Below are 72,089 nucleotides of genomic sequence, written 5' to 3'. Positions count from 1 at the left end.
GTGGCAGCTGGTGTAGAGGCTCTCATTACACACACACACACACACACACACACACACACACACACATACACACACGCGCAAGGACAAACACACAAACATGCACAAGGAAATAGCAGCTTACGCACATCCACATCCACTCCAACCTGGACTCCACCATGAATGCTAACACACACAGTTATTCACTCACAGGTTGCACAGCGACTGATACAGTAGGAAGTATGGAAGCTAACACACATTTATTCATGCACATGTACACTAAGTGAAAGCACATACAACCTGCACAGACACAGCCATGCATGCACACATTAATGCACATACTTGAAGCAACTTACTGTAACACCAACCACACAAACACCCATAGATATATGGTAGTTTACACGCATTCATGTCCACACATGAAATCTGTGAAAGACACGCACTTCACTTGCATGCATACACACATATTTATGTACACACAAGCATACGTAGCATGGTTACACACAAAGAAACACACATAGTAGAAAAACTGACACATACACAAACAAACATGCAGAGATGTATAGTAGCTTACCAGCCCCTTCTCATTCCCAGGTGGTAAAATACCAAGGTTTTGTCATGCCCCTCTACATCTCATACTGACGTTTGGGGTCTCCTTTTTGTCTGTATGAGGTGCGCCGCGCTTTCAACTAAAACCCAGATTCCAAAAAGTCGGGATGCTGTGTAAAACATAAATAAAACATTTACTGCTGGTGAAAACCCAGCATTTCCTGATTGTGCTGCTTCATAAGAAAAGATTTTACATAACTAAATAATGGAGAGTGTTATTGTGAAGAATCTATAGGAAATTAAACTTAATTAATGGAGCTTTGTCAGTGGCTTTTTTCAACAATACTGCGGGGAAGAGGAGTGTTTAGAGCCGCTCCTCTGACCACTACACAAGCCAAAGCACATGATCAGTTAAAGACTCTCCTTCATGCAGGTAGCACTGTTGTAATGGAAGTGCAAATCTCTGCCACGCTAGGCTGATGTGCCAAGTCAAACCGAGCAGCTGTAATGGAAACACGCCAAAAGTGTGCGTAGGGAGGAGGTCAGGGTGGATGGATGGGTCAAACACAGGACTTTCTGCCTGGAGACTACTGTTCATGTCCCATGTGCAACCAAAAGCAGAGCATGTCCTCATCAGACGAACAACCTTAAGTTGACAATGAAAGGAGCTTATTACGACTCATATTTATGTTTGTTGTTAGGAGGCGACTTCTAGTGGCTGTAGTAATTATCACAGCTGCAAAGGAGGAAGTGAGGAGAAGCAGTTTAAAGAGGGAAAATCTGTAAAGGCAGGAGGTCGGGAATGGACAGCACAGGAGCACAGGACCTTCATTCAGGAGACAGCTGTTCATGTCCACAGTGAGTTTTTTGAACTTATTAACATACTGAAAGTTATGTCACATACATAATGTAACAGTTACTCAGGTAACATACCGTAGGTACATTTGTAATGAAGTAACATAAATAATGTAGTGATTTTAACTAGTGGTGGGACTTAATCTAATTAATTAGAGGCTTTGTAATTAATTAATCTCAATTAATCACATTTCAATATTTGACACGAGAAGCAACATTTTTCAATTTAAATGGATTTTGGTATATGACTGAATCAATGAATAGACACATAAATGAGCTTACGCTTGCTTTTCAGTGTTATAAAGCTGATGAATTTTGTTTGAAATTGTCTTTCTGCATGGCAGTTCATAAGTTGGGTCAGACGACGCTATCTGTAGCACCGCTTCTAGCCCCTGATCTTCTACCACCGAGAGTGGCCGACAGTCCACTGCAATCCACTTCACCAGTGCGTTTGTTAATTTGTCAGTCGTGGACTTACTTATTTTGGCTCTGAACCCTGTCATCTTGTCGAGTGTGGATTGCCGACACTGCCTGCTCGAACTAGGAGCGTTGTCTGTGCTAGCTGCAACATATTTGGCATTGAGGTGGTAGCAGAGGCTGGAAGTGCTCCGGTGAAATTCTTTCTTGCACAATTTGCACACAACTGTGCTTTTATCCAGGTTTCCAATTTCCGCCCACCGAACCCAGCAACGACTTCTCATCGGTTTCCATTTCTCATGTTGTGTCCTGTGCATCAGTATTATGGGTTTGCCGAGAACTTGTGCAACGAGCAACGTTCCGCGCTGTTTGGAGTGCAAAAATAAATTGTGACTAAATGCGTTATTTTTTTTTGTTGCGTTATTTTTTCTGTAATTAATTAATCCTAATTAATGCAAAGTCCAGGTATTTTTTCTGTAATTAATTAATCGTATTTAACGCTATAAAGTCCCAGCCCTAATTTTAACTGAAACTACTACGTCTTCCTGAACTTAACGAAACAGTTTTCTTGCCTAAACCTAACCAAACTGCGAACATACGACAGAGGTCTGGTACATGTGTTGCTGTGGCACAGTGAGTCATGTTGTTTTGCACTGCATGAAAAGTGGGATTTTCGGCCCCGTAAACGCCCGGAAATCTCCCTTATTTCCGGCAGTTAACGACAATTTACAGGCTGTGAACGTGGCGTTCGTCTGTGCCGAAAATTGTCGGAAACGAACCATGACGTATGTGGAGCTCGCGGAGGTGCGAACGGCTCTAATTAGCATATGAATAGCAGCGAAACCACGCCTGGCCAGAGGATGTGTGGCCTGGCTTGAATTTCCTCACTCAGGATTGGATGAAACCACTACTTTTAAACACGAAAAATCAGTTGTGATTGGTTGGCAGATCTGTCACTATTGGTCACCCTGGGTCATTATGTAGCTTTATTAGCAGAAACACAAACACACAACTATGTACAATTCTGCCCACACAACAAACGGGAAGCTCAGGAGAAGGCCTATCCTACAGCACCGTGAAGTGTCTAGATAGGTACTTTACAAGTGTCCAGTAGCATACAAAATACAAGACATACATTACAAATTAACAGTAGCTACAGCAAACGGTAAACAGTGCAAATGGAGTGGAGTGGAAGTGAAACAGTGCAGTGCTGTCGCCTCGGAGCTGTAGGTAACTGGCAGCTTTCTGTCCGAATCTGGTCCATTTTGCAGACGTCTGTGGTGCGTTCACGTTGCCCTGTACTTGGGAATTGCCTCTAATCTCGGCTGCAGCGAGGCACAGAGCTCGGTCTTACTGTCTTACAGGCAGCTGGAAAACAATTAAAGGAGAGTGGTATTAACAAAAAAAAGTTAGTCACAGTAAAATTAAACAAGGAAGGAACAGGAACAAAACAGTAAAAGTTACTTACACACAGTGGCGTCACTATCAGCTTCATGTAAATCTGGACTTGCGGACATAGCTCCGAGCAAATAGGAGGTCATGGCCTTGTTATGAGACGAGGTTAGTCTGTGAAAACAAAATGAACGGTTAAGATCGGTATCTATTAACATATCTGTTTCCTTACACAGCAGAATGAAAGCATATTCTTCATATCTTACCCTTGCTCTGGTTCGTAGCGCTGTCCGGGCTGAAGAGAAACTCACGCAGCGCTATCCGGCCCCGTCAGGGTCTTTGTGTTTGCTGTCGGTCTCACAGCTCCACACAGGCTTTACACAGCAGGTTAGCTTGTCGCTAGCTTGTTAGCAAAGTCCATGCAAAAGCACTGCTAGCCGCTAGGTCCGAAGCTAACTTAAACTCCTCTCTGTCGTCTTGTGCCGAGTAGTCCACTCAAACGGACAGAACTCCATCACCAATAACGTTTTTATAAGAGTCCTGGTTGAACACTTTCACTCAAACTGGCGTAGATAGTAACTAAAAAGTTAATGTTTCCACTTTACAGTAGACAACCTGCATCTGTCGTCTTCCTCCGCTCATCTCTCTCACTCGTCTCCACCCACTTCCCCTTCACCTCAGTTCCTCCACCAACTGTCCTTTGACCTCAAAGGTGATCCAGGAATCAGAAAGGTCCCGAAAGTAACAAAGTCACAAAAGGTCCAAGGATAACAAAACCACAAAACATTTGTGCAACTCTCTTTCCTATTCTTACAGACATTTAACAAATATTATTACACAACCAATAATTAACATTTTAAATGCTGCATTCAGTAAACCTTTGTGGCAAAGCCTGATTAAAACTAATTGTTGAAACAAATTCTGTATCTTTTTTACATAACATTGGCCATTGCTAATGACATACACATTAATTAATCTACAATAATTTCATTAAAATAAATCAATTCAAGCTAAAATTTAAGAGTCTATAATTAGGCTATACTGAGCCTGATCTATTTACACCAGAGATTTTCTAATGAAGTTAATACCTTTTAAAAAAATGTCACCTGGAGTAAAACTCCCCCTGCTACCCTGATTTGCATGTGTATAGCTCACAGCATTTTCATTTACATGTTAAAGCCTCCCCTAGAATTCGGGGGAGGGGGGTCATGGACAACTGCCAAGCAAGGCCCGCGTCAATTTCTGACAATTCACGGCAGTTTTCAGTGTTGCCTGTAAATTGCCGTGTACAGCCGTAAACCTGAACTTCCACGTCAATTTACAGTGCTGCATACTGACGAAAATCCCACTTTTCATGCAGTGTTGGTAACCATGATATATGTTGTTTTGGGAGAAGCTGACAATCAACCAATCAGTCATTTGGGCATGATGGGCACTTCCCGACCACCAGCTTTACAAGACAAGCCAGCATTCACAGATGCAAGGCTCCACCTGATCATCAGGGGCGATAACCATCATACGCATTCATACACCAATGGAAAAGCCACCAGGTGTAATTTGGATTTGAGCATTTTGCTGAAGGACACTTTGACATGTAGACTGCAAGGGCCGGGAATCGAACCACCGAACTGTGATTGGTGGACAACAGCTCTATCTCTTGAGCCCAAGTCTATTTTCTGAAACCAAACCAAGTATGGTACCTAAAACACACTGTGACTGTTGCATAATGTTAACCACGTATTAGAATGATTGTCAATCGCATCACAAATTACACTAAACAAAACCTTGTGTGTCTGTCTGATATAGGGAGTGGCATGACAAAGACCTGGGTATGAGACTGTGTTAAGTTTACTCACATTCATGCACCAACATACACCACACAACAAAGCCTACATTAACAACACATAAACCAGCATAAACACATATTCATTAGCACACGTAGCATAGTTACACACGCACACACACACACACAGACACACACACCTCATTATCACACATAGATATGCACACACATTGTTCTTCTCCATTATTTTTCCTGCATAGAGGTGGCACATTATTGAGAGAGCTTCTCCAGACATGCACACACACACACACACACCGACACACGCACACTCACTCTGTACAGCGTCTGCTAATTATGAATAATAAAGCAGAGGTTTAAATAATTGCCATGGTGGTCCTTTGGTGCCTCTCCAGCAGCTAAGTGGGTCACACTTGATGGAGCGTTTCCTTCCGATCCGTCCAGTATTCAAACCCCCAATAATAGTGAGGAGGTCTGGGAATTCAGTGGCATGACATCCCACGGAATTTATCCAATAAAGGCAGGGAGTATTTTTGGCAGGAAGCAAAAGGTCCTCGAGCTTGGGAATTCTCCATGTGACATTTCCTATTGTGTGGGGGAGAGGAATCAGATTCCATTACATTTGAGGGCAGTCATCATCTTGGGAAAACGGTTGCACTGTCTCTCCAGTGTTATGTAGGGAATAATAGAAATGCAATGTTTTCTATCAATATATCCCCAACTGAAAACCAAATAATGGGACTGGGAATACTGGGAGTTCTTAGAAATCCTATGTTATATCCCCAGTATGCAACTGATTAGGCTCCAAATTATTCATTAACCTCGGATGCTAACATCACTGATTAGATCATGAGAATCTGGGAAGTCATCAGTGAGTTGTGTAGTCTTAAATGTATTTCCATGCCCTAATGGCTACATTGCATAATCGTATCTTTAAAATTCACAATAGATTTCCATAAAGTATATATTTGGAATCATCCATTACCCTTGTTTTTGAAGTCAGTAACACTGGCACAGGCTCAAGTCCCCATGGTGTATTTTAACTTCCAAGACATCCATATGTATGGAGTTAATTTGGAGTTAAACTCAGTAAATTTCCTTCATCATATTCCCTGTGCTGAAGGTGGGAAATATTTATAGATTTAAATGTAAGCCTTCAGTTCCTGGCAGTTGAATACCACATAATGAGTCAATTCACTGTAGTCACAGAGTATAATGTGCCACCATATTGCATGGGGATTAACGCATATTGAAGTTACCATTCCTTCCCAAGACAATATCAATTATTCCGTTAGTGGTAAAAAGACATACTGTACTATTCCATATATAGCCAGCTCTCTGAATGCTGCTCCTGTAATTCATGCATAATGTTCAGTGTATAATTATTTTGAAGTCCCCAATGTTCTCATTTCATGTTGGATTTTCTCCATGCTTAAACATGAAATTGTCATTTCATGTTCATAAAGGCACGAGCTTATATGTGATGACCAAAAGAAGAAAACGTAAGTGGACACTCAGTGGTTGTCATTGTTAAAGGGAGAATTTTGCACATGAATGAGTATGCTTCAGTTTCATTCTACCTATCACAAGGAGCATTACGTCTATGAAAGTAGTCATATAATGCTCCTACAGAGGGCTTTCTAAATGTAAGGACACATGCCTCTCGACTGAACTATTAATTGAGGCCTTGTTTCTCTGAGAGGTAAACATATTTTATAGCGTAATTGACCCTGTGACCCCATGTACCAGGAAACTCTCCCACCCTCCATCCAGTCTCCGATTTCCTATCTGGACAGAGGAACTTTATTTTTTTAAGAATAAAGACATCATTTTGGATTTAACCGTATGTCGTTGTCTGTGCAGGTTTGTTTTAATGTGGAGAACCAATGGAAACTGCTTCAGTTATGAGATTGAATAAATTGATCTGAAATTGATTAGAATTGATCCAAGTTAACCTTGTCCAGTCGAATTTGATTAATTCCCTCTGGATTAGTCAAAGAGATAAAATAACGGAGGTGGTGCCCTATTTACGAGTGCTTAATTAATCGCAAGTGATTAATAAATGACATTTATTAGTAGTGTTTCTCCTACATAAAGTTGGAAAAAATAATCCTAATGATGTCATCAGGTTATCTCTTTGTCTCCACACATGATTAATTTAACAGGAGGACTTTGCCACACTATGCAAAATCGACTTTTTACAGCTGTGTGCATTAACCAGGCAAAAACTGTCCAATCACAGATTGATTTCAAGTCGCATTACAGGAAGTGTAGGACCCAGTGTTTTGGAGCTGGACCCATACTCAGGACTGATAGTCAGGATATCTCAGCTTTTGAGGCATCAATTTTCAAGGTTTGATTAAAACACTCCTGTAGTCCTCCAACTGGAGGAACAATATTTAATTGAGTATCAGTATACTTACATTTGAATACCAAATAGACTTCTAGTCATAAGACCTACTAGTCAGTGTTGCTTCAAAGACATGATCCTTTAGAAAAAACCAGAGCAGTTAAACACAGGAATGAGAAAAGTATCACTACTAAAACACTCACTTAAGATTGATGAGAGAGTTCTGAAAAATTACCCAGAGTACCTAGAGCATGAAGCTTTTGACACTTGTTTTGTTTTTATGCTGTAAAACTTGACTCCATTACAATCCATTGCAGCCAGGATTATTTTTTTCAATGACCTACACGTCTTAAGTTTAATATTCAAAAATCAATTTGTCTCTAAATGTGCCTTTATTTTTCATTTTCATTTAAGTAGTCTCTTGAAAAAACATTTTTGACTTTGAGAGCTGTAGTTTGCCAAGAATAAAAAAAGTAACCCAGAGTCCACTTACAGCTTGTTAATGGATATTTCAACTGAATGTCACAGACCTTATCAACAAAATCAAGGTTGCATAGTTGTCATGGAATGAGTTGACACTTCAGTCATGTTATACTGTAACTATATTCTCTTGGTCGAGACAGTTCAATCTAATGTAATTGGTCACTATCAGATGACTCATTTGGCAACCATTCTGGCAATATTATGAGTGTGAACAATGAACAATAATAATAATAATAATAATAATAATAATAATAATAATTAACTTTATTTATATAGAAGCGTTCAAAACATTAGCCACAAATGCTTTATGCAACAAGGAATACAGTTGAAACAGTAAAAGAGAGCTACACAGTCCATTTATATGGAAAATAATGTCTAAGAGGCATGATAAAACATTCACTAAGTTGTCAGAATCATAAGGTACATAAAGCGGAGTATTGTCCATGAAAGTGAAAATTAATGTCACAGTTTCTGTTAAGATGACCCAAGGGAAGGACACGTTTCGCCAATTAATATAGAGAAACTTCAGTGAGGTAGGGGCGGGACCATTCTAATGCCGAGCCCTTAATGACATCACAATGTTCAAGACAGTAGATTTATTTTGAGTGGTCCACCATGTCCAAAACCAAAGCTAGGCTCAAGCAGGATTAAAACTGAGGAGTCTCTACAATTGCCAACTAGCAGAAATGATATTGAATATGGTGTAGTTTTAATTTGATAATAGGCCTTCTTATCTAGGAATATCATTTTTTAAATTGATTTTTTTGCATAGTTAGTGTATTCTATTATTATAGTTATAATAAACTCATGTCAAAGTGTTGTTGCTGCTGCAACAAATCAAATGTCAGTAAAAGGATCTTACCTCGTCTTATTGTTACTTTTTAAATTTCTTTTACCCGTACATGAAGATGGAACCGGAAAGGAATATTACTATCATTATATTTTGTATCTGATTAGTAGCAAGACTGAACAGCAGCTGCACTGATTCTGTCAGATGATAACTTTTCATGTATTATATCTCTCTAGTCTATGTTTCAGTTACAGGATGGACAGATAAATGAGGTATGCATGAGACATAATCAAAAGAGGACAAAGGAATGAAGATAAAAGGATGGAGAAGACATTGTGAAGCTGTGAATGGAGATGTTGAATCATGAAAGACCTAAAAGACAAGAAGGAAGTGTCCCAGTCTTGATTAGAGCTGTGGTCTCTGCCGCTGGCAGCCAATAAAGGTCAGGAAGCCACAGGGAGGCTTAGCCGCTAATGTCAGCCATTCACCTCAGAGATGAGTGTGTGTGTGTGCAGATTATATTTCACTACATGTATGTGCATGTGTGTGTGTGTACAATGGTATAAGTATGTGCCTATACGTGGGCGTGTGTTTCCACTATCTCCCATGTTCCTGAATAGGCAGAGCGGTGTGCAGGCAATAATAGGGATGAAGATAATAATAAGCTGACAGGGTTGGAAAAGGTTCATATTCATGTGTTCTGAGGGATGTCAAAGGCTGTCAAACGTGTGTGTGTGTGTGTGTGCACAGGCATGAGTGAGAGAGAGTGAATGAAGGAAGTTCCACTTCCTTGCACTCTGTAGATTGCAAGAATATGTCTACAGTCAGGTGCCATGTCTATGGTTATCAGTGGTGTGTAAATGTCCAAAGTGTGCATGTTCATGACTTTCCATATAAATGTCCATATTGTCTCTCTCCACAGGTTGTCACATGATTTTAATGGTGCCATTTGGAAAGTAAGAGCACCAGGTGAGATGTGCCTCAGACAAGTCCTTTTATTCACATTCTCTCCGACATTTAGAAAGGCCCACATACAGGTTATCGCATTTGGAAAAAATGATGAAGGGAAAGAAATGAAATAATTACAAGAGTGAAGTCTGAATATATAGCGGATGTATATAGCCAGCCCATTCTCGCTCCCAACGAAAATACAAATGTCAAATACAGCAGCCTGGTCAGTGGCTCTACACTTCTAAGTTTGACCTGTAGTAACCCTAACCCTCTAGTACAATAGTATAAAAGGTTGAATTGGTCTGGACCATCCAACCACCAGACTTTCCCTCTCGAGACCAGGGTTTGTGTCTCGTTAGTGACCAAAGACCCCAATTATCTAACCCTATAATCATAATTTTTCTGTTTATCAGAATCAGTGTGTTTTTTATTCAACTGTCGATAAAATATATTAATTTAAAAATGTGCTTCTTTGGCTCTGATGCAAAGTAACTTGTAACTCAAGTTTTCAAAAAATTGTAATGAGTAAAAAGTACAATGCTTGCCTCCAAACTGTAGTGGAGTAGAAGTATAAAGTAGAACAAAATGGAAATAAGTAAAGTAAAGTACAAGTACCTCACAATTGTACTTAAGTTCAGTACATGAGTAAATGTGCTTTGGTACATTCCATTACTGGTATTGGAAATAATTGTACTCCTGCCTTGTTCTCCTCAGCCTACACAGAAACATGCATTTAGAACTTCTCTCAGTAAAAACTGCTCAAGTTCACATACTAAACAAATAATTTAGTAATTGATTTTAAGTAGAGCTAAGCAGGACCTAATTGTAAAGCCTGTGAAAAACAGCAAGCCACCTCACAATACAATTCAGTCATCAATTTGTGCATCATGAATATATATTTAAAGATGATATTTAGTTACTCATATGTCATGCCAAATTAATCTTCTATCATTAACTCAACTTAAATGCATCTGATTAATTTCAATTTAATTCAACTTAGAATTTCTCATTTTAAGACATTTCACAGCTCATTAACATGAGTTTGTCTGACTGGAAGTCTTTTGAATTGACTTCTGATTGATTAGTCATGGCCTAAGGTAGAAGAAATGAGTTCTACAGATCTTGTTTCATGCATGTGTGGTTCAACTCTGAGTGATTATGCAGAAAGTTTGGATTTAATAACTTTTGTTGTATTTCTGTCTGTTCACCTGATACGACACCTTGAGACTGCTACCTTTTACCCAAGATGATGATGGCATTAATCGCCAGCTTCTACAAAGAAGGGATCCGTATGCTCCATGATCGCTGGACCAACAGGCTGGCCACATTGGCTGCTTGTGTGGTGTGTGGCGGCTATGTTGCTGAGCTGCTGCACTCACTTGCTTGTTTGTGTTCACACAGGCAGTGCTGCTGCTGCAGCGTGGCTCCTGTCTGCCCTATCCGTTTTTATGGAGTTTGCCTTTGATAATTATCAATGAATTACATGATTTTCCTTTACCCCTGTTGAAATAGCGAGAAAGCGGGAGGGGGGAAAGAAGGAAGGAGGGAGAGTGAAAAAGAGTGCTCAGGAAAAAAACTTCCCCTCAGCTGTTGTGTGTATTATTTTCATGCCTGTGACATATTCTAAATACAAACATTAAAACTGTAGTGAAATGCTGGTATGATGTCGATATGACTGCCTACACATTGTTTTCAGGTCTATTTTTGCAGATAACCGTGTTTACGTGTAAAAATAGGTGAGGCTCCGAAACTTGAGATGAAACGCAGTTGCAGCCTCGCTTGATACGCAAGTGAGCAGCGCTAGCGGCTCACGCATCCAGTGTGGCCAGCCTATGTTTAAGTGTAGGAGGGAAGTACATTGAAAAATAGGTTTTCTTTAACTGGCTTCTTCTATCTTTGGGCATGGACTTATTCATCACTCCTCATATGAATGATTGTGCTGCTGACAGTTCAATAAACTCATTAAATTGAAGTTTTAACAAAACATGGTTGGCATAGTCGCAGACTTCCCAGAATGCATTGTTTGGAGAGTTCAGGTCAAAAACATTGTGCTGCTCCCATAATTTGTTTTTGCTTGATCTATATAAATACAGATCGGACACAACGTGCTCGACTCACATATATAACTTAAACACAGGGTGCTGAATCCCTGTTGTAGTGAATGACAGCACTCACTCAAATTATGATTATGACTATTGAAGTGCTTAGCCACTGATGATTTAACATCGACGTTGAGAATAGAGCACATATTCTGGTTTTTAGCTCACGTTTGTTTTACCTACCAAGAATAATAGAATCAACAGTTTAATGGGAGTGTTGCCCTTTATTTTTCTTTTTGATCTATATAAATACAGAACATGCAATTGTGTAGTTCAGGGTTCGAGTTACGTGGGAGCCAATGGGAGCTGAGCACCCATAAGGTAGGTCTAATAATTCATAATTCAATGTAGAGTATTTTTAACATTAGTGGCATAAACAGGTTAAAAGAAATATGTTTTCCAGGGGAACTACACACCATATTCTCTCTGAATGACAGTGAGAATGACCATGTACTGTAAGTATCTCTCTCTTTGAGGTGTGTGCTGTCATACCTTTTCATATTTAAACTAAACAGCTTTTGTTGGATATACTTTACACCCGAAAAATCGTCACCTTAACTTGGTGGTGGGGTTTGTGTGTCCGTGAGATCCTGGCAGCTATGTTGTCAGAAGCAATAGCTCCTGGTAGGGTCTCCCAAGGCAAATTGGTCTCAGGGGAGGGACCAGACAAAGAGCGATTCAAAGACCTCATGAATCGGCAACATAATGGAAGGAGTACCTCGCCCGGTATGGGGGCACCAGGGCCCGCCGGCGAGCGCCTGGTGGCCAGGCCTTAGCCCATGGGGTCCGGTTGGGCTCAGCCCAAAGAAACAACATGGTGTTCATGAAGGCTATGGAGAAGGACTTTCGGCTAGCCTCAAGGAGGTTCTGGCAAACCAGGCTGTGCTCAGCAGGAGAGGAGAACTGGTGACCCGGACTTGGGACATTGTCGGGCGGTGGAAAGAGCACTTTGAATCAAAATAACACGTCCTCTGAAGTAGAGGCAGACTCTGAAGACTCAGGGGAATACTCGTCCATATCACTGGCAGAGGTTGCTGGGATAGTCAAGAAACTCCCCAGTGGCAAGTCACCAGGAGTGGATGAGATTCGCCCTGAGATGCTGAAGGCAAAACACTTGTTAGGGTTAGTTATATTGGAGACCCCCAAAAACCTCACATTATAACTTGAACCCTAGTGCAGCTGTAATCTCGTAACCTAGGACAGTCATTCAATTTTCCATCCTGTCTGCCTAAAAAAAATCCCCAAAAAACAAAACAGAAACTGCTGATTTAGTTTCAGTGGAAAGCTGATTGTCTACTAATATCTCTAAGTAGTTGGATCAAATAGCAAAACTAAAAAGATAACATTCTAACAGGATTTTTGTTAAAAGTGTTTATTCAAATTAATAAAAAACTAAAGAATAACATAATGTTTTCATGGTTATTATTGTGGAAGAAGTGTGCTTTAATGTGACAACTATCTCATTAACAACTAACTAGAAGTAGTGTTGTTACACCTAGTGTAAATATGTGTGTAACTACATCTTTAGGAGACAAGAGCATTGAGCATGAGTTGCCTTTACCTGAATGAATAAAATAGGGTGGATATTGTAATAATGTTGGCATGGTAATCATGAAGCTGGCCAACAGTAGGCTGCAAGGTTACATAGCAGAGCTTCCATGGTGAGTGCAGGCAGTATCAAGGACTTTAGTTATTAAGCAGCTGGTCTCTAGACATTGTTTTGCACACTTAGAAGCAATTAAAATGCACATCCATGCAATTAGAAAGCATTTAAAAGACCATGGCTATCTTGGGAGTGTTAAGAGTCAATGAAACAAAACAGGTTTTTCTTTTTTCCCCTTAGTTTTTCTGAGACTGGAGTGGGAACCATTGTTGCAGAACTGATGAGAGTCCTGGCAGTTGCATGCTCGTATAATCCAGCCAGCATGCTGGACTGTAAATGGTCAGTGAGGTGAAAATAAGACTGCATTACTTTGAAGACTGAAGGTCCCTGCATAACCTGAAACTAACTAACTAACTACCTAACTAACTGATTGTCTATCTGCCTTATCTTTATGTTTGCCTGCTGTATGTACATCTTCTAATGCAGCTGCTGTGCATGAATCTATGCAGGCAGCATACTCTTTTTCACTACTCCAAGTTCTGGCAGTGATCCAGGTAAGCAGTGGTGTGTGTGTGTGAGTGTGAGTGTGTGTGTTATACAAGATCCCTAGTTTATATTCCTAGCATGTACTGTAAGTGCTGCAATACTTACTGCAACACTCACTAAAAAAGCATAAAGAAAAACATACACTTTATTCCAAACTTTGTGACTGCCTGTGTTCCAATAAACCACTCTGTAAATTAAAACGAAGTAACAAGTAGACTACAGTCAGGTTTATGAGATAGAAATGCTCACTGAATCAAAAAAACACACAATTTATAGTAGCATCTTTTGCTTTATGGTGTGTTGATGTCACTGAAAGGAGAACGGCTGTATAGTCGGTTTCTCTACCTGAAGCTACAGTATGGCAGAAAACACTACCTCACTACCACCCTGAGTGCAGTCATTAATTTGTTCATTTGTATTTTTAAGACTTTTTGTAATATGTTTTCAATGTGCTTTTCAAAAACTAAGGGTGATGTTTAAAAAATGTTTATTTCATTTCATTTTAAGCTACAGAAGCCGTGAACAGTCATGGATCAAACCTAGTATATCCTCCATTTTCCCGCGATAACAAGTCACATTGTAGTGGTTTTCGGCGGATCAACAACTCAAAATGACTGCTCATGTTATGTTGCTCTGTGTCAGCTGGATATGCAAACAGGCAAGTGTTTGTTAATGTCTTCCAATTTGTGTCAACATTGTGTTTCCAACATGTTCTACTGACCCCAGGTGGCCTCAAATACACTGTTGCCCATAAAGTTGGAATAAAATATTTTTTTTACCTCTTCTCATGAAATGACAATGTGATTTATTCTTGATAGATAAAGTGTATATCTTCTCAAAACTTTTTTGATCAATCTCTTTCAAACATATCACAGTGAAAATTAAAACACAATTAACCTTTGCAAACCGTGTATTCAGGCTTAAACAAAATTGGGGGTATTGAACAATAGGATTAAGGGTTTGTTTCAATTTTTCTACCTTGGTCAATTTAACAGGAAACACATATTCAAGAGGATTTCATGCATAAGAATGTCCAATATTAGTCTTTCAAATGTCACTCAGTCACTAATATGGAGTATGGCCACCCCTGACACAGATCAATGCGTTAAGACGTCGTGGTATACTGTCCACAAGCTTGTTGATGTCATCAATGGGCAGGGATCCCATTCTCCAGTCAGATCCCGGGCTAATTCCTGTAGACTCTGAGGAATATTGTCCCTCTCATTAAGGGCTTGGCCTAAGGCATCCCAGGCATGCTCGATAGGGTTCATATCAGGGGAACAAGCAAGCCATGGCATCTGCTGCACCCCCTCTGCATCAAGAAAGTCTCTCACTGCAGCTGTCCTATGTGCTCTTGCGTTGTCGTCTTGCAGCCTAAAGTTGTTCCCATAGACCATAGGTCACTAACAGGCGCTCTGTAACAAGAGAAAAGTGGACAGCGAAAACAGAGCTTTCAACCCAGAATGGACAGACTCATTCATTCTCCACAATGAACATTTTTAAAACTAAATATCGTTCCAGGCTCATCAATGAGCACCTGCACATATGTATGAGAATGGCCCTGACACCATTCCAGCCCAGATTTAAAATCCTGGCAGGACAAACTAGAGCTCAATTCTCTCACTGAACAACAGAAAGTGGGGGAGTGGGATATAAAAGGGAAAGAGAAACTGTAAAACTGTTCAATTGTTAAGATGTGTTGAGATCTGTCTGTTGTAAAATTGGTTGAGACTGTTAAGATGCAGACGTTGATACAACAACTAGGCTACTTCAATATATATCACACTAAATCATAACGCAAGTTAGACATTATGATGTTCCGGACCTTGCTTTAGGAATTTTTCTCTAACTGGACCTATTTGAATTTTAGTTCAATACCCCTGCCATAGACCCTTCTTGCGTGTGGGAGGCAATGGTTCTCCAGGATGTCCCGGTACACAACGGCGTTGACGTTTCCATCCACCGGCCCATACCATCACTGAGTTCCTGGATGCAGTCATTGCAGAGGTTCTAACCACATAATCGCTGCACCCTTTGTCTTCCATCTATACGGTCAAGAATATAGCGGCTCTCATCCATAAAGACAACATGTCGCCAGTGCCCAAGCTGTAATCTTCTGTGCTCCCTAGCCCAGCGAAGTCAAGCAACTCTGTGTTGAACAGTTAGGTGTGGACACTTGGTCATTCATCTTGCTCGGTAACCATGCTGAAGCAATCTTTGATTAACAGTTTGGCGGTAAACATTGATTCCATGGTGTCCTCTCCACAAACGATGAAGGCGGCTCGCTGGCATTTTCCGATTTCTATGGCACAGATTAAGCATTTGCTGGTCATCTCGCCTGGTAGTTAGTCGTGGTCATCCTGGAGATTTTCGTGGCCTCCAATGACCCTCCGCTCGATGATGTTTGAGGATTTTACAGACCAAACTCTGCGATATTCCAAGGAAATCAGCAATGTTGGCTTGCTTGTGTCCGTCCTGTCGGAGTGCAAGCACTCTTTGGCGTATTGCCAGTTGCGTCGGATGAGGCATAGCCTAGGGAACTTCTGTGTCAAATTTGGTTGAAAATTATACAGCCAATTCTGAAAACGTGGACTTACTGCATACAGACTTTAAACAGGAAAAGGACAAGACACAGAATGTTTTGCCTTTTATAGCGCCAAACAATCGTTAAGCATGAATTTGTTTCACCTGGGTAACTGGGACTCAGTATGTAATCATTGCACCTGGTCAAGGTAAGGTAATTACTGATGTGTATAAATAGGAATAAAAAGAGGAATGTGTCTGAAAACAAAATTATTCCAACTTTATGGGCAACATGTTTATGGTTCATAAGGCCAAAATGCTGGCTTTGCATACAACAATTTCCACAAACAGAATGCTATTAAAGGGCCAATATGTAATCATTTTAGTTGAAAACATAAACATTTTGATATTGTGATGTATATGTATTGTGGAGATATCTACTGATATTAGCATGCAAACTAGCTAGCCCTGGCCTGTTCCAGTCCAAAGCTCCTGTTCTAGCAGTGTAAACCTTAACAATCCTCTAGACCCCGAGCTCGCAGTCCAAACTGTTTGCTGCATGGCTGACTGAGCTAACTGGCTAAGGCAGCAACTGTTAGCAGCAGTTAGCAGTTAATCTGGTGATATGCTGCACCCTATTTGTTTTTAGTATGAGTTTGACAAGGAGCCAATTCTTATTTATTATTATGTATATATATATTTTTATATATTTCCACACAATCCTGTTACTGTGCTGTTTTTTTGTTTGTTTTTTTGTTAATGTCAGCTATCAGGTGAATGCCTTGTAAATCTCAAATGTCAACTTTTCAGACACAAAGTAAAGAGCCACGGTTTTACCCTGACCTTTTAGAAATTGTCCAGCAGAGAGTTCCAGAGGTGTCAAACACTGTGTAATCCTTCAGCTGGAGTTAAACATTTCCAAAATTGCAAGATTTTCACAGACACCTGCCTGCATGTCCTTTAGGTGATCAAATTGTTCACAGTGGTATGAAAAGAGCTGATCCATGTCTGTCTACCCTAACTGACTGAGACACAGTACAGTTCTTATCTGTTGCTTGAGACAGCCGTGATCTGACCTTTCCATTATTATCTGACTGCCATTTGACATGCTGCATTCATATCAAATGGGAAAAAAGATTAATAATACCGGGACAGATGGTACATTCTCAGATGGTAAGGTGATGGTACTAGATTTCCACTAAGCCACAGGAGTGCAGCAATTCCCTTTCAGTTTTACTAGCAATGTTATGAATACTGTAAATTACCACCACAGTTTCAGTTTTAGTCATTCTTTCTGCAGCCTAAAAAAAGTCATCAACTCAACCATGTTTAATAACACTCCCCTTGACAGGTATCATCCATTTTTCATTTTGTTGATCAGAACCTGGAGGTAGGGAACCTGATCTGAAGGGGACCAGTGGAAAACTGAGCCCCGACTCAATGTGCCTTAATAGACGTTCTGAAAATAAAAAAGAAGTGCTCTGCTTTGAAAACAACAAATAGACCAGATCCTTAAATGTGGTTCAGGTTATTATACATATCCTTGTTCTGCAATTCAAGGTTGATAATCTCGGTCTCACCTCTAAAAACACATTTTTCTTCTGTGATGATGTTATGGGAAAATAAATATAAAGGATCTTAACCAATATGCCATGACAGCACATAGCTGTAAATGCTTTCTTTGTCCGGTTCATTGTATCATTTTTGTAAGCATTTGCTCAGAGTATCACTTGAGAGTAAGAGTCTCAAGCCTAGTTCAGACCAAAGATTCAGCTTGTCGCCAGAGGCTGGTTTTAAAACATAATGTACATAATGCAATCAGCAATGGTTAAGTGAGTAACAAACTGTCAGCTGGCTGAAATGGCAGTAAGGGGCCCAGTCCCAATATACCCCTTGCCCCTACCACTTAGCCCTACACTTCCATTTTGCACATTCACATCTTGAGGTAGGGCCCTCCAAACTGCGGTTTTTCAGAGGTACACTTCAGACTGAGGGTATTGAGGACTGTTGTTTCAATGTATTATGGTCCTTTCTTTATAACAAGCATGAAATAATGTCGACCAGTTTGCTGTCTCAGTAGCTAACTAGCTGGCTAGCTAATTTTACAATGTTATGGCAGATTTTGCATGACCGCCCCACTGTGTATTTTAATGTTGCATTCCCCCATTTGATGGCCCCCGAAATTTAACTTGAGTGTTGCAGTACAGTTGCTGCAGTTGGTGCTGCTCCTCTAATATAAGTGCTGACTGGCAGGTTAAGACCAGGATTGCCAACATTAGCCTTTGAAGCACCGCTAACGTAACAAAAAAAAAAAGAAAACTGTAACAAAGCAGTATTCTTTTTCATTTGCTGGCTTGGTTGCTCAAAAATCATTCGGAAGTTGGTTGATGTTGTGAATGAATTGCAATTGTCCATGCTTTTCTATCTCCATCAGATCAATGGCAAATGGTATTGTGAAAATCCCTGGATTGCCACTGTAACACAAGAGAAATCACCACAGCTGAAGACTCCATGTTGGAAATGCCCAGTTGTTGGAAATGTCCGGTAACGTAACTGATGATGTGTGAGGGTTGAATGGGTGTCACAGGGGTACAATTAGGAAATGGGATTGTGCCTTGGACTGAGGGAGGAGAGGATCACCCCTGACAGCCGTGAATGTATAAACCTAACACTACTCAATGGACAACTTCACTGCTTTTTCTATGCTCTGCCTGCGTTCACTGTCACTCTCTACTGCTCACTCTCTCTTGCTCAACAACACAATCTCAATACATACCTTTTGTTTTTCGCCATGTCAACAATACTAGAAATGCAAGTGTACTATCACTATGCTCTTTCAGAATTTAAGATGATAGAAATGATATCCAGCTATAAAAACGCCTAAAAAGCTGGCAGCTACAACAGATGTACATAGTGTCATTGCTATTGAGGTGATGCAGTCTAGTCTCAGTGGTGTGAACCAGCAGGTTTTCAGAATGTTGCTGACCAGCCTATTAAAAGTAGTTGCAGGTCACCAATCTTTGGTCAAACTTACTTGCCAGAGGTTTCAACAGTTATGTTCCATAATTAAGTGATGAAAGGTAAGCAGTTATGGCTGGTTTAAAATTTAGAGTGATACATGTCTGTCCAGTTTGATACTTGATTAGGCTTGATTGAATGAAGGGGGACTGTTGGGTTCTGGCGGAGATATACACTGTACTAAGCGCCATTTTAGTCCCAAAGAAAAATGTATGCAGCATTTTGACACACAACACCTCTACAAAGCTCAGCGGTAAATGCTGCCCCCACACCTCCCTGGATCTCTACCTCCCGACCACACACACACACACACACACACACTGAGAACACCTACACACAACGGCACTGCACCTGAGGGTATAAATGCACAAGCCGCTCAGCGAGCAATGGCTTTGGTGGAGTAAATAAAGTGTTTTTATTCCACACTGGATCAGCTCATTCAGCGGGCACCTTGTTAGTCATTAAAATATGATCATCAAAAAGCATTTTTTCCCTTTTGTATACTTCCGAAACAGAGCTGCGAGCAGCGAAGCACGGTGCCAGGAAACTGGGTCAGTGGCTTTTCACGTGTTATGAGTTCAACCGTCTCCTCATTAAGGAAAAAAAATAAATAAAAAGAAACAATAGCAAGCGACCCATTTCTGAAGGAGCTTCCGCAGTGATTGCAGGTATGTGACGATAGGGAGGGGGAGGCGGGGAGAGAGAGACAGAATAAGAGAGAGTGAGAGAGACGGTGTGCATTGGAGTGTGTGCGATGGAAAAGCAGAGACAGAAGCAAAGAAGTTTGTGTTCGGCTGTGCAGCCTGATATGCAGAGGGATGGAAAGAGGGTGAGAAAGAGTGTGTGCATGTTTGCCCTCCCTCCCTCCTGTGTCGTATGAGCCAAGCCAGTCAGGGTTATATCAGGTGTAATTCTGTCTGCATCATTCCTCCCTCAGGCCATCCCTTCATTTCCACTCAACCTGCTCGAATCAAAGACACACAGTTAATTTATCCTTTTTGAACAGCAAATCACACCTCCAACACACTGAAGCTGGAAGGCTAAAAGGCTTAGCGCATGATCCCAGGCTTACCCTCTTCCTTTCTTTCTTTTTATTCTTTTTTTCTGTTAGTAATGATAAACATTAACCATTGCATTCTGGAAAATATGGCTAGAGCTGGCTCTTGCTGTGTTCCTGTGACTTTAATATTAGCGTGTATCTGTAGCCCTATTCACACTGCCCTTTCAGTGTGGGAATCATGCACCGATTCTACACCTCGTGAAAGTTACAGATGCGGAGAGGAGGGACAGTTTCACTGTGGCTCTGATGCGTCTCCGGAGGTAGTATCAGAGCAGAGGCGAGCCGGCGTCTGTGTGAATGGATAAGCAGGAGGCGCGGAGCAGGGGTGTGTCGGTCTGATGGTGTTCACAGTCTGACAGCTAAACAGATCCTTCAATCATCAAATAAAAGAGAAATGTCCCACACTTCAACCCACAAAGCAACGTTACAGGACCAAACAACAGTAATGTGGTAACTGGTAGTGTCTTTAGCAAGGAATATGAAGAAAAAAATACAGCATCCATACATGGAAATGTCTCTGTCATCCTGTCTGTCCTACCAACTCCTAATCAATTCAATGTCCCTCTGACTTTTCATCAAAAATGTGTCCAATAGTTTGGTTTATGGATACGTTTAAAACAAGACATTCCCATCGGTGTCAGCTGTGCTAATTAGCAAATGTTAGCTCACTGATGCTAACATTACTTACCTACAAATCCTTTGCATGTGAATATTATTATGTTAACACGCTAGTATCCTGAAGAGAAGCGTTTACTACAACACACAGCTGTGCCAAGTACAATCTAACAGGGCTGTTAAACTCTAAGGGCTCCATTTCACGCCTGCCACAAAGCGCAGCAGAAATGTCATTGCTAGTTGTCATTTTCACGCCCCGTGCTCACATTGTGTAAGCAGCAAATGTGTGGTAAGGCACACTTATCATTTCTGCTGCTGAGAAATTGTAGCAGGTAATGTTATTATCTGCTGTTTAACTAGCAAAAGGGAGATGGACATGCCCGATGCACTTCTACTGAACACAGTAGACCGTGCTAAGATCGTGCTAGTCAAAATTTACATTTTGATTAATGAACAAGTCAAATATGGAATTATGTTGAATCTGACAAACACCTTTATTAAATAATACAAAATTGTATTATGTGTTTTAATTTATTAGATCAGATATGTATCAAATATGTACACACTAGTAATCTGGCATTGAGAAAATGGTTTTGTTTTCCTAGTATGAAAATAAATCGACCATTTCCACCGAATAAATGCAATTTCAACACCATAATCTTCATTATTCATGTCAGTAAATGTGATGAGACAATTGTAATCCCACTAAATGTCAGCAGTTATTCGCCCGGCCAACATAACAACATAATTGAGTCTACAAGCAGCTTGGACAGCGAGGGCTTTCAGAGTGTTTCAGGTATTCATACTCCGTCTCATTATTCCATCAAGTAAGTTTGTGATAGCCTGACCTTTTCAGTGCATTAAAAAATGGGATAAAGCCCTCGGCTAGACTTAAGAGATGTAGCGTGTGTGTGTGTGTGTGTGTGTGTGTGTGTGTGTGTGTGTGTGTGTGTGTGTGTGTGTTTGGTGCTTGTCTATGTGTGTATTAGGTGGCAGGGTTTGGTCAGGACTTGTTTTTGTTCATTCATGTCCCTTGGTCACTACTTTGGCTGAGTCATTGTCAGCCCAGGTTATTCTTATTTTGTTTAAACTTGTGTTGAGCTTTTGTCCTTGTGCATCATAGGAGTTATTCATTATGTGGAAGGGCGAAGGCTTGAAAACAGTTTGTTCCAAAAACGGAGCCTCCATGTCTTATTGCTACTGGGCCATCCTTGTGTAAAGGTGCATTCTGTTCACTCGTCATCACCTTTCTTTTCCTCCCATCTGTGTCACCACTTCACACTGTTTAATTAGTAGAATATCAAGGACAGATTAATAAATAAATAATTCAGTTCTCTTGTCATAGGCATTAGCCTCACAGCAAAGTCAGTTTATAATTGTGAGGGGACCTCAGGTCATGAGTGGACTGACATTTATAAGAAATGAAAGGTTACACCTGATTGTTCATTCACTCTGTGTCTTTCTAAGTAGGACACAAGCTGTTCAATGTTTGGTAGAATGCAAGTGCGCAAACAGTTTGGATCAATATTTCTTCTCTTGTAATGGGACAGTTGGCAGTTGAGTCAAGCAGGGGAATTGTTTAGCAGGGGAATGTTGTCGGATTGTTCTTGCTCTTTTTCCAGCAACACACTGCAAACAATTTCAGGCCGAGTTAGTAGCTTTGTAATGTACCCAGATTTCAGAACCTTTATAAAGGATTGTCTCATAATTTTGATGTATTTACAGATCATTTGGGATGGGGAGGATTTGTTTCTGAGCAGAGTACAGGCTAGAAAATTAGTTTTGGAAGCAATTGGCACAGTAATTCTTGAGTTATTAGTGTTGTGTTCACTCTTTTGCTACGGGGCAATAAAATCATACTGTATGAACAAAATGTCATTATGCCAGTTTAAAACTATAACAAGAAACTTCTATTTCTTCTGCTTATAAGCTCTTTTTTTGTTTGACAGCCTCCAGTATGCACCACTCTGCAACCCATTCATGACCAGGAGCTCTCATGCTGTTGGTCCCTGAGCACCAGGACAGCTGGGGTTAAATGCTTTGCTTGAAGGCCACGTTGACAACAATTACAGGCAGTCATTTAACTGGATTACCAGCCATGGACATAGTATAGTTTTGGTCTTACATGCCCAGATTTTGAGAAGCATATGTGGGATTTCTAAATGTCATTGATTGAGTGATATAGGAGAACCTGTTCACCAGTTGTCTTATACCAGCTCGTTCTCACTCCCAAAGCATCAAATACTGCAGCCTGGTCAGTGGACCTACACTTACATGTTTGACACTGAGTGATACCCCTCTGCTGTCACTTCTTGAAGAGCCCTGCCAGTGCAGTTGTATAAAAGCAAGAAAATCTGATTCAGGAAGAGGTTGGGGTTGTTGGATGTGTCCTACACCGAAGAACAGGGTTTGTGACCAAACGTCAAGACTGATTACTTTTTAATTTATGTTAAATATTATGTTGGTAAGATAGTTTTTGGGTCTCACTCCCAACTCGTCAAAGCCTTAGTATGTGATGAGCTAGAATGAGACTAAAAAAATCAGCTACATTTCCTACAGGATCTTTAATTAAGTTAATGTACAGAAATGATGTCACCAATGTCATTTATGTAAGGTGAGTGAAATTAAAGTGTCATGTGTGTGTTTGCTTGTGTTAGTTATTTTACCCAAAGTATAATCTTTTCCTGAACCTAACCAAGTAGTTGTTTGCCCATGCCTAATCAAACCACAACTCTTTGACAAAGTTCATGAAAGTCATATTATGTCATATGTGAATTGTTTGTGAGCAAACTTTATTTTGATAATGTAACTGGATGATGAACATTACATAATATAACCATCTGCAAAACTGACAATAGAGGGGGTCGGTAGAGTCATAGTTTGAAGCTTAAGACCACTGACCAAGCTGCTGTATTTGATGAGTTGGGAGTGAGAACGTATAGCTTGATACTTAAAACTTGCCAAGATCCAGACCTGCGGTATGAATCAAGTCTTTCTTCACAAAACTCACATGACTGTCAGCCACAGTTATACTTTCTAAGATGATAAACATGGTAAACATTATAGACATCAGTATGTGTCAGTGTGAGCAGCATGCTTATGTTAACATTAGCTCAAAGCATCACTGTAATTAAATGCAGCCTTGCAGAGCAGCTACCCTGGCTTTGGACTGTGAGCCTTGCTATGTGATGGGGTTTCAAAATATTCCTGATTAAATCTGTTCAGATGCCATGGTTATATTTTGAGCAGCTTTGCAAATGCAGTTGAATCGGATCATCAGTAACAGATCAGATCTACATCTACATCTACATCTAACACCAGCAGCAGACACAGTTACAAAAGTTCAGAGTTTTGTAGACAGCTGACGTTTTGGTGAAATTAGGTTTTCATCCCACTGCAGAGTCCTAACTGATGGATGAGGGAGGGCAAGATAAGTGTAAACTCTGCAACAAAGGAGTTTTGTTGGGCCCGTAGATGTCTCCCTGTTTGACACTTGAGCTTATAATCACTCTCAGGAGAATTTGGTTCTGGCTGTGTGTGTCTGGCAGACAAAATAGAAGCCTTTTTGATTTACACTTGGACCACCTTTGTTCCAAAAGGCCTTGATGAACACTTTGATTTGTTCTCTAACACGATATATTTGTCCGTTGCTTATATGAACTGGTTATCAGATTATCAGGTTCTACAATTTTATTACAAACTTTTCAGATCAGATAGAGGCACCTGTGTTCGCTACAGGAGACACTCTGTGTGCACCTATTGGGGAATTACTGTGCAGAAGTTCATTTTAACCTGGTTGTTTGTTTCATACTTTCTGTATAGTGGGTGTTCTTTATTTTTTCTCTATTACATTTGTGTTTTTTTTATGCGGATCTGAATATTAGGCTGGTGATAAATAGATTCAAAGGCCTTTCCCTCTCTCTCACTCCATTGAGAAAGTTTTCCTGCGCACACACTTTAATACCTTCACTTTTCTCTGGTGCTTGCCTTGTTGTCTCAGTGAAGTCTGTCACACACTTTACTGATAAAACAATTTTGCCACAGCAATATATCTCTTCACAGCATATTCAAGCATGTAATGAGATGAATTAGCCATGTGTCTGGTCTGTGTGTGTGTGGCAGTTCGTTTTCCCTCAGGCTGTGCTGTTTCTTTGTCAGTATGATATGGTGCATCCTCCACCTGTCTTAATGAGTCAGCCTCCCTTCCTCCTTCTCCTTCGTCTTCGCTCCCTACTCTGCAGCCAGCTGCAGTGTTCGGCAACCTCTTTTAGATTCAGTGCAAGGATTCTCTTTGGTTACCATGGCCACCAGTAGAATCCAGGAGGAAGGTCCTTGCTGGTGTGTTCTGCTCACCTTTAAGAGTTTAGCCTCTCACCTCCACTCCTAACTGCCAGGTCTACGAGTGGACACAGGACTCTGCAGGAGTAAAAGTAACACAATATATTTTATATTTTCTACTGTAACAAAGTCATGTTTTTGAAGTATTTAAAAAAAAAAATCTTAAGTTCTCAGTCAAATATCTAAAAGTGTGACTTCTTGATTAAATTGATCTCTGTTCTCTACACAGAACCACGACTGGGTCTAAATGAAAATGTTAATTAACTCAGTAAATATTAACACAAATGACTTAAATGAAATGATGATCAGACATCAATATTTACCAAATCCAAGCAGTCAAAATGATGAAAGATGAATTGAATGAGGAAATGGGGAATGGTGGAGGAAATAATCTGTTCACTACAGATTCTAGTAACTGATACTGAAGGAAAATGTCTAATTTTGAGGTTGAATTACTGACATTAAGACTATTATTATTATTATTTTATTAATTTTGACATTAACCCAGTGAGTAGTTGAGAGGGTGGTTTAGCCTACATTAGACGTGAAGGCTGTTCTGGGGTTGAGAACTCGGTCAGAACCAAAGCACTGGATGTGATGGACGGAACCCCCTATTGGCGAACTCTGGACGTTGTGGTCCCAGAGACAAAGTGTGGTTCAGTCGAAGGGCTCTGCCAAGTCTCTTCTTGACAGTAGTTCAGCGTTGGAAGTCTGATGGCAGACTTTTCACTGGAAGCAGCTCAGTGATCATAGGCGTAGTGCAGACGGGCTGTCTGTTTGGGTCTCAGCTGGTTGATGGCAAAATATTACTTCGGTTCTGTTGGCTTTATTCGGGAAAAACATCAAGGTTGTATAAAACTGGTAGCAAAGTTATAACTCAGTTGGCGTTGAAACTTGGTTATCAAATTAAGGAAAAATAGAAACTAGTGTGCAAAACAAAAAGGAGTAGCAAGAGGATAAAGAGGACAAGAACGTTAACATCATGCAATAACTGCATAAACCAAGAGTAAATAGTTACCTAACTATATGACTAAACAATATCAGGATTCTATGACATTTCCTTCACTTATTGTAGTAAGATGTATGCTGAGTACACAGGATACATCTTATTACAATAATATATACAATATTGAATGTTATATACAGTATGTATAACTGCAGAAACAGTTACCCATACATGGTCAGTAGATGGCAGTATTGTCACATGTTAGAAATGAAATGAAAATGTAGGCTTGGAAAGTGTTAGAACTAATGGGGTTTTCTTTTGTAGGGTTCTCTAAAAATGTGTAAAAACATTCATTTTTATTTTACTGTGTTTCTGTAATCTTAGTGATGGCAAAAACATAGTTTCTCCCTTTTATACTGCTTCTAGAACACAGAGTAGAGTAGGACTCCATTTCCCAGAATCCTCTGTTGCTTTCCTGTTTGTGTGATAGTATTGTTTAAATTAATACTGTCATATATTAACTTTGTAATTCATGTGTTATATTGTTTAAAACATATTCTATGGTCTTTAAAATTGATAAAGGTTAAGTTTTTTCCTGTTTAATGAAAACTATTCTTTTCGCGGGAGGAAGTATCCCAGAATTCCCCGGGACAGAGGAGAGCTGCCTGTGTTTTCCTCGGCAGAGAGAGAAAAGTCAATTTTTGGAGACTCGAGCTTAATGTTGGCCCAGATATTGAACTGCCCAGAGAGACTTAATCGTTCAGAGTATTCTTTTCACGTATCTCAGTCGACTGTGAAAGTGTGGACGACGGTGAAGTTATTTTTTTTCTCGAGCTGCAACAGCGCGGTCTCCGCCATTAGCTCACACATTAGCTCGGTTAGCGAGTTAGCTCGGTCGCCGAGGACCAGCCTGCTTCACAACACGGACACAAGGAAGTTTCCACTCAACATCCGTGTGGGTCGAGAGGACGGAGCGGACCGTGGACGAGGTGACGGCAGATAACCAGGACGTGTCGGACGGTAGCCTGGGCTACGGGAGTCGTCACATGGCTTGTCTGGACATCGCTCTACTGCCTGGCGGGCTAACGCCATATTGCATCTACATCAGGAGGTTGCGTGAGTACTTGACATTGGAGCGGGACTGTGTTAAAGCAGACTGTGTGAACGTCCCGGGTTTCAAGGTTTAACTTCCTATGACTGGATAAACTTTCATCTGCACCAACGCTACGAATGGGCCCCAATGGTTAGGGAAATTATCCAAGCGCTTGGGTTAGGTTTTTCATGGTATCATTATCATCTATCTTTATTTCTATGTGAACTGTGAAAATACATTAGTACAGGTCTGGGTACTATTACTGTGTTTGAGTACACAAAAGCACTCTGGTTTGATATTTCTATTTCATGTTATTGATGTCATATGTTGAACATTCAAGAGGTGTGAATAGAGTTCAAATATTAGGAAGACATCTAATTATTTAATAAGTGAATGGTTTATTAAATGAGAACCACAGTTTGATTTAGTTTACAGATAAGCTAAAAATCTCATTAAAAAGGTTGAGTTTGAGCTCAAATTAAAACATATAATTTCATTGATGTGAAGGAACAGTAAGGGTTAAAAGTGTACTCTATTGAGTGGAAATGATATCTTTTGATGTAAAATTACGCAATTCATTATTGGTTTGTTGAAGAAAACTTAAACTGTTCTTTTGATCTAAAAGGGTAAGAGGAAGAGCATTTTGATGCTTCAGGTAATAACTGTCTTGATTCAAAGCATACAAGTGTTTTGTTTGTTGTTTTCTATTTACTTATCCATCTCTGAAACATTTCTCTTTTAAAGGTATTCTAAAAATCTAAAAGGTTTAAAACAAAATAAATGTTTGTGGTCTACCTTTACATATTGTTGTTTAACATTCTTTTAGAGTAAACTGTGTCTATTTGAGTTCTGAGGACTTACATAATTTTGCTAGAACATAGCATAGTAAGTTTTCAGTGGAGGCACCGCGCTAGTTATATGCTATTTCCCTTTTTCTCACTCAAGTGATAAAGTCCCATGCTCAATTTGGTAGAGAAGAAACACAGCGAATTCACCATCTTTAGCTGAGAACCTAGGACCTGTTTTATTCTTATTGGGTGTGACCTCAGTGTAGATTGTAAACACTAAGGAAAAAGGGGTTACACTTTACTTTGAACAATAATTTTGACTGAATATGATGAGCATAATGACGATTGAATAAAACAGTGCATAGTGATTTTAAAGAATACTACAAAGGTAAAAGCTTTAAATGTCCAGTCCAGTTTGGAATGCAGGCAGATTTACGGCCCCAGCTGTTATCGGTCAGACTTCACAGTAAAGACTCTCCCATAGCAGTGTTGGGGCTGTTGCAGGCAGATATTCGTTACGTTTAATGTCACTTCTAAGTGCTGTATCATAGGCAACTGGACTTGTTTCAGTTTCTTGAAGATGCTTCTCATCCAAGAGGCTTCTTCAGTTCTAACTAACTGGAGAGGAGTTTGCAGGCTATTAAACTCTGTGTGGGAGTGTCCTTACAGAGTCGTTAAGGACACGTGTGAGCTCTGAGTTTCAGAGTCATTAGGGCCACTTGTGGGTCGTTGACCCAACCGGCCTCCATGTGGGTTGCTAAGGCTAGGTGAGCCCAGGTGTGAATGGTTTTTAAGCTGTCTGGGGAGGGCACTCAGTACTGCATTGTAGGTGGGTGATAAGTAAGGTCGTAGGTCACCTCCTCTGTTGAAAGACGGTCGTTCAAGTTTGACATAGATGGATTCTTTTTCTCCTCTTTCAAACCATCTGTCTTCTCTGGCCAAGATGTTTACATTGTTGTCCTCAAAGGAATAATTTTCCCCTTCAGATGTAAGTGGACAGCAGAGTCTTGACCTGAGGAGTTGGCCCTCCTGTGTTGTGCCATTCGCTTGTGGAGAACTTTTTTTGTCTCCTCAATGTACAAATCTGTCATTTTGATGACACTGTTTACAACCATTAACCAAACAGTCAATACCAATTCAAAGATGAGGTTGGATTTTTTTCGACCATAGGGCAGACCTAATCCCAGTCCTGTGGGTGTCAATTGTACTTTTGGCCCTGGTGTCCAACCAGGCCCCTATTCTAAATCAGTTTGAAGTATTAAAATCTGTTCCTCCTTAGAAGTGAGAAAACTCTTCTGGATTGCATCATTCTGATAGGTTTGTAGTGGCAAAGTGTGGGAAGAACCAGTTTGTTTGAATTTACCTAAGATGACCTGGCTGTGGAATGCAATCCTGCTGAGCTGTGTCCGCTACAATTGTGTATACATCTCTGTGTTGTCTGCTTTGGAGATCTTTTATTCTGCTGTTGATTCCGTCAGTAGTGTCAAGCTATCTCATTTATGCGGCTTAATAATCTGCGTTGCACCCTCCATGATGTCCATAAGAGTTTTTGTCCTCTTTTCTGTTGAAGTTGAGTCAGACTACGTAATGGAAGGTAATGGTAACTAACTATAAAGAAAGGAACTTCTGTCTGTCTGTCTGGAGTGCATGTTTAAGTTTTAAAAAAGTAGTGTTTCCATCTCTGCTGGGTTTTTTTTTTAAAATGGATGGATTGAAAAAGTTCTCTAAGGGTGAATTTCTATCTAGCTTGTTTATATATAAGTAATAACATTCAAGGATATTTCTTTCATGGAAAATAATAGGATTGGAGTCATATTTGTCCACTCATCTCAACAAGAATGTCGATATTTGATGTTTTGAGTGCAAAGTCCTGCATTACATTAAACATCAAGTTTTTTTTATTATCATTTGTTATGTCCAAAGCCAATGTTTTTGAAAAACCTCACTTTGAATATTATCAGAATAAAAGTACGTCAAGGTGTTAAGGATACAGAAACATTTGTCTGATGGCAAAGAAACTATTGTGTTTCTTTTGTGTGCTGCCTTGAGGTGCATTTCCTTTCCCAATCATTTACAAATGATTGTCTACATCATGTTTGCTAGCGAGCAGTCCTCTTCTCTTCTACATTGTCAATGTACCAATTAAAGCCCCTTTAAGAAAGGGTTATGGTTTGGCAACTGAAACACTTGGCCAAGATAAGTAAAAGATTGTGGTTTTAACCTTCATAGCAGGTCTTAAAAACCCCAAACATTTCTAACCAATCTGAAATTGTACATTCATCTGTCTGTTTCTAAACGCACATTTTCACTTTTTAAACACAAGAGATTGAAAAAAAGGTTTTAATACTTAGCTGAGGTGGAAATGTTGGTGTATCAATAACAGCAAAATGTACTGTACATGAAGCATGTGAGCTTCTGCTCCACTGGAGAGATGTCACATTCCACCAAGTGAAAAAACAGATCTCTGTGGAGCAATGAGGACAGTGTAACTTGTCTCACAATAATGTATGAAACCAACATAAAAGCCACCTATTCAATTCCATCATGCTTTCTATACTGTTTTCATCATAGATGTATTAAGGAGATAGGTTTTTATTCATTTTAGGAATGGCACTTTTTGATTTTGTGTCTACACAAAATCAAAAAGTGCCATCTTGTTGCATCCTCGTCCTCCGCAACAGTTAAATGACTCCTGACTGAAAAATTAGCGCCACAGTTTGTTTATTGTTTATGCAGATTTTCTGGAAATTCATTGACATTTGTTTTAAACGTGGATGGAAACTAGTCTTAGGCCAGAGATATACTTGCTTTTTGAACACACGTTCATGTAGACATACTTATATACTACGCATGTTACTGGAGGATACCTCTAGATTGCACACATTAGTTTATTGTCCCATTGTTGTCCCTGCTGCTGCTGATGTGCTTACTGACCCAAGCCCCCAGGAGGAGCGCCAGGCTTTGAAGCCAGTTTTCGTAGTGGCCAAACCGTGTAATTATATCGTCACAGGATGCACTGCTTACTACATAAGCTAACATTATGAAAGAAGCGTCTGTAAAAAGGTGGATACATTTATTTGGGTGTCACAACCCAAGCAGAATTATTCATTTCACTGCCAGAATTTGAGCCATTCAGCTGAATAAAGTTTGGAATGTCTGGAAGAGCTGCACAATTCAATTATTTATTTTTATTATTTATTATCCCCATTCAAGTTAGACAGGCGCTAAAACGGAAGCTAGCCAGCTCGATTGGCGGAAGTTTCTCGTGTGCACACTCTATGGGCCGCACAACATGGAAGATCCAGGTAATTTCATAGCCGGGAAGTCAAGCTTTTTTGGCTTCAAAATGCCATGAGCAGTTTTCATAGGAATTAACGGGGCTCTGCCTCCAAGACTGTATCCAGATGTAATATAAAGTCCTTGTACTGACCCCTAACCCTGTCACATCTGCAAACTGGCCCGACACTTTCCCTACTGTTAATATGCATATGGCATCTTTCATTCATTTCTGAATGTGGAATGCACAGCCGACACAGGACACATGAGACAGTCATCATGCGTACGCAAATGTGTTGTTAAAAGAAGGAATATCTCTGGACATCACCCGCTCAATACAAACATGCTATGACTCAATTTCTGGTCATGAATTTTGCAGCAGCAGAGTAATACATCACATCTGTCTTTTGTCATGGTGCATATGAGAAAGAAAAATAAGAGGAGTAACTGTTTCATTACACTGTTGGCTTTTGAAATCCTTGTACGAACCAAAAATGCATCAACTTTCTACATTTTAATGGTGTCCACTACAGCACCATAGTGTTACTTTTTGCCTTGCTATATACAGAGCACACTGCTTCAGCGACACTGGATGTTGGCTTTGGAAGTTAATCGTGAGGTGCTGTATCATCCAATATGGATGTTTCTCAAGGAAACTGGTCTGTTATGTCTCAAATTAGGTCTTTAAAGCTGAATTTCTCACTTTTTTTCTTTTCACCCTCTAAAAAAAGTCTTTAAGCAAGTGAAACCGTTCTGGAAACAAGAGGTATTATCTCACTCTATTGGTAGTAGATTCTATTCTACCAGGTGCCTTAAACTTAAATTGGCTTTACTCAATTTGCACAACTGAAACCCTGTGGAGAAACCTTATTTCTGCAGCCTGTGCCTACTATCTCATTCTTTTCAACAGTCAACAGCCAGAGCTGCAGACTACAGGTGAGGATTGGAACGAAGATTGATGATTGAATTGAGAGTATGGCTTCGTGACTCAGCTCTCTCCCTACTATCACGGCCCAGTGCAGAACTGCTTTTCCGCTGTTTGGGCTCACTTCTTCCAAATAGCTGGTCAGTCCCCATCTTTATCCTCATTGTAAAGCAATTTACCATGGGCAAACACATGTGGACAACACAGAGAGTAACAGTATACTGATGCATTGGGAAACAGTGCAAGACAAAAGGTATAAACACTGTTGTGTCACTGTATTGCACAGTATACAAAGACTTAACAGGTACAAAAATATCAGTGTCATACAGTTTTCTAATAGTTAACTCTCCTTTAGATTTTTTTGAAGTCACAAATATTGTCACATGTAACATGCAATACTACATGCTACTCACAGGGACTGATCATCCCCAACTTCCTCCCATCGTTGACTCTCTGGCTCTTTCTAGTGGTACACGTACTTGTACTTTACACTTTTTTTCTTGGGCTAGGCAAACCATTAGATTCACACACTGCCCCCTAGTGGAACAGTTTGTTTATTACGTGCTTTGCCATGAGACTGGGCTGCTGTGAGGCTGTACTAAGGCACAGCTGTGCTTTCACATAAATGCAAACATCAGCATGCTAACATGCTAATGTTAATGTAAGCAGTTTACTTAGTGTCTTAGCATGTGTTTGGTTATTAGCATTAAACACAAACTACTGCTGAGATCAGTGGGACTATAGAGGCAAAGTCCCGCCCCTTTGAGCATGCCGCATGGGACCCTATTTCAGAAAAAACTATTTGTACAGGAGTTAACAAGAGACAAAAAATTTTTGGATCGTGTTTGAACTTTTCCATGAATTAGGAATTATTGCTCTTTGCCAATATTAGTGATAATTAGGCAAGTCACAGTTTGTTGTAAAGATAGTGAAATACTGTTTAGTTTTGTGTGAAACTGATCAGTGAACGTTGGACAAAATGTCACTCTGTAGTTCTGTAGACTGTTGGTTGTATATTCTTTCTGATGACATACTTTCACAGTCTTTTATTTCATTAGATTCATGACAGACTGTGACTTTCTCATGTTTGAAAAATATATTTTAAATTGACAAAGGTGTATTTCATGGCATGATTCAAGCAGGATCAAAAAGCTAACTGTACTGTATTACTTATTAATTAACTGCACATTAGTTACATAACACTTGACCCCAGGCACCCCATCCACTCATTCTTCACACTGCTCCCATCTGGTCGCAGATACAGATCCCTGGCCTGGAAACAAGCATTTTTCGGCAGGAGCTTTGTCCCCTCTGCCATAGCACCTTATTAACAGAACACCCGTGTAGCTGTTGTGTGTATGTGCTATGTGGGTTTTTGTGGGATATGTGTGTAGATGTGTCCTATATGGATGACTTTCATGTATATATGCCATAGATGTTTAGTGTAGGTTCACCAGAAGGGGTGTGACTTTGCCTCTCTCTGTCATTAGTTTTGTAGGTATTTGCTCATAAAATATTGAACAAACTACATATTGCATCTGAACGCGCAGCTATGTTAACAGCCAGGGGATCACTGAGGTTATAGCAATTCATCCTGGGTAGAGCATGCATGTTGTACCAACTATCATGGCAATCAATTTTCAAGATAATTCAAACAAATACTAAAAATGTCAACCATGGCACCAGGACTACAGTCAGTGGATTACCATGAATGTTTATAACAACCCACTCAATATTTAGCTCCGCCTAGGAGGTTATGTTTTCACCCGTGTCCGTTTGTTGGTTGGTTTGTCAGCAGGTTGACAGTAGCTACTGAACAGATTTCCTCCAAACTTGGATGTAGATGAGAAACTTTTGTCGCGGAACCAGATAAAGAGATGGGTCCTGGAAGTTTCCCCCACTTTCTTTAAAGGTCCTTTTTGCAAGAAAAGTTGATTTTTGAGTCTCATTCCCAAATACTGACACTTTCGGATGGTAGGTCGGAGGATCAACATCCCAAAGCGTCATCATCCAGTTTGAAATGAGACTTAAAAATCATCTTTTCTTACAAATAGGACCTTTAACATTCCCAGATTGAGTGTTTTTAAATTTTTATTAATTTTAAAGGGAATAATGCATCGATCTTGATAAAAATTATCAAATGTATTTAGGGGACTGGTATCTATGAGTGAGTACAATTTGATTCAGATCAAAATCAAAATCTGGATCAAGCAGATTTAAATGTTTTATTTGATGTTGGATTAGACTTGATTGAATTAAAGGGGACTGTTGGACTTTGGCTGAGGTATGTTCTCTACTTATACATGCAATTCTATTTGTTAATTTATTTCAGTCTGGACCATAGTGGTGGACTGACCATCTAACCAACCAATAAACTTGGCCATGCCTAAAGCCCCACAGTGTAGCTAAAAAGAAATACTGTTTCAGGCTGCAATGTGTGTTGCTTCCCTCCCCCTCAATGGGTATCTGACCTGTGGACAGTGAAAGTAATGGACTAAAAGCAACACATAGACTGAAGCAGAATTGTATTGTTTTTATACAAGCAAAAGCTCCTGCCATCAAATGAATTTGAAAAATGTCATAACCCCGTAATCTTTCAACACACAGAGCGTTTAACTTGCTGCTGGTTTTGATGTAGTCTGTGAAGACAGATTATGTGATTTAGAAGAATGGCTTGACACGTCCCGAAGTTACAGGGTGCAACTCTACACATAAACAAAATCTTGAGTATGAGACCAGCCTGCTTAGGCAGCAAATTTGTGCCTATCAGAGCTGTCAGCTTGTATTATCTCAGCACTTTTTGATGTCAAACCATTCATTATTTGTTGCTCGAGGGTCACTGCATTCTGATGACAAGGTCAATATCCTGAACCTGAGGAGGGTATTCAGAGGGGAGCTGGTATACGTCTCAGCAAGTGTGACTATGTGTGGGGGTGGGGGTGGGGGGTCGATGGTTTTGCTATTTCTAGCCTTTCAGTTCTTTCTAAGACATAAGGGCAGGTATTAGATCACACGGATAGAAAGTCAGATATCCTGTACATGTAGGACAGAAAGGGACAGAGACAATATTTGAGTGTAAAAGCTGTATTAACCAGGATTTATATAGAGTTTTTTATGAAGAGCTTAAGAACTTACACGTATATAAAAGTGTCAAAGACCTATCATGATGTTACTAGATTTGTGAATCATACTTTTATACTGACTTGTAAAAAAAGGTGTTGAGATTTCTGCAGGGAACTTTAACTGATAATTACTTGTCACTAAATCTTCCCGATATGCTCCAGAAGAGCAGCTTTAGTGGTTCTTGTCATAGATTCTGTCTGTAACTCTGCTGGAGGGATGAGCAGTATTCTTCCAAGTTCTTGAGGATGGTGATGTTGGAGATAGTTGTCTACCACGTCACTCCAAAAACTCCCACAGGTGTTAAATTTGGGTAGAGATCCGTTGAGTAATTATTGTGGTTTTCTGAAATCCATACACCCACTTAACCTAAATGGAATTGGCTCAGGATACAAAAAAGCAAAAATGGTACTGGCATTTTGACTATCCCTAACCCTAACCCTGAGCTTGGAGCTCCCTTGTGGCTTGGCCTTTGCTCCAAATGAGTTGATAATGTTAACGACAGGTATCATGACATGACATGACAAATCCCATAACATTCATGAACATTACCGGTTTATAAATTATACAATTGTAGTTCATAAATTGACATCCCTTCATAGCCAGCGTTCCTCATTTGTTACAGGCACCAGGTTTTCAACATGAATCTTTTTTTCCAGGGTAGTCCATCACAGCAATGTAAATATCATCACCTCTAGTTGCAGTTTTAAGTGGAAGGAAAATCTCCTTTTGTGGAAAAGTCATCAAATCAGCCCATTCGCCAGGATACACTGTTACATTCAAATTTGTACATGTTATAGGCTGTACTATATTGACATTTCCACAAAACGTGTCGTATCACGTTTACTTTGCATGTTTATCACCTGAGTTAAATGTCGGGATGGGGAAAGGATGGTGGTGGAGATTCAGGTGACAACAGTGCCAAGCCAGTGACTGTAGTTCAAGACTTCATGCATTTCAGCATTTGCAAGTGTGAAACTGCTCTAGATATTTGACAAGGTACCACAGTGCTCCAACCTTTTTTCAATATGACACCCTGGGTATTTTTAAGAGTACCTTTGGACAATTTCCAGTCTAGTTTGTGGCTACAAAAAAGGGATATATTTGACCCGAAGTCGGGCGATCTGCAGCTGTGTTTGTTGATACAAACCGGTTGCTTTAACGAGACTCTGGAACATCTTTGAAATGGCAACCAAAACCGGTATTTTAAGCCAAAACATGATGAAAAGTGTTTTTTTTCCCCTAAACCTAACAAGAGTATAAACATAGCATTGTGACAAGAGAAACATTTTTGAATTAGACCTTTTTTAACTCTGCGGTTTCACAGACACATATTGTGCCAAAATTTATTCTGGAGACTGGGTTGTATCAAACACCATCCATACAAAGAAAACCAGCTGGCCCATATTGCTGGAGTGAAGTGACTCATCACACCAGATCGAAAACCATTTTCACCGTGCAAAGTACTGTTCTAGCTGCTCCACTGCATCCGCATACAGCACATACACTGCTATTGCATTAACTGGGTGTTAATACTGTGGCAAGCACAGGCATGATTTGTCTTCGCATTTCAGCCAGTCAGTGCCTCTTGTACAATTCACCATCTGTGAAGCGCTTTTTGTGCTTTGTTAGGATGAGCTCCAATATAATTAGGCCTATGTTGCTGTCTAGGCCTTATTTGTTGGTTTGGTAAACAGAGGCTGTTGTCTTTTAAGCACTAGTTTAAATCTTTTACTGTATTTGTTCATAGACTGCTACCAGACTGAAAGCCCCAGGAAAATTGCTGTGGACTCTGGTGAATGCGCTCGCACAGACAGACTTGTCATTTACACTAACAAAAAAAAAACAAAAAAAAACCTCTGTTTCCATTTCTCAGGAAAATAGTGCATTTTTTGCCTTTATTTACCTAGCATTTCTACGGCGATTATCAAATTTTGGAACAAAGGCACATGCAGATGCAGCCGTGGTCGCTCCTTCAAATGTCACTGACTGCACCGGGGAAGAGAAGAAGAGAGTCAGGATAAGACTGTTGATAATCCATCTTAGATTTTTGGCTGCTTCTGGTTGATGTCTGGTTGCAGGAAAATGAAATGGATGAAATGAGACTCCAAGCCAAGCAACGGGTAATCAGAGACTGTTATTTCCACATCCTTAAAGAGACCTGTCTCCACAACAACATCCTGGATCCAGCCATTTCACTTGAAGGGCTGATTATGTATGCAACCCTGTGTTGTATAAAGTAAATAACCTTGAACCTTGCTTGCTAGTAGGGGTGTAACAATACACAAAAATCACGGTTCGATACGTACCTCGGTTTTGAGGTCACGGTTCGGTTCATTTTCGGTACAGTACGGGAACAAAATGCAAAACATAAATTTGCTTGTTGTTTATTCGGAACTTTTGTAAACCAACAATTTATTGTAACATTATACAAAATATAAAAATAAAATAAAAAAAATAGAATACTGTTGTAAAGTGCTGCCTGGTAATAAGTTAAATAAATTATTGTCACTGTCTCTTTAAGTCCCTCTGCCAGGTTTGCACTGATGTGTTCATACGGGCTGAGTTGCTAGGGAGAGGTTGCTTGATTGCCAAAGTCAGCTGCGTTTGCACTAAGGTCATTTTTTTTCTTGTAGCAGTGATATTCACACTTGGGTGGTGCCGTTTCAAGTGCCGCGGCACAACGCAGAAATTCGGCCGAATTTAGCACAGAGCAGACAGGAAGAGCAGACACGAAACAACAACAATACATCCAGTTGATTTTCAAAATAAAACACTCCGTGTTGATACAAGCACAAAAACCTCAAAAAAGACAAATACGCGCTCTTCTTCTAATCCTTCAGTCGGAAACACTTCGTGTTATGTTTATAACACGTATAACTGCAGTCGTGTGTGATTATGTAATTATCACGGGAATTGTTTCGGTTTCGTTTCTCCAGCTGTTCGGCCGAACTGCGCCGTGCCGGACTCGTCTTTCTCCGTTGCAATATGTAACCAGGAAGCCGAAGTGTTCCCAAGCAGGAGACTTAAGTGACAAGGGAGGGCCTTCACGCTCTGGTTTCGCGCTAGCGTTAGCCATGATGTAAACGGGCTGCATGTGTAGCTGCAGGCAGAAAATAAACACACGCAACTTCTGCTGTGGAAACTCACTCGTGCACAGCCCTGTACCGAACCGAACGTCCTGTACCGAAACAATTCAATACGAATACATGTATTGTTACACCCCTACTTGCTAGCCCGCTAAAGTTACAGTGTCACTGATGTAACCAAACTTGACAGCAGCGTAGCTTCTTCAATTGATAGCTGATTGGGAAGGGGGCAGGATGTCTGTGAGTCATTTAGAAATGAGTAGTGAGTGACATGTTGGGGACCCTGGTGTCATACAGTCATGTACATGCAGATACATACGATACATACCCAAGTCTTTTTTCTCCTGTGTTATGAACGTGACTACAGTAATTGTGTGTTGGGCTCTGAGCCATGCCAATACAACGCTGATACTGCCCTGAACACATGTGGTGTAGACACAGCCAGTGCCTTGAAGTTGTTGATTCTCTGCTAACATGCGGCTTCCGCTGTGTGGGCTGTATAGTACGGTGGCCCTGAGAGCTCACAGCACTGCAACTTAAGAAAACACATGCAAAAAGACAAAACACAAGCAAATTAAGAAAACATCTTCATCAATTTGACAACACATGCGCAGCATTTAGAAAATGCGCTGCAAAGATCACAACACAACACATTAGAAGAAAACATCTTCATCATTTTTGACAACACATGCGCAGCATTTAGAAAACTCACTGCAAAGACCACAACACATTACAAAAACGCGCTGCAAATAGACCACAACACAACAGAAGTGTTTCCAGAGGACACTTAAAAGTGATGCACATGTCTGGACACAGGTCCATGTATCATCTGATCATTCAATTATTCCATTTAATCTGGCAAACGAAAAACGAAAAAAACGAGTCGATATTTCGTTTCGTGTGACAAAGTTAAATTTTTCGTTCTTACTGTATACATACACACACATACATATATATACATATACATACACATACACATACATACACATATATATATATACATATAACATTGATAAGAATAAACACTCATCTTACAACTTAATGGCAGCCCCCACCCCTGGCACCCCTCATGCTTCATACATATTCAAAGCATACATAAATACAATAACATGCAATGTAACTATCCTTCCAACCATACCTCACACCCCTCTATGGTGTCACACCCCTCATGTAGTTCACAAAGACTTCCCATATCTGACTCATTTTACTTGGAACATTATTAACCCGAGCAATCATCTTTTCAAAGGCAGCAGTCTCTGTCATGAGTTTTAACCACTCCACAAGCTCTGGTTTATGTGGGCTCTTCCACTTGCGTAGTATGAGCCGAGCCGCAACAATAAGACCAGTTACTGTCACCTGGACCTCTGCTTTGGTAAGGCCTGGTGGCATTAGAGCCCTATCCATTAACAGGCACAATTGTGGGGATTCTGGTAAAGGTCGTTTAAGCCATCCTTCAAGGTTTTTCAGCACCACCTTCCAGAAAGGCAGTAACAATAAACAATTTCAGTGGTGTAAAATAATATCTATGTACGATCTTATAGTGGATGAACTTACTCCTTGCATCCCTTGTAGCCCAACCTACATTTGAGATCACATCCCTCCATACATCTTCACCAATCTCACCACCGAGATCCTTTTGCCATATTAATCTCAAGCTTTCACACATTTTTGTTTGAATATTTGACATTTTTCTATAAAACACCGAGGCTGAGTGCAGAGTATGACGACAATTGAGAAATTCTTGAACCTTGTTTTCTCCCTCCTCTGCCCATTCTAATCCAAAAGTAGAACTCACACTACTCCTCAACTGTAAATACTTCCAGAAATCCCCTTTGTATGTGTTTTCTTAAGTTGCAGTGCTGTGAGCTCTCAGGGCCACCGTAGTGTAGACATTGTGTACAAGCATTAGTCATTAGATCAATTGTTAATATAAAATATAGACAAGTGCATCTTTGAGAATACCATCATGCCATCACTTCAGGAATCTACTGCTGTCTCTACGGTCTATGTTGAACTCTGGATATGGCCACTTATGTCTGTCAGATTACTGTGGTGGTCATCACAATGCAGAAACTATTATTTTGTCTCTTTTCACACATTGGGTATTAGGGGAGAAACTGAACAGATCTAATTTGTTTTACAGTGATGTAACCATTTGATAGAGACTTTAACACTTCAGTTTCAGCCATAAACAGATGGATGGGCACACAGTAAGAGTGTATTATGTTTTAAATATTCACTTTAATCAACGGAGGACAAGTTGAGATGAGTAAGGAAGTGCCACATCAGCAGTTCCTTGAGTTTTTACTCAGAAACATTAACAGTGGGTCACTGCTTACTGATGAAAAGCCAAACTGTGGAAAGTATTTAGGAGACAGTGTGTGTAAAGAGAGAAGATATGTGTATGTGTGCACAGTACATAGCATATATGCATTCATTCATCAATCAGAGTGTAGAGCGGAAGGGTTGGTTTAATTGGACTGAGCCAAGTTTTGCATTTGTTTGTATACTGGACACTATAACTGATTCAATATTCAGCATTGTGTTAACATATTTAAAGGAAAATGACAGTATTTCACAACTTTGTATATATCGTGTATAATAATATTCGATAAACACCATTTTATTGAAGGTTATAAAACAGTACAAAAGAAAAGATATGTTGGTTTTGTAATTGTATATGAAGTGTCAAGGAGTTCCAGGGCATTTGAGCCCATACTTGCTCATGCATGTGACTGTGAGTGTGTTCACTCTTCCATTGTGTGTGCATGTGTGTGTGTGTGTGTGTGTGTGTGTGTGTGTGTGTGTGTGTGCGCGCCACAGGGTTCTGGTTCTGCAGCGTCATCACTGCAGCCCTCCCTGCACAGCAGAGCTCGTTTATAAAAGACGCAACCAGCCCAGATTCACTGCCCCTGTGTGTGTGTGTTTGTGTGGAGAGAATGTGCGTGTGGAAGTGAGTGTGTGTGTTTGTCCATGCATGGACTTGTGTGTCCAACCAGCCCTGATTTACGGCAGATCTCCTCATTCATCATGAGAGATAGATAGAGAGAGAGAGAGAGAGAGGGTGGGGGGTAGGAGAGCCCTGGTCTGAACTGGCAGAACATGCTTCAGTGCTACTAATTTGGTCATCTTCATTGTCTAATGGAAAGCTGAAATGTTTCCTCTGGGCTTGTTGTGTGACAGTGGAGGCTGAGAGGACATCTTAAAAACAACCAGAAGATACAAATACGTCCAATTGACATGGTCGCAAGGCAGAAAGGAGCCCTCTGCTTTTAGACATACCCATTTCACTTTTTCTCTAGGTCAAGTATGACAGTCCTATATTCTCAATGGGTCGGTTCTTATCAGCAGCATACCTGAGCAGATAATACTATAACAGACATGATAAGAGAGGAGACAAACAGCTGAGATTCACAACAGTTTCAGCTGATTTGGTGTTGCTGCAGATGGATTTTTTTTTGCTCTGTGCTCAAATAGCAGTTGAGCAAGCTTGGTACTCCGATGAACCAGGGTCAACTTTCCCATTTCCTGTTAATATTTTATGTACTATGTGCTAGGTTCAAGAAAAACAAGTTAAGAAGATGGTAAAAAAGATGTTTTCCTGGGGGACCTGTACGTGTACCTTGATTCCGTCCCCAAAACTGAAGACAAATTTTGTCCAATGTAAAGATTTGATTAGTCTGTGTGGTAGACCTCACCATCAGCTGAATATCAGCACCATTACCAAAAACACCAACGTTATTTCAAAGGTTACACATACCACAATCTTCACAGACACATCTCACTGTATATGTCACATCTTAGGTTAGCTAATGTTAGCCAAACACTACCTAACTAGCTGACGTCAAACAACTAATGTTACATTAAGAGGAGTTAGCTTAATGTCAGATCACCAATGTCAGCTAGGTTTGCTTCCTTCTTATTTCTGTTGTAACGTTAAAAAGAATTGGAAAAGGACAGATAGTTTGGTTGCTGATGTATTTTTAAGATTATCGTTAGCCAGAAATGATCAAGGCTTCTCTAGTTTTCGTTGAGACCGGAGTGACTGTGTTCATAAAACTTAACGTCATGAATATATCACTCCATTGCATACTGTAGTCCTTGCTGTCAACTTTTTGACGTCATATTGCCAGACTTCAAGAAAGATCAGATAAACACTGCATCACTTGGCTACACGGGACCAGCATCGCCATGTTTGCCAAGCTTGTCTGACCTAGCAACAGTAACATAGGTGGTTAGGGCTTTGGATCAGTCAGTAGGCATGGAAAGGGAGGATATCACTGACTATCACATCCTAGGGAACGATTTGGCAGCTGGGAAGGTCCTGCTTAATCCTGAAGTGACAGCTGTGCCCCAGTCTGAGTGTCCGAATGAGTTAATGGAAAAGTTTCCAGGGCGGTTTTCTGTCTGCACTATTACCCGCGCTATGGCAGAGAAGCAACATCAATCGCTGTCTGGGTCTGGTGATGAGGAAGTGGAGTTGGGTGATAGTTTTATGGCTGACGGCAATTCATCTGTTTGGCCTGCCTTTTCCTCCCCAGGCCTGGTTTCTCCTTCGCCTCCGTCTCCCCCTTCTCCAGTGGAGGAGTCAGAAAGTAAATTTTGCATGTCACGTGAACAGCTTATTGTTGAGCAGCAGGGTGATCCCAGGCTGGTTTCTCTTTTTGGGGCTGTGGGTTCTGGTGACGATGGTGGGGCTGGGCCTCCTAGTTACTTTTTGAAGGAGGGCGTGCTGATGCATAGGTGGGCGCCACTGGGTAATGATCCACAAGATGACTGGGGGGTTGTGAAGCAAGTTGTAGTTCCACAGCGGTTCCGTCAGGAGGTTTTGAAGCTGGCCCATGATAATCTTCTGGCTGGCCACCTTGGAGTCAATAAAACAAGCTGATGTGCGTCACCACTGACCTGTCATGTGTGTCAGCTGTCCGGTAAGCCCAATCAGACGATTCCCCAGTTTCCGCTTTACCTGATTGTAGGAGAACCCTTTGAATGTGTCATTGTGGACTGTGTAGGCCTCTCCCCCGCACAAAGGCTGGTAACCAGTTTCTCCCAACCATCATGTGCTCCACCACTCATTTCCCCAAGGCCATTCCCCTGCGTAAGATCACTGCTCTTGCAGTCATTAAAGTGCTGACTAAGTTCTTATCTTTGCTTGGGTTGCCTCGGGTGGTACAGACAGACCAGGGGTCAAACTTTATGCCCAAGGTTTTTGCACAGGTCCCGAAGCAGCTTGACATTTCCCATTGTTACTCCAGTGCGTACCATCCAGAAAGCCAGGGTGCACTTCAGCATTTTCATCAGACTTTGAAGTGTATGCTCCGCACTTACTGCCTTGGGTATGGTAAGGACTGGGACGAAGGGGTCCATCTGTTTTTTTCTGTGCGCGAGGTGGTACAGGAATCCCTGGGTTTTAGCCCTGCAGAGCTTGTGTTTGCCCATACGGTGCACGGTCCGCTCAAACTGCTTCATGAAAAGTGGATTGGTTATTCAGAGCTGCAGAATCTGCTCGACTATGTGATTTTTGTTCAAAACTTCACCGTGCCTGTGAGCTGGCTAAAGAGAGCATGGCTGTTGCGCAAGGCAAAATGAAACGCTGGTTTGACAAAGATGCGCAGAGCCGTAGTTTCAGCCCAGGTGATAAAGTGTTGGTGTTGTTGCCCATCCTTGGCTCATCGTTGCAGGCACGTTACAGTGGGCCGTATGTTGTCCGGGAGAAGGTCAATGAATGTGGCTATGTGGTCGCGACCCCGGCCTGTTAGAGCGCCAGAGCTTTGTTGTTTTAATTTGGGTTTGAGTTCCTAGTCGTCCTGTTTTCGTACTATGTTTTCCCTCCATAGGTTAGTTGTTTTTGGTTAGGCAGCTTTAGTCGGGAGGAGCCCCTGGATACGACGGTCATGGCTGGCTGGTCTGGGGTCTCTTCCCTCCTTTTGTTCAGTTTGGCCAGGAACTCCTGCCCTTTTCTTTTGTTTGGTTATTTTCTTCTCAGGACTTGTTGTTTTCAGCTACGGCCATTTGCTTTGAATTGAATAAATACACACATTCTAATTGACTGTGCTGAGTCGGCGTCCTTCCTATATGTTATTGGCCTCCTTGTGTTTGAGTCTTTGTTTTGTTTACTTCAGGGCTGTAACAATCACACTAATGCACATGATTACCAAGAAAGGTGGCGTTAATCAAACATTAGACATTAAACTTGCATTTGTCAACATGCTCTGGTTGCACATGAAGAACAAGTATAACCTGTTTGAAAAAAGCGTTTTAAAACTTATTTTGAGGCAAAGTCACCAAACTCTTTTCAGCAGTTTTTATCCGATCTGACTGGCGTTTCTGTACATGCAGTTTTTATGCCCCGGTGACCATTGAAAGTGAAGTTATGGCTCTCTCCCCATTCATTTGGAAAGAGGTCTGGTCTTGTTTACCTGGGGGAAGACTTGCCCAAAAGGAGTTTAACTATAACAGCACAGGATAACTGAAATGTTAGACAGAAATTTCCATAAGACTCATCTATAAACTGAGTCACAGTGAGAAGCTGCAGCATCAGTTATGAGGCTCACAGAGACTTATGGATTTATATTCATAATATCAACAAAACCTGCAGGAAGCACCTCAGCTCCCTGCAGCTTAGTGTGTACACTTTTACACATATACACAAACATTCACACACACCCTTTTCTTCACATTCACACACACCCTTTTCTTTCTTCCCTTCCGTTACACACATGGGTACAAACACATTCAAACAGCCCCCTCGGGACAGCCGGATATGTGTGTGTATGTGTGTGTGCGAGAGACGGAGGGGATGTATTGCAGTTCGCTGCATTATTGATTGGCCAGTTCCCCAGGGCATGTGATACGGACTGGCCATGTTGATTTTCCACTTCTCGCACACACACAGATATACACTTTCGCCTCACTGGAGTCACGCACGGCGGAGTTCAAGTTCACAGGAAGTTTTTGTGTGTGTATGTGTGGTAGTTGAAAGGCAGCGATATAGAGAGAAAAAGCAAACATTTTTAAATTCTGGTAAGCATGTACACACACGCACACACACAGATAACTGAAGCAATTAGTTTTACTCCGACCTAATCAATGTGTCGTTAAAGTGTTGGTACTGTTTTCTGCCTTCACTGGCACACATTTAGAAGCATAAAGGCTTGCACACACACACACACACACACACACACACACACACACACACACACACACACACACACAGTACTTTGGAGTCATTAGAATCCATCACTAGCAGACTGCAGTCCTATGGGTCCATATGGTCTCTAGGGTTGTCTAACATCTGTATAGAGTCACCGTGCCTGCTCCATTCACCTTCAGGTCACTGAAGTCATCTGCAGACATATAAAGTTATCGAATTGCTGACAGAGTCATGCTGAGTTCATCCAGGTCCCTTCTATAATTCATTTGGCTCACATCGAGTGCTTCACAGGGACATCAAACTCATTTTCATGTTGAAATCGTACGAGGTTAAGTGGAGCTATATTGGGTTATATTGATTTCACTGGAGTCATTTCAGGAAGATCGTATAACTTGATATGACATCAGGATATCAATGGAGCTAAGAGGATGCTCTCAGAGAGATACATTATGGTCAATTCACGTGGATTTAGCAGTTCATTTATCTGTGCAAAGGTCAGATCAACAGCCATCATACCTGAAAGTGGACAAAGCACTGAACTATAAGCCAGTATGCAATGTTAGGGCTCGCACCTATTGGACAATATGATTCAAAGACTTTAAAGTTATAGCCCTTAAGTTTTTAGTCCTAGGTGATTTGACGACACCTATGGTAACTGGTATGGCACGTACATATTTAATACATCTACCATAGCTCAGTTTGTAATGACACATGTATTGAGCCCTGGGGACATTAACATGTCTTTATCAGGTGCTTTATCCAAAATGTGATAGAAAAGCAACGCATCTGTTTGTTTACAGTGCAGCTAAACAAACTGAAAGTGACGCAAATGTTTGCCTTGCGTTACTTGCTTGTTACACACAGCCAATTATCTTCCTAAACATTAGCCGTAAGCTAGTGAGCAATGACAAGCACTGAGGTTGTGTGTCTGTATTTGTGTTCAGTTCAGCCTCTGACTGCACTCGGCACTCACCAAAGACTCCAGTTCTTTATGTTTTTTGTCCCACCATCCTCTTTTCTTTCCCCCATCTCTGTGTGTTCTTGAAATAAAGTAGATTTCACCTCCAGTCAGCAGTATACAAGGAGAAAGAGAGACTAATTACATGTTGGGTTATCTTTGTAGTACCGACTTTACAGTAAATTTGCATGTAATCATGCCGCATGAAGAAGTTGCTTCATGTTTGGTGTAAACACACTATAACAGGATTGGTTGCATCCCCTTGCCTTAATTAAAATGCCAAAAAATGTTGTTGTAAATAAGTATTTAGATCCTTTATTTGCATAAAAGTACAAAAAAAATATACAAAAAATGCTTTATGACGAGTAAAAGTCCTCAATTCACTTCATTTAATAAAATAAAATAAAAAGGATAAATCTCTTTGAAAGTTTAAGTTCTTGTTTTGTCCCTTTGACTTGTATCTGAAACTTATCAACTGTTAAAGTGACTACGAGGAAGTGTTCATGAAACAGTCTTGTGATTCTTCTGATGATTATAAATGACCTGTAACAGCAAATGAGACCATCAGCGAAAAGAGTGCTATTTTTATATAGTTATTATTAATGCCTGTGCTTTGGTCCGATCACATATGTCACATACAAAATCACAGATAAATACATTACCTCATGGCAATCGCTTCCAAAACCATTGCACACATTGCCGGCTTGCGCTAGCAAAGATCTTTACAACAGCAGGCGCTGGTGTCATACTGCTTTTATCAAAAGGGGCCGCTAGAATCAACAAAAACTGAAACTCCCTCACATTCTTTTTAATGCTGAAATATTAATGTGTAAGTAGTGTAGTTATTGTTGTAGCTGGTTGAAGTGCAACTAGTTTTTAATTACTTCATACTCTTTTACAAGTTTAGTCCAGTGTTTTTTTATTAAGAGGAGGCGAGATGATAAATGGAAGAGGAAATATGCAAAAGAAGAGTTCAGATACTAAAAAGAACTTTTTAAATTTGGCTTTGCTTTGTGAAATATTGGATCATTTGATTTCTTTGGGAAATCACTAAATGGTGGCTCTGCTCATCTCAACTGGGCCCTAAATAGACACTGCCTTTTAAAATGAGGACACAAGCCAAAAAGGGGACACCTGTGGTTTCTGGTGGTAACAGCAATTGCAGTTTAAATCTACATTAACACTCCTTCAGCAGCTACTTTTTCAGAAATACAAGAAGAGCAACTGGTGTATGTGTTTACAGTGGCAGACAAACAAACTCATGCTGTTTTAATGAAGCCAGTCAGAAATAATTGGGCAATAGAGGTCTGATTTCATGCTGAACACAGCACAGGTAGTTTTCCACACAACAGCAGGACACAGTAACAGGAGCCGACTACATTGCTGAGAAGTTGGAGGTGTCATTGTCAATCTCTTATTTATAACTGGTGTAGTAAAACTACTGTTATTCAAATACATGAAAATCTTAAGGCTAGATTTGGACAATGTTATCTAGTAACAACTAAACTGATCAGGAGACAAGATATGTCACACTGATTTAGTTCAGACAATGCCTGATCAATATCATTGTACGTCTGCTTTGTTTTTGAATTTTCTTCTCTATTATTTCTGTTGTATTGGATTGTATTACATTGTTCAGGTGCTTCTATTTTTGTCCAACTCATACATAGGCAATGTGTTGTTGTCTCTGTCTTTATTTGATGATAGTGCTGAGGTTCTGAAAAATAAGTGCTGTAATTAACTTTTCCAACCTCCCACAGCGCTACATCACACAAAACACTGAACACACACACAGGTGAAGTTCATCAGAGAGATATTTGCAAATAATATTTTCCCTCTAGGCTGTATCTGCACAACAAAAGCCACTCGGTTCCACCATTTACCAACCATGACTGAAAAAAAAAGTGACTCATCACTTTACCGACCTCACTTTTTAATGCCTATGCAGGGAACTATCATGCAATTGTTGGAGGAAAACAATGAACTTTTGAGTTCAGCGATCATCCATGTTTGACTAAACATCCACCAGTTGTCAACCTAGATTTTTTTTTTTTTGCAAATGTTTCAAAAGTGAAAAGACACAAACCTGACACGATTTGGTAAGACATTTTTTAACTGCAGTCTCAACTTTCCAATAAAAAACAATCCTTCTGTGTGTTTAAAGCAGTCTGTGTAGAGGCAGAAGTTAAATTGAAGAGACATTGTTTTATACAGCTCCATTAATTACTACACATTAATGTCTCAAGTGATGCAAACTGCAGAAGGGTTGTGCTGAGTTCAGATGCACACTGAAAGAAATGATGTTTCCAAAAAACAACATTGTCTTAGATCAACTAAAAGAGCAGCTATTAAATTAGTGGAAATGATTCTATTAGACATTTGTACATCCAGGCTATTTCTGCTTTAGTAGCCAGTAGTGATTAAATGAATCCTTGCAGGAATTAAAAAAAGAAAATGCGCATTTTTATATGGTATTATGCACTCAAGGCTGCTGACAACTTTTCCATTTGTCTCTGTACAAGGTGCTGAGATGACATTGTCAGTGGCTTTCATGTCAGTACCCGATCCTTGCCAGCTGCCTGAATGGTAATGCACTTGTGCAATTCTCAACAAGGATCCTTAGCTATCATCAGCTTCAGAAAAAAAACAAAAACATCTAATTACCTCCTCAAAGGCGGTTATGTTTGAACCTGTGTCCGTTTGTTGTTTAGTTGGTTTGTCAGCAGGATTAACAAAAACTACTGAACCGTTTCCACGAAATTTGGATGGAGGACGGGTCTCGGCCAAGAACAGAGCCCATTAACTTTTGATGAGGATCCAAATAATTTTTTCACTTTCATTAACATTATGAGATAGGGTGTTTTTCTGCATTTCCGTTAATTTCTCAGGGAAAAATGCATGGATCTTGATTAAAAAAAAGTTAAGTGTTTCGGCGCCTGGTATCTATGAGTGAGTAGAAAAGGGGACTATCGGGCCTTGGCAGAAGTATGCACTCTGAATGTGACACATTAGAAAAAAAACAACAACAAAAGGCAAACGTATCCACTGGCAATACGAAAGGAATCAATCACCTATTTTTAGTGGGTTTACAAGTGTTTCAAAAACCGACATATACACGTACACAGAGTGTAAAAATGGTAAAACAATCAACTCAGCAATGTACGTTAAAGCAGGGTTTATTACTGTGACACCACTGTAGGAAATAACAGAGCCAAGACATATCTTCCAATTATCAACCTAGCTAGCTAGCACAGAACACAATACCACACCAGCTAGCTTTTGTGATAAACTGCTATTAGCTGGCTCTCATCACCAAGCTAACTTTGTGTGGAACATTGACTGCATGTACAGATGGACAATATGGCAACTTCCCAAAAGTGAAGCCAACATATCTGATTTCAGTAAAAACCCCATTAAAGAGTCTTTATAACCTCTTTAAGCCTGATCATCACTTCCCTTAGTGCAGTAGCTATGCTTGAGCTCCACTTCCGCTGAGAGGTGGGGAAAGGTAAAGTGGATGTGACAGATCATGAATCAGGAAGTCAAACTGTGCCTTCCCATCTGGAACTACAAATCCTTCATTAAGCATTTAATACACACTCATTAAGAAATGCAGAGGCACACTTGCGCACACACAATCACATGCACGCACAGGAAAACTGGGTTTACACGGTGTACAAGAACATGAGAGGGCAGAAGCTCACACACACACACACACACACACACACACACACACACAGAGTCATTAATGTCAAATTATAATCAGCACATTATGCTGTAACGGAACAAAATGGAGAACAGTTCCTTCTTTCCACCTACTAAATGATAAATGACAGTGTAATGTCAACACTGTAGAAAGCTAAATGATGAAAAAAGGCAGGTGAGGTAAAGTATACTGTAAAGTATGTGTAGACTGTAAAAACAGAACATGCATCAGTGCATTTACCTTACTGGTGTTTGTCAGTTGTCAACAATTTCTAGAAAAACAGAACAGAATTCATAGCTTAAAGCGGAAAAGACAGCTTTTCAAATTCCCCTTCCTACTGTCTCCCTGTGGTACTACTGTTGACACTGCGGTTGCATATATTGTTAGCAACATGGCTAATACTAATGGCCTGGGATACTGTCCAAAGCAAAAAATAACCGTGAGAATCTTAATTTGACCCTGATCTCAGGGCTATGGAAAGGCAAGAGTAAAACACCTGGTTGTATTAATAAGTAGGCAGGTTTTGTTACTTACCGGTCTAGTCAAATGAATGCAGGTTTTGAACTGAGGTAACACATATTAGTAAGGGAACAGACTTCGACACAACACCCGCACTCTCCATCAAGTGAATGCCTGTCCGTTTACTCTGGTGTTACCTTGGTTTCTATCACTTTCTCTCTACACCTTCCTTGCCTCCTCCATGAGCAGGGTTCTTTTATTCTGCAGCGTAGACTTTCCATAGTTATTCCAGTTGTTTGAGGGTTACGTGGAGATAGCGACCAGGGAAAACAATGTATTTTCCTGTTTTGGTTGTGCAATGGCAAACACACTTCCTTTGTGGCATAATTCTTCTTTAATTTTTGTGGGAAAAGTCGAGCTTGGAGGCAGACTAGATAGCATAGTGAAAGAGACGTTTGTAGGGAGCTCATCCATATGTAGATGGTGTCATTTACCTACAGCCATTACACTGCAATCAATAATTACATCAGAATGGTAAGTTCAAGCAAAAAAGTTTTCTATTACCAGTATACTGTATTTGTGATATCTTACAAGGTAATTTTACAAGATGGTTTTAGCACAAAGTAACAGTTTGAAAAATAGCTAGTTGCATCTGCATTGAAGTCCCCCTCCAGTACATTTTGTCATTTGTGTAATATTTCATGCTTTTCTTAGTCATTTCCTGACAATGTTGAAATGCCACACCGCCAAATATTTTTTTGAAAAAAATAGTTATTTTTGTGCTCAAGTTGTCTGACTATAGTAGAAGCTGCTTGTCATACATCATCCTCCAAGCTTGCATGAGATCACTACTGCGAATTTAGCAAGATGTAAACTATCCGTCCATCAAGAAACTGCAGGGAGTTGAGGCAGAGTAGCTGGAGGATATCAGAGACCACTCTCTGAACGAGTCTGACGCTGAGCAACATCTCTCACTCGTTCATTGGCTCAGTGGGTGTGCACTATAGCTTGCTAAGTGCTTTGCATGTCAAAATCCACATTTACACTCCCAGCTTGAACAGGGGATCGAACCACCCCACTCTACCTCCTGAGCTTCAGCCAACAAAGTCCGATTAAACAAGGGACACCACTTATTTTTTGCTTAGCGACCAAGCTTGCTGGCCTACTAACTGCCAGGGTTTTTTAAAACAGCATTCAGCAAGTCAGTGAGCTCAGCAGGGTTTTGTGGCTGGCTAGTTCTACGGCACAAAATGTGCTTTATAAATCTCACTTCTTAAATGTACAGAGATCACAGGAAAAGGTCAGAGACTGGAGAAAAATAGTGCAAACTTTGCAGGGAAAGGACATGCATGTCAGGTGGATATATACTAACGGGGGGAATATGATCAGTAGGTGGGGTTGGAGCAGGTTTTATTAATAGCTGAAAGTCAGCCTCTCCCATCCCCTTTAAAAGCAGCAGACGTTTTCCTAATGAGCAGGGAGGAGAGTCCAGGCCATCTTCTCCTGACACAAGACTGGTCTTGTCCGGAAGGCACAGAGCTGCAAGGTGCAAATATACAGAATTTCAAATTTACATAACTCTGAATATGAATATATGCAACCTGTCCAAGGTTTCCTCAATTGCACTGCATGCAGGGGTAAGAGTACTTCCTCATTCCAAATACAAATGAGCACAAATATAAATAAATTAAAACACAATATGAATAGCAGCCTCTATGTTGATGGAAAAGAGTCACTAAGGTGGTGCTTGCCAAGCCGATGTGTAAAAAGTCATACCTGTGATTTAGCTAGACCGTTATCGCTCCCAAAGCAACAAATACAGCAGCCTGGTCAGAAGCCCTGTGCTTCTTCTTTGATGCTGTAGTAACCTCTCTAGCGTGACTTCTTGAAGCGCCACATTAATGCAGTAGTATAAAGAGTCAGGACACTGGACTTTCCCTGGAGTAGGGTTTGCTTCCCGTTTCTGACCGAGAGTCAGAGTGATTTGTTTTTAAGTTATGTTTCGTTAGTAGGTGAACATAAGTAAATGACATAACTTATGTTACAGATGTTTGGCCAAAGTTCCTCAATGCTAGAAATTCCAAAGCTACTGTAAATACTCTTTAAAAGTATAAGCTGTAAGAATTCAGAATTAACAATTAAAAAACGACAGTTTAGTACCTTTTTCTGAGACTGATTTGTTGAATTGGCTTTCTTTTCCCTTTTTCAAGGGTGGTGCCCCGAGGTGATCTTATATAAATTGGATCTTATAATATGTCATAATTAATGATTATCCCTGAGCCAGCCCTTCCCAGTATCCTGATCAAAATTATATTTCACCCTCACCACTCAGATACTGATATTTTTTTAAATTCTTTTACAGATAAGAAAGTAAGACCTGACTCCATAGAGCATTATGGAGCTGGCCACCTTGTTCAGAAAATATGATGGAGGTGCATGGAATAATCAAAGTCATGGTCGTCATGTAATGCCGTAGCCATACGCTGCCTGAAACGCCTGGTTTGGAGTCGAGCCTTTACTTCCGTAACTTATGTGCGTCACTATATAACAGGCCATATATAAGGTTACATGCTGCTATTCCGACATGCCGCTATTTAGACAGTGACCTCTAATTGTCGGAACAGCGACATTAAAGTTATTTTTCAAGCGTCCCACTATTTCGACATTGTTTTTTGTAATTGTCAGAGACATGTCGGAATAGCGGCATGTCTGAATAGAGGCATGTCGGAATAGCGGGATGTCGGAATAGCGGGCGAACCCCCTTATATAAATATATTTTTGTATATATTTATTATAATATATATACACTCCAGACATACAGCTGCTACTGTGATGTAGATAAATTGCAATGTTAAAATGTTATATTTGAAAGAAAATATGGTTACAATATAAAAACTTACCACTCTAAAACATCATGCTCCAGTCTTGGTTACGAAAGCTGGTTCGGTATCAAAATCGGGCTCGGACATGTATGGCTGTACTGCAGCCATTGTTACCAGCTTTTTTTAAAATCCCACTACCTTACTCAGACTACATCCTGCCTGTTAAGTAATGGCATGTGCAACTCTCACCAACGATTGAACAGAGGCAAGATGTCTCACTTCGTAGCTAAAATGGAGCATTCAAGACACAGTGTGAAAAGGGATGCTGCAGCAATGCACCATATGAGAAAAATAATGTGTATGTAAAGTATGTAAACCTATTCTGCTAGGACCCCCAAATAAAATATTTAACCTGAAAATGAGCCTCTTTAATTGACGCTTCAACTAAACGCAGCACTTCTTCTTAAATTGACACTTAAAGTGGCAACAGACAGCTGTTCCCCGTTAGGGTTAGTAAGTGTTTGGAAATGGTATTATTGATGGCGCTGCTGTTGCAAAGACAACTGGAATCGTTTAGTTTTCCTTAGAGTTGCAAATAAAAATGAGGACAAAATACTAGTTTATTCAATCATTTACTCTATAACGAATTGGGCTCAGCAGTTAGCCTTCCTTTTGTCAGGTGGCCGCGTTCCAAGTGGCAGACAAAATTGTTAAGTGATAGTGAAGTTTGTAGGGAACCAACGTAAACACTGATGGTTTCATTAAACTATATCCATTACATTGTGCATCAACATGTACTTCAGAATGTTACACTGAAGCAGAAAGCTTTAAGTGTAAGAACTAAGCTTCACTTAGTTCTTACACTTAAATTGACACTTGAAATTCACTCAGCACTTACACTTAAATTGACACTTCAGCTTTAATTAGGTCTTACACTTAAAAGGTGCTTCAAATTATCCCCGTGCTGAATCTTAAATGTATTCCCTCCACTTCAGTGTCTCTCCAGAAGTTGTCAGTTTTATAAATGACTCCACAGGTTAGATTACAGATTAGATTAACATGATGTTACAGATCCTCCGGCCCAATTACATCAGTATTTCGAAGGCGCTGCTAAAGGCAAAAACTGTCTGGGATTGAGTTGCCTGTCTGAGGAACTTGGAGAAAATATGATGATATTGATCAAAAGTCTGTCTTACTTTCCCGTACATCTTTTTACGAGTTAGTATTTTTTTATTAGAATGTCAACAGTAAATCCAAAGTATTATGCCACTTGATTACTGTCACGTATCTGTAAACATCCAGGTTTGTTTACAGCCTCTGTCTGTAAACAGTTAATAGATGATTAAACAATCATTGTTCTATCTTCCCTGTTTCTGTTGGATACTATGCGTAATCCATCAATCAATATTTCTTGCTATTTATCTCTGCAATCTTTCTAATTTTCTGTAATGATTGCAGCTCTACTGTCACTCCAGACCTCTCTCTAGTGTTGTCAAACTACTACTTCAAGGGACAACAAAGCGAGTCAGGTCTGATACCGGCTTTAAGAACACATCTTATCAAGGATGCCTTGTGATTGTGGATCCTTTTCTGTGAATTCACTCTCAGGGCAGAAAGATTAATGTATTTAAACATGCTATATTTGGAACATTTAAGTTGTTATTATTTATCTGTAGATCTGGTCAAGAGCAAATGGATTTCTAAATGAAACCCTCTGCTCTGCCCCTTGCTCTGTTAACTGTCACTTAGGCGCTAAGGGGAAGTGGAGGAGAATTGTTCACTTTGTTTCACATGCAGTAAGGAGGCCAGAGCGCGGCTCAGCTGCAGGGGAAGAAAAGTCGTCTTTCAACCCAGTATTTCTATTCAATATTAGTGTTATGTCATAAGATGTAGGATTCGCTGCTGTACTTTGAAAGATTGAGCAAGCCTTCAGAAACCCTGCCAGGGTGTTGATTCCAATTGATCCAGCACAGCACTGAGACCAATTTGCTCTGTTGAAGTGTCTTGTGTCTGTCTGCATGTCAAATGTGGACTGCAGACAGAGTGAGGGAAAAACTCAAAACATGCTCTTCCTTCAGACAAGGTGTGAGAACAGAGTGAAGGGAAGTAGATCTGATCCCTTGTAAACGCCGGTTTTATCCCTGATCTTGTTCTTTTCAATCTCTTACTTAACTTGGAAAAAAAAAAATCCTATAAAGGAGAGCTGGATGTATTAATCCCCCACCCCTTCCTTCTTATTGCATAACAGCAATATTACTGCAGAAAAGTAGGATGTGATGTAGCAAAGAGACAAGGGGCTCTGCCTGATGCTCGGCACAAAGCGGCGTACAGCGCAGTGTCTTTGCTGGTTTCAGACTGACACAGTTGTCATTTTCACGCCCAGCGCCCATGTTGTGCAAATAACAAATGTGCTTGCGCCCACCTGTGTGTTGGTCTTGAAATGAGGTGTGGTCAGGCACACTGAGGGTGGATTGCTATCTTGAGGCAGCAGAAAGGGACAACAACATAGACCAACAAACAGCTGGTCTAAAGTCAAAAGTGCAGTCTGTTTCCTGATATTTTAAGGATGCATTACATGCGCCTACACAGGCGGGTTCACACCATTCATACACTCTGATTTTATGCTTTAAGAGGCTGCTCTCAGTTATTCTAAACATTTCCTTGAACACAGTAATGTCTCTGTAACAAATATCGTCGCACATTTAATCAGCAAAACTACAAGCTGTAGTTATAAACTCTCCAGAGAGAACGAGTCAGGAGTTTTAAACAATCAATTAAGTTTATCAGCTGTTCCTCGTGCGCAAATGTGCATGTTAATGTAGAGATATACATATGGTTTCTGCTGCTGGAGGATCTTTGCAGGTGATGTCATTAATATTTTCCTCATTAAGCATGTATTTCTCCCCTCTCATCCCACCATTATTGATCAGGATGATACTTTTTATGACCCGTCTGATCCACAGACCGACATCAGCACACATACAGAGGGACGCAGCAGCGCTCCTCTTCCTCCTCAGTTTAATATCAGTGTATTTTTTCATGTGCAGTCAAACAGAGTTGTTGATGGGACAGATGCTTGTGAAAGAGGGTCCAGCAGCTGAGGATCACACCCTTGTCCCTCAGTGCCCTGGCGCACCCAGCTCTTAAAGAGAATGGAAGACGACACTCGGATTGGTTTGATTTATGTTCTGCCCAAACACCCATGACTAATTCAGTCTAAATACCACCTCTTTGCGCCGTGCGCTGCACCTTGTGCCCAGATTATCTGCCGTTTAACTAGCAAAATGGACTTGGACACACCCTAAACGCACCAGTGTGCTGTGCTTTAGACCATGCGCTACAGACCATCTAAATAGGGTCCAAGATATCAGATGCAAGGAAGAAAGACGGTGCAGTAGAACAGAAATGGTGAGAGAATATTGGGGAGGAAATAAAGGCTGGTAACTGGTCAGGTGAAAAAGTCAGAGGTAACTTTTTAAAAAGTCAAAATAAACCCTGATTAAAAAGCTGAATAAAGTCTCATGGACACATTTGTTTGCTTTTTAGAAGGCTAGCTAGTTATTAAAGTGGACACTTGAGTCAGGTTAGTTTTAAGACACTGGGTTAAAAATGACAACAAGCAGGAAACTAACATTTCTCTTCTTACTTTACTTTTGTGATAAAACCACTAAATTGTTGATCTCTCAATACAATCTCAAGACTATAATTGTCTGCCTCATGTCTTTGTCCACTCTGACGAAGACACAGTAGTGTTGAAACGCTGGTTGTGTGAATTCATCAGTTTGCTCCACTCCCCTTTTTTTCCCTTTGAAAGCGGTTCTCGAGCAGAGAAGCACTTGATTCAGCTGCATTTTGCTGGAAGATGCGCGGTGAACCCTGTTCCTGTGAAAATTTATTAATTTGTACTTGTACTCAGGAATGTGTTTAAATATAAGCACAGCTCTGACCATGCTTACACACAGCATCCAATGGTAAATAGAGAAACTGCAAATAGAACGCAGTGTCACAGCATGCATTAAACAATCTTAACATCAACATACGTTCCGTAATCCCTATGATTAACAATTACTCAATTAGTAATGTTGTCTAGTTAGTAACAGACGTGCAGCCTAATTGTTGTGACATCTGTGACAGGTATTTGAAAAGGCTCATCTTGCTTTACTGGAAGATTTAGCAAACCATGCGCTCTACAGGGGGCCCATTGTCAGAGCGCGTTTGATCTGCTTGGTGGGAGCAGAGTGGCGTCTTAGTAGAACAGATACTGCTGGATTTATGCTGTGATGTGGGACCTACGTATGTTGGACCGGGAAGCTAAATGCACGAAAGCCATTCCTGTGCACATCCAAGTCTTTGGGCAGTGGCACGTTCCAGCATGAGGTTGGACATAGATCGGCTATTTCTCAGCTCTCTCTCAGTGTTGGATATGATAATTTCCTTGGGCCCGCAATACATCCAGTTCATTTACACAAATCCGCAACAAGCCAAGATCAAACAGGGATTTTACGCCATCGCTGGATTTCCAAATATAATAAGTGCAATAGACTGTACCAACATAGCAATAAAAACATCATCAAACAAGGGATTTAAATACGTCAGCAGAAAGGGTTTTCATTTCATCAATGTACAGATAATCTGCGATGCAAATGTGTCTGTTAAACGTTAAACACACGACTCCTTCATAGTTCAGAGCTGCTCTGTGGGATGTTCATCGAGAGGGAGGAGCTGCTGAAGATGGATGGCTCATTGGTGAGTGTTGAAACATGTTTTAAATGCTATCACAGGGTTATGCACACTTATTAAAACATATCTCATCTGTAGGTGATCAGGGTTATCCACTATTGCCATTGCTAATGACTCCCTAAGCCAACCAGATGGCCTGACAGGAGAAAAATTATAACCAGGCCTGTGTGCACAACAGGCCTGCTGAAAGGTCGATCTAGCGTGGGGGGAACAGCGTCATCGACCGTCATCACCCTGAAAATGTCTGCCACTTCCTCATGGCTTGCTGTGTGCTCAACAACCTGGCCATCAGACAAGTCGTCCCGCTGCCGGAACCCCCGAGACCAGATGCCCCCATGCCTGATGCAGAGCCCCTACCACCTCCTAATGCCGCTGCCATTCAGACAAGAGAAAGGATAGAGATTTTAGTTAAGTCTGCCTGTTAGCCACACTTATTTACTTGGATTAATACATTACAAATATTTGTTAGCTGGTTCTGTATTTCAGCTATTGTTTTGGTCACGTCGCTCTTGATTTTGTAGCACCACGTGAGTCATCACCCCTCGACACATGGCACACAAAAGACAGTATATATACTTTCACATTAATGTCAAATTTGGTTTTACATTTTCAAAATAACAATTTTTCTGGTTTGTCATTTAAAAGTATTTTCCCTTACACAACAAAATAAAGGTTTGCAAACACAGTGTTGAGTTTCCTTTACTGTCCATATGGATTTTAGATGGTCCAGGTTGTTCTGTGAGCGCGGCGTCACCTTCTCCACGTTCAGTGACACCAGAGAGCGCTGTATCGCCAATGATGCTGACAGTGCTTGTGTCCAAAGGCAAGGGTTCGGCCATGTTTCCAACAATGATCTCTCCTCGGACCCAGCAGAACTAACTGCACTTGTTACTTGTTTCTCCCATGCAAACATGTTTTCTTTTCTTAGTTATATCTGCACTGTGGAACCGAACAAGAGCTTTTGATTGGATTCAACTTCAACCTCAGTTTCTGTCCAGTGAGGGGAAAAAAGCAATTTTATGTGTTTTTTAAAGGGATGTTCTGTTATCATACTGTATGGTTGGGAGCTTTTCTGAATCCAAATGACCCAAAATGGTGGTATGGAACAGAACCTTTTCTATACAGTGTTGATAAATGAGGGCCCTGGTCCTATGAGACCCTGGGCCAGACCTGTAGCAACAAAAACTTTGAGCACACTGAATGGAGTGAAATTTTCTTCTTATTATTGTATTTTTTTTTCTTTTGCTTATGGACACAGCAGGCATGATGGGGGGGGAAAAAGTTAGTGGTCTTCACTCCTTGGACTTGATTTAAAACACACTGATTTCTCAACTTACATCCAAATTACAAAAGCTCAACAAGAACAAACACACCAAATGTCGTTAAGCGCCTCTGTTGTCTCAGAGAAAATAAATCTACACCAATAAAGACAGAAAATGTGTTCCTGCTTCCCTGTCGAGTTTTATATAAAACAATCTCCAGAGAGAAAACAATCAGAAGAGAGGAGCTGGAGAAAACTGACGATGAGAGTTACTGAAACATCGAGACTGATTAACCCTTTAAGTTTTAGGCATCGGTGAAATCTTTTCATTTGTGCAACTAAAGTATTTTTTTTCCATACTGTGTATATTTTCTCTAAATCAGCTCAGTTTGGCGATCCCAAGACACTGGTGATGTGCAGGTCAGGGTTTTTTAATACCTGCACCCACCCAGCCCATTATGAGAGCCAATCTGTATGATGATGAGGTGAGGACTGAGAGCGCTCTCTCTTCTCCTTTTCCTCTTTCTTCCTGTCTCAGTTGTCGGGTCCCGGGGTTATGGGTCGACCTACGCATCACCAGTGGCTGCATTGTGTCTTTTCTGCAGGGGCTTCTGTTATTTTGTCATTTGTGTCATTATTATTTATGATTCCTTAGCTCAGCTTCATCAGTATAGCTAGCCCGCTAACTGTGTTTTGCCCCTTTGAGGCTGAACACTAAATTACAGACATGGGCCGCGGACAGTAAGACACTTTTAAAGTCAGCACAGGAATGTATGTCGGCTGTGAGTTTTCTTGGTTGGGCGAGATTAGTGGGTAAGAGCAACAGTGGGTGACACTGGTGACAGTCACTATAAGGAAATTGTCACACCGCGGTGAGGGGTGTCTCGTCCTGGGATTTTTTGGTCTTGTGAATTTCATGTTTTATTTTGAAAAGTAACTCTCCTCTTGTTTCAGGTCACTTGCCCTTCCTCTTGTGTCACTGGTCTGACGTCTCCCCTGATCCCTGATTGTTTCCACCTGTTTCCCATTACCCTGATGTGTCTTATAGTCCGCGTTTCCCTTCATCCTGTGCCAGAGTATCTTGTTTGTTCGTGTACCTCCAGCCCCATGACCACAGCCCTTGTCTCGTTCTTGTCCAGAGCTTCCACGTTTGTATTTCTGATTCTTTGTTTCCTCTTAAGAAGAGTGATTTTATGTTGTAAGCTTTTTCAGCTCAGTTTTGAAGTTAAGTTTAATTTCATAGCCTTTTTGTCCTCCCTCTGTTGGAGTGATTTTTCTTTCAGAATTTTTTCAGCTCAGTCGTGTAGTGTAGTTTAATCTTATAGCCTCAGCATTTTTTCCTCCTTTGGAACGTTTTCAGTTGTTAAATTTTTATAGTCATTCCTCGATAGAGTAGATTAGTTTCAGCCTTTTCTTTTTTCTCCCTTTCGGAGCGATTTTCTGTTGTGTTTTGGTTTTGCCTTATTTTCTGTGTTTTGTCCTTGTGTGTGTATTTCAGATTAGCCAAGATTGTGGAAAGGTTTATAGCCGGTTCTGTCGTCAATCTGCTTTAAGAGCAAAAAAGAGAATTTTCAGAATAAAAGCCTGCTTGAACTGTGAACCCTCTGCATCTGAGTCCTCTTTCTAGCCCAGGCCTGACAGAAATGTTCATACTATATTTGTATTTTAGGCAGAGGTGGGAATTGTGGAGTCATCAAGTCATCTCCATGCCATGTATTTGTTCTGCTCAGTCACTGAACCAGGTGCATTCACTAATTAGCTCACCTTCCTGGCTGAAGAGCTGTGCTGATCGGACTCAGCTGGTTTAGTGCATGAACAGAACAAATACATGGCATGGAGATGACTTTGACTCCACAATTCCCACCTCTGATTTTAGGCATGTAAAGATAAAGTGTGATAAAATAAATATTAAAAAAATAAAGAATAATACATTGAGTAACAACATCTGTCAATGCAGTATAAAAGAAGTAAAACAGAAGAAATATAGAATACAATCAAAATACTAATATGCATCTAGTAAAAACATCAGTCAACAGTCAATGTAACATAATAGAAAAAGATAATAATCAAAATGGATATTATATATTTAGATTAGGGCCGGGACTCGATTAAAAAAATTTATCTAATTAATTAGAGGCTTTGTAATTAATTAATCGAAATTAATTGCATTTTTAATCGCATATAAATATTTGACCTGAGAACAGTGAGAAGCATTTTTTTTCATATGGGTTTTAGTATACCATTGAATGATGACTGAATACATAAGCTTAAGCAACAAAACATTGTTTATTTTTTTTCAAGGTGGTACCTAACCAAGACCAACAGACTAGGGATGCAAATTATCGATTAATTCATTAATCGTTAGTTGATGGACCTTATTGATCGATTAACGATTACCTGATAAGATGCGATTTTCCTGAGAACCTAAATTTAAGGGGAAAATTTAAGCTGAACATTCCTTATACAGGACTCTACACTAGTTTGTTAGTTTATTTTTAGAGCACAGCACAATGAAAAATGTTTAAGTAACACGTTATTTGGTAAATGGTCTTTCCTGCCACTACACTATGATGATTACTGTATTTAACTACTTAAATCACAGTGGCATGAACTAATTTGTTGAACTCAGCCTGATGTAAACATTAATAAAACACAGGCAGCTCTATGTTTTCCCTGTGTGATGTTCAGGGACAGGTCAGGACAGTCTGAAGACAGAGAGCTCTGAGGTTGAAGTCTTATGCACCGTGAGACAGTGACAGGTCTGCAGGCTACCTACGTCTTGACCACATGTCAGCTGTTCAGCTGCAGCAGAGGAAACTCCGCTGTTCTCAGCTCCACTGCGACGAGCGCTTTTTAAACGGTAGCGACCGGCTAAACTACAGGAGGATACTGTAAACCGGCGCGGATCCGGTGTGTTTATCAAAGCTTGGTTGCAGTGCTGAGGCACCGGGTCGGTTTGAGCTGCGTTCGGGCTACATTAAAACTTTATAGATCCATGGGCAGTGATCAGTGTCGGCGGCTTTTTAGCTCGTTAAATAATTGTGCTCCAGTATAATCGGTACGCCTGAAACTCATCCAGTGAGAAACGTTCCGCGGTGCAAAAATAAGTGCGATTAAAATGCGTTAATTTTTTTAACGCGTTAATTTTTGTATAATTAATTAATCTTAATTAACGCGTTAAAGTCCCCGCCCTGATTTAGATCCATTTTATTATGGCTGCCATTTAACAAAAATGTAACTGTTAGGTTAGAATGGCCTAGAACATGAATATCCGAACAAAATCAATATCCGAAGAGCAGCGTCACGCCAGTCAACTCCTTTTTACCCCTCAGCTTCCAGACAACAATATATATATATATATATATATATATATATATATTTTGTTGGTGTCAGTGGATATAATCAGACAAACTCTATTCAATGAGGGGAACAGGGACAAACAGCCACGATGGGTTTTTGCAATTCCTGTTAAAGGATTGAAGCAACTGTCAGTGTTGTCTGTGGAGAGATGCCTCCTATACTGATCCCACTGCACTGTGTTAATTGTGGTCTAACAGACACTAGATGTAATATGTCTGCCAAATTATTGTGCATCACTTCCAATGTTGAGTGGATAAATAACTGTCACCTTAATACACATATGCTAATGTTTTACCCACAAAGGCTCGGCTGCAAACACTATAAAAGCACAAAAAATATGGTAGTTACTGAATTCAATTCACAGTAGATAATGACAGCCTTCCTGCATCATACAGACCACACATGGCTCTGATGATGTGTGTACAGTGGAGGTGATGATGCATCTTGCTTATCTGAATGAGTTGTTGCTTTGGGCTAGAACACTTTTTTTTTTTTTCATTCTTTCTCATTGCAAAAATATATTTCTAGAAAGCAACGTAGAATCTGGCAGCAGATGAAACACTGATTGCCTCTGGGGAATAAAGAAAAATGAAATAAAGAAAGAAAGTGGGGCAAGGGATTGGAAAAGAAAACATTGCATTAATCAGCTGGCAGTGGTTTTGGACCAGCAAGCTATGGACTGCAATGGAACTTTGAATTAGTTGTGGAAGTCAGCTCATTCCAGCTGCCCTACTTTTCACAGCAAACACAAGACCTGAGCGAGCTGCTCCTCAGGCCCAGCACATATATAAACCTGACCCTTGATAAAAAGCTGCCAACAGGATATTTACTACATTTTTTTTTTTCCGGTGCAAATACAACTGGTTTAAAAATAAAAACACATAAAATTGTGTAAACTTTTCTTTCAAGAAAGGTTTCTCAGGCAGTTTACCATCCCGAATGACACACTGTGGTTTTAATCCCACAGACATATCTGATAAAACATAAATAACCCTGTTGTTTTAAGCATTAAGATAAGTCAGACTCAAGTGTTAAATAATAAATAATATTTCTAATATAATTCATCTTTTAGAAATAAGTTTTTTTTCAACCTTTATTTCACCTTCTTTTTAAGATACTGACATTAAAAAACGCCAGAATACATTTTAGCTAAATACGTTTTCTGCAAAACCCAATTTAATACGCTTCTTTATGTTGCAACTTTACGTTTGTTATGGTTGATTTTGATTCTATTTCTCTCATCACAATGCTGTGCTTAAGCTCTGGTTAGGCAGCCTTGTTGCCTGTAATTTATGCCTGCGATGTCATAAAAAGGTGTGCCATAGACAGCTGAGCACCACTTGTAATTGAGTCGGGCGGGTGCAGGAGCTTGATACCACGGCTCCACCACCTGATCACTACTGCTCTACCTACACTACATTACACTGTCTTCGATTCCCCTAATGGAGGAGAAACAGGCTGTCATAGCTGCTGGATGAGAAGGAATGTGAGTGTTTCCAGGCCAATTGTACACGGACTGAATGGTTTTTGGACCATTTTGCAAAACTTCTTTGCAAGCGTTAACTTTAAGTTGAATTTTTTTGTCATTTTTTTTGTTTCATTACAGTACAGCCCAAATACAACAGGGCTGGCATTTAATGCATTTAGACTTTGTTCATATTTTCAATAAGGTTTTATCCTGAACAAATAAAATGTTCCTCAGTTTTCAGTTTTTAAACAAATATCTGTCAGCCGGTACAAGTTTCAACTTTGCAGTTTACGATACAAACAACTTTATTAATCCCTCTAGGGGCAATTTGAATGGAGCTGTTTGTTGTACACAGCACACAGTAATAAATAAAACAACCAGAGAAATACTATAATAGCATACAGGGTGCTGTATGTACAATGGCAATCTATAAATCCATAAAAAAGCTTGATAAACAAGCAAAACAACATTAGATATATACTAGTGCCCATTCAATAAAACAAAACGTCTATGAAAGAAAAGCAGGGCATGAAAAAGATGCATACATACTAACAATACAAACTAACTAACTAACACACAAATAGAGTCCAATAATGCTGCTCCTGTGAGGCAGCAATACGCACAGGTGGAGAAGAGAGTTATCCATCCAGCCCATCCCGCCAAGCAGATGCACTCCTTTTACAAACTCACTGGATGCGCTGGAGGCACAGGGGGGGTTGACATGTCCTGCACTGGGTCAGGGGGTGAGTCGTCAGGATGGAATTTTACCAGGCATTTCCGATGAGAAGTCGGGACATTTTCAGCTGTGTTTGTGGCGACAAAAGCAGATATTTTAAACCATTTTATTTCAAGATTACCACTTTGAATTAATGAAACATGATCAAGGATCAGTTTTCTACAGGGGCGTAAATATAGACATTGTAGACAATGCAGCTGCACTGGCGCCTGTGTGGTGGGGGGCCCGTACCGCGATCAGGCCCCATCCAATTAAGAATGGGCCTCTGGTGAGAACATGGTAATACATCTTTTAAACATGTTTGTGTTTCAAGAAGTCATCTACTCAACTAAATAATAGGCATTAAGTTGATATGTCCTTATTGTCTTTGGTATTATTGTCATATACAGATGCAATGATGATTGCTGGATAATTTTTGTATGCTGTTGTTCAATGTTAAGTCACTAATTGATCATGCGACAAGATGAAGCCTGCAGCCAGTTGAAGCGCTCATCTGTTGAATCTGTCAAGGCTGACAAGCTGAGCAAACCTGCAAGGCAAGCCAAGTGAGCAGTCATACCATTCAAACATAAAAGCGGTTGTAAGAAAAGACCGGAGAGAAAAGAACAGGAGGAGAAGGTTGCAGAGCTCCTTAAATTAGATTCCTTTGGATTTTTTACAGTTGCCAGCCCACGGACATTTCAGCACCACAGTGAAATGGACAGCTCTCCTTGGTTCTGATAGCTTTCTCTTTAACCTCCAGGGATACACATTATGGATTATTTCCAGCCGATACTGATAATTACCTGCCTGTCATGGCCAGTACAGATAAAATAACCAATAATTACACATATTCGTATTTTTTAAAACCTGGCTGTGTAGCCTGTGGAGTGTAAAGGCTCAGATGTAGTGAGCATAGATGGTTGGTTTACTCTTCCACAGCTGGGATGAGAATTGTTGTGGAACATGAATCGCAAATTACAATTGTGTTGGTTTCTTCTGAACTTAAAAAAAAAAACGGCGTCACCAGCGGCGACATGTGAGCCTCTCATCTACATTGCGTGGCTCTACACAGGTGCAGCAGTTCGATGTCATGAGCACAGCAGGAGTGTTTTTATTGTTTTTCTACTTTGTTTATTAGCTGCTCACAAACCAACTTTAAGGGAGCACTATATAGTTTCTGGAACGAAATTTTAACCAGAAGACAAAGATTTCCATTGACTGATTTTTATTTATTTTTTTTAAACCTAAACAAACTTTTCGTTTTCGTGACTGAAAAAACTGAATAAACAAACTACTTTAGGTTTATATTTATATTTGACCCTGCCACCTTTCTGGCTTTAAACAGTGTTCTTTGGACCTTATTTTCCTCTGAGAACAGGTAGCACACTCGGCTGTAAAATCCAACACCTATAACACTATATACTGACAGTCCTACGTAGTTATATATATATATATATATATATATATATATATATATATATATACACACATACACACATGCACACACACACACACACACACACACACACACACACATATGTGTGTATATATAGTGTGTATATATATATATATATGTGTGTGTGTGTGTGTGTGTGTGTGTGTGTGTATGTTTTGTAACTAAGGAGCACCAGGCCCGTCACAACAGTCTGCAGTGGGGCCCTTCCTCCATACCTTACACCACTGGTTTTCTTCAATCAAAACACATTTTTTAAACACACAGAACAACATAACTACTGAATTGTCCAACACGCATCTGTATGATGTCAGGGACTGATTGAGTTTGTTAGTGTCACGCATTTGAGATTCAGAGAGAGATTGGTACAATTACACCAATTCTACATAAATTGCCTACTGCAGCGCAGTAACAGAGTGAATGTGGGATAATTAAATAAAGAGAAAACTATGTAGGACTGTCAGTCTCAAAGCTAGTGAAGACTTCATAAGTCTCAAGCAAAAACATAACTGATGTGTGCTTCATTGTTGTCAGACTTTCTTTGAAGTGCAAAATCCTTTTTATCCTCCCATCTTTATTTAAATGTGTGCAACATACAATAAAAAACACTCCGGCTTCCTCACGGGAATCTTCTTTTCACACTGACTGAAAGACTAAGATGACACTAACCAATAGATTAAGACATTGTTGTCAGACTTCCTCCCATCTGTTCATAACAGCTTTTCTTTGCTCTCCATTCCCATTGTTCACAGCATGAAAGAGGCCTGATTACCTCAAGGTCACAGCCAATGCAAGAGAAGCGTAATATCAATGCTCCGCAGCTGCCGAAACACAAGATGAGAGATTGGTTTGCTGAGAGCAACATATAAGAGAGAATGGCACATTGGAGGCATTTGGAGTTTATTCTAAATTCAGAACAATATGTTGAAAGAGCCTTGAGTATAGGTTTCATAGGTTTCCTTGGTTTCTAATCCTGAGTAATGAGCTCTGGGGAAGTGATTTTTCTTTTCTCCTTGACATCTTCATACACTTACAGCAAGTACAGGCGCGTGAGCACATTCATATTGGCTTTACACTTTCACACATTTCTCCCTCGCCTCATCATACTGCAAAGCAGCAACCTAGCTCGCCCACTAACATGCACACAATCATGCACACACACTTACACACACACACACACTCACTGTTTGATATTTTCTCCAAAGCAGCTTGCATAAAGACAGTTCTGCCTACCTTTCCTCTGTGACTCACAGTTAGGCGCTGCAACGAGGCATGTGTGTGTGTGTGTGTGTGTGTGTGTGTGTGTGTGTGTGTATGTATGTGCAGTTACTTTGGAACGAACTTATGATGTTTCTCATCCTCGCTCACGTCTGAGCTTGTCTCTAGGGTTGCAATAAAGTGACCGGGAGGAAATATCAGCTCATCTTCGACTCTGACACTAACCAAGACAAATGTCATACAGACACACACACACTAATCATGCTCAAGCAGGTTGTGTACCACACAGACCTACACAAAGAATATTTTATTTAAGAATTTAAGGCTGAAGAAAAAAAAAACATATAATATATAATGCATACAAAGGGAGCAAAGGTACAAAAACAGAAGAATAAAACATAAGCTGAACACACAGTGCCCCTGCAGCCCAGTCATGTGTGTCACTGAATGCTCCCAGCACAAACAGGGAGCACCCCAGCGTGGTAGCAAGCAGGACCACACACACCACATCACCACAAAATAGATCCAATACAGACGGGTGACAAATTATAGGAAAACCTGAATAAATGCATGGAGAAACATAACAAAAACAGATGCTTCCACACAGGTGCACCACATGGTACAATTAAACGATTAACATTCGGTCATGCTCTGTGGCCAGCCTGGTTGATTCTGATTTTGTATCAAGATGGCGGGAGGAAAAGATCCAAGTGACTTTGAAAGAAGGTTCATTGTGGGCGCAGATGGCAGACTACTGCTCAACTGGCTGGTGTTTCAGCAGGAACAGTGAACAAAGTGACATCTGCATTTAAATGTATGGGAAGGACATCAGTAAAAAGGGTCGGAGAATGTGGTCAAAAGTGTATATTTGATGACCTTGATGCTCTTGCATTAGTGTGATCTGTGAGGAAAAACTAAAGAGTAGCATCTTCTCACTCCCAACTCGTCAGATACAGCAGCTTGGTCAGTGGCCTTGAGCTTCAAACTATGACACTCTACCTACCCCTCTAGGTTAGTTTTGCATTTGAAGGGCTCCACAGTGAAGTGACAAATAATACATCGCATACAATGTCCAGTCAGTCCTTCAAAATAAAACTTGCTAGACTGTTAACATTGTCAAACAGTGTGGTTAGCTCTCGGTACCAAAACTACTTTGTTAGGTTTAGGAAAAATCCTGCTCTTGGTCAGGTCTAAACAAAATGGACGCAAACCCAAGACAAAAAGAGGGCAGGCATGTTGAAACAAAAAGCGAGCTTTGATAATCAGCTGCTGGTCCAAAAAACAAAGTCCACACTCAAATTATGCAAAATCCAAAATGCAAGATACAAAAAGGAATCAAAAAGCAGAGGAAGCAGGCAGGGGCAAGAAGTACAAAAAATACAAAACTAAATAAAGCACAAACCAAAAAAGCCCTTGAAACACAGACAGGAACACAAAGGACACAGGAGACACAGGACTGAGATGCATGACAAAACAGAACAGACAAACTGGCTAAGAGAGAAGGGAAGACAGGGACTTAAATACACAAAGGGTGTGAACTAATAGAACAGAGGTAAGGAGCAAAAATGGTGGGAAAAAGGACAAAGGGAGGAAATGAAGAGCAAAACATGACACATGAGGACAGAACTTCAAAATAAAACAGGAATTAACAAAAACAAAAATTAAAACTACGACAACTCTGGTTAAAAAAAAGCTACTTATTTAACAAATTCAAATCAAGGCACGCTTGACTCTTGGTCACAAACGGGACGTGAACACCGTCCTCCACAAATAAAGTCCTCTGTTTGACCCTCCTACTACTGCAACAGAGGGGCCCTTTACGAAGTGATGCTAGAGGGGTAACTACAGCGTCAAACGTTTGAAGTGTAAGGCCACTGTCCTGGCTGCTGTATTTAACGCGTCGGGAGTGGAGAACTGCTGCTTTTTCAGGTGACTGATGATGTAAATGGCAGACATGATCAGACTGTTAGAAAGAACAGTCAATCGGCAATAACACTGGAGCCAGATAATAGTAGGGTTGCAGTGCATAAACCCCTCATTACAAAGTTAAATTCACATTTGAGAGTTCAGTGGTGCAAACACCATAAGCACTGGTCTACAGAGATGTGGGAAAGGCCTGAATGCCTGACTCTTACAGTGAGGGGATCTGATGGCTTGGTTATGCTGTGGGAGGGAGTCCACTTGTCCCCTTATGCCAGGGACACGGGGGGGGGGGGGGGGGGGGGGGGAGAGATGTCAAGATAGACAAGAAGGAACCTTCAGTATTACAGTTAACACGATGTGTTTGTTTTTTCATATTTCTTTTAGTTTTTAGTTTTTATCTGGTATTTTCTCTTGCCATTTCCCAGCATAATTTGTAGTCAGGAGAGCCCTTGCTCTTTACCTGTTGCTCAGGAGGATTTCAGGAGGACAATACATTTCTGTGCAGCCATCAAACCACAACAATGGCTTGCTGTAACACTGAGGTAATCATTTATGATACAATCAAAACCAGGGTAACAAAGACAATAGCATATTTCTTTTAGCATATTTGTATTATAACAAATATTAATTATGAATAAATGAATTCATGAACAAAAGTTGTAAAACTAAACTGTAAGTTATGACACCTCACACCTGAAACACGATAGGCAGGAGTCAATCCCAGCTGACATTGGGCGACGGCGGGGATATAGGGACATATAGGTACAAACAACAAATTATGTTAACAATAACAGAGAGGAAACAACCATTCACGCTCACGATCACACCTACGGACAATTTAGAGTAATCGATTAACCTAACATTCGTTTGTATTGTGGAAGGAAGCCAGAGTACCCGGAGAGAACCCATGCAGGCACGGGGTGAACATGCAAACTCCGCACAGAAAGGCTCTGTGCTGCCGTGGTGCCCCTATATTCAGTCATGGTAAAAATAAATATTTCTGAGTTTGTATTATTACCTCATTAATATTGTAAATATTAAAATTATGAGTTTGAAAAAAACTACATCGTTCCCCCTTGAGGCAACTGACCAAGCTGCTGTATTTGACACGTTGGGAGTGAGAACATGTTGAATATTTCATGTAAACTGTAAAATATAGCACATACAACATATTAAATTAGTATTTCACAAATTATAAAGCTGTTGTTTCAATATTAACATGAAACATCACCATGGAGTGTGTTTCAGGATCTCTTCATATCTCCATGTTCGTGTTGTAGCATTGAGAGTAGTGCTTATCCCTGCTGGTGGCAGTACACTGTTGCGCTCTGGATATGTTGTCAGGGGTAGAGTGTGACCTTGCTGGTAGTGGACTATTGATGGAAAGGCCTGCAAAGCAGAGGTTTGTGTCTGGGTTTAAACTGAAAGGAGGATCTCAGTTGTGTTGGTCATGTTTTCCCTGTTCCTGTGAGCTACTGAATAATGAGTTTCTTCTTTGTGTATTCGGTCCTACAGGGCAGTCGTTTCTGCCTTGGGACAAGGCTGAGGGTGAAAAGTACATTTGCTCCTCATCATTTGGAACACGGGGTGGCGAGAATTTGTAACAGCTGTTGCTCAGCAGCCACTGCAACTGCAGATTTCCCCGTTCTCCATTCTGCTAGGCTCTGTTGGTTTACCATGACGAAGGCCCCCAGTCAGTTGTGAAAGAGTAACAAACATGCACTAATAACACAGAAAAAGGTAAACTTTTTCTTTCTTTGTTTTTCACAGATTGCCTGCCACAGGAGAAAGCTTTGCCAGCCCGGCATTCCAGAACTGACTAGGGAGGAGCACCGTGTCCCAGTCGGCTCGGCTACAGAGATGATGGCAACACATTTCCTCAGGCCAACAGAGCAGATGTGGACAGACAAGGCATCAACTTTCTGGGGCAAGTGGAAATTCCTAAACTGCTGAAGGGCCATCCACAGAAAACATGTGACCATAACGGCAACATACAATCAGGCAGTTTGTACTTTGACAACAAGACTTATTCTTTTGTTCTGCTAGTCCTGATAGCTGCTGATGATTGAACTGACCGCTCAAGTGGGGGACTTAAGTGACGGAAGCGTGTACACTGGTTCTAAACTGGGAAAGGGTATGCAATACACGTTGCTGTTCCATCCACCACTGTGTGAGTGATGCTTTCACTTCCCATGAGGCAATTTCCAGGAAAATATCTTCTCGCATGGAGGAACATTTTCAACTACC

Source organism: Pagrus pagrus (assembly GCF_965226575.1).
Source record: "Pagrus pagrus genome assembly, chromosome: 5".
Classification (NCBI taxonomy): Eukaryota; Metazoa; Chordata; class Actinopteri; order Spariformes; family Sparidae; genus Pagrus; species Pagrus pagrus.
This window is presented reverse-complemented; position numbering follows the sequence as displayed.